Source organism: Haemaphysalis longicornis, unplaced genomic scaffold (genome assembly GCF_048455015.1).
Source record: "Haemaphysalis longicornis isolate Haplotype H1 unplaced genomic scaffold, Haemaphysalis longicornis Haplotype H1 scaffold_1, whole genome shotgun sequence".
Taxonomy (NCBI): domain Eukaryota; kingdom Metazoa; phylum Arthropoda; class Arachnida; order Ixodida; family Ixodidae; genus Haemaphysalis; species Haemaphysalis longicornis.
The window spans coordinates 72,590,314-72,655,199 of record NW_027526203.1 but is presented as its reverse complement, the minus strand read 5'-3'; the positions used below and the strand labels follow the sequence as shown (position 1 = coordinate 72,655,199).

Below are 64,886 nucleotides of genomic sequence, written 5' to 3'. Positions count from 1 at the left end.
AATCCCATCTTTTCTAGGATGCAATGGCTATTGGCTTCAAGTGCAGTGATGTTTTCTTGTGAATCGATCAGTCTAAAAACGTTTGTGGCTCTCTGCGTACCGTTTTGGCGCCTCCGAAAAGGCGTGGTCGGCCACCGAAAAATGCGCCTCAGGCTCAAGAAAGCGAGGGGAGGCGGGGTCGCCGGCTAACGAACATACCTGCATCATCGACAGGCAAGGGGAGGCCAGGCCGTCCACGGAAGGAGCGGGTCCTGGCCTGGATTGACCCCTGCACTCCCGAACAGGACCGTGCTGTAGTCCCCTGGAATCCGGCACTAGGAGGTGGCGGTATGTAGTTTGTGGTTGTCAAGACCACAGCAACCTTGTGGGGAAGCTACGATTGGCGTTTTTACTCAAAGAAAGGCAGATCATAAAGTAGGGCAAAACGTGGTTGACTCATGGAAATAGCACCGGTCTCTTTTATTCACCTCAACATTGACTTGAACTCTCGCGAATATGTTCTGTAATTGCAGTTCATTTGTTGTTACATACACGCGCTGAACTGGCTGAGGTGTGCTTCAATGGAGGTGGGTCTTGTAGGTAGTGGCATTTGTGCCTAGGTGTCTCGTAGCACTGTGTTCTTGGCAGCATCTCTTATTGCATCGCTCATTAAATTCTGGGTATCACATCTTTACCTTTGTTTTCGCCTCAAGTGTGTGTGCCAAGGGTAGCAACCAGGTTTCATTGAGTGGCCGCAGTTGCAAGCGCACACTGGTCACCTCTCTGTTCTTTGAGTAGTGCTGGCAAGTCTTGAATCGCTCTCAGCAGCACTTCTGTGTTTAATAAGAGCTGTTTCACCCCAATTCCTAAACTACCGTGTCCATTCAAACATTAGGCGTGCTCTTTTTGCCGAATTCTCAGCCGAATTCTCAGCCTCCAAGTCTTAGCTTGCCGTGTATTTGAAGGTTTAGTGTTTACTATTTAGTGTTGAGTGTTAATTGCATTTTAGTACAGCAGCACCATAGCAGCATCGATGCCATGAGAATATTTTGTTTTGTTTTTTTTAGTGTTGAGTGTTTAGTACGTTTTAGGACAGCAGCACCATAGCAGCATCGGTGCCATGAGCATATTTTTTTTTTTTTAAGTTGTGGCGTTTCGAAGGGGTGTTGGTGTTCATTGTGCGGGCTGGACCATCATTTGTTCACTCCCTCCCCACCTGGTCTCCATTTTTCCAATTGTGTGCCTCACTAATTTTAACACAACTTTTTACTGGCCTTTCACGTACTATCACTTAGTTTCATGACTGTCTGCTCCAACATAATGTGGTTACTCATTGTACAAGGAGGGTTGCAAAAGATTGCGACCCGTTTTTGGTGACTGCAAAGGCACACTTCTTTGAACCAAAAGGTTTATTTCATCGGGAGTTCTACCCTGTGTGAAACCTACTTAGAATTTCATACAAACAGCTTGAACTACATCTGGAGGTCTTCTGTGTGTGGGTCTATCTATGGTGGGCTGTTTTGCAGCCACCATTACAAGCTTTGAATCGGATTTCAATAACTATTACGCTGGCGAAGGTCTTGCAAGGTAGCAGCCATCTCGTAGCAAATGATGCAACCACGGCATGACCTTTCCAGAACTCTGATTGCAAATATGGGCTGCAAACACTGTGGTGTTTGTCTGTACAAGCATGCGAGAACCAAGTCAAGTGATTGCACGGAGAGTACTTCTGTATTGTAGAATTTCATTGGGACAGCTTTTAACTCTTTCGTTATGGCGGAAAAACGGCCGATTTTGAGTGTTTCTACAAAACGTTTTTTTTTTCTCTTGAGCTACTGGACACACTTAGCCTTGCTATGCACGAAATTGTAGCTCATAGATTGCTCTTCCAAACACAAAGCAGCAGTTTTGTTAAAGGTACAATTACCTACAGTTTATTCGTCAATTAATCAGAAAAAAGTCCCCAAGAAAAGTATACGAAAAACACAAATCGGCAATTTTACCGAAACCAAAAATTATTTCAGGTATTTTAGGATATACAAATTGTTCCTACGTTCCTTGGCTATGATTCAATATATAAATCAACAGTGTACACCAAGTTTTGGATTTTTGAGGGCTCGTCAACATAGCGGAACTGACGGTTCTGCCACGCCGCAAAGGCACTGAAGGGTGAGCGAGTCTCCGTAAAATGTGCATCCAAGCATCCTCTTTTGTGTTCTCGCATGAAATCCTTATCAGGGCTGTGGTAAAAAACAAGAAAAAAAATCCAGCGCATAAATACAGCGTGGAGTCACAACGAAATTACCTGCCAGTGCTTGTTGAAGTGCGAGGCACCCGAACCGGAGCTTCGTCGTCCAAACTGAAATCTGAAGATTCCACATTGTTCTTTGACCCCTCACTGCTGCTGAAATCAGAAAAATTGACAGAGTGCACTTCTAATTGCTATTTACAATAAAATACGGTGCCTTATGATGAGGAAGTTTGCAGACTGACAGAAAAATCACTGTGGATGCTGCAAATGGCATTTTCCAGAAAACGATTTGGTGATCGTTTTTTTCTCCCCCAAAAACAGGGTGTCTAGCGACCACGAAAACGGAAAAGTCAGGGAATTTTGAGCCAACGGGAAAAGTCAGGAAATTGTCAGGGAATTTTTCAATAACGTAGTACCAGTCAGGGAAAATTACTTCGGGGTCTGCCCACACAGTTTTAGAATAGGGGAAACCAGTGTTGGAAACCCCAAGAATTTACCGAACGCAACACGCTCGCGCGTGACGAAAGAGTGAACTGCATGAACCGTTTTCTGGTTTTTGTGCAAGCGAAAACGCGCCGCACGCCTGAGGCGCGCTGACACCGTCGCGGAAACCACCCGCAGGGTGCGTGCCGAGCGGAAGGCGCCGGCAACATTGCGAGCACCAGCCGCGGAGTAGTGCGGTAGCTCGAACGACCGCTTCTAACCGCTCTTTAAAATGCTATTCAAGGCACAAACGCACTTGCTTGTGCAAGAAAGGAGCCACCGCAGGCACGACATCGTCGACGCGGCCGTGAAAATACCGCGCACGAATCGCGTGCAGAAACTCGCCGTGCGGTTCACGCAGCTTGCCATAGAGTTAATACTACTGCAGCTCGCAGCTGGCTTAGGTTGCTGGGTGCACGTGCGCAGAGGGATGATGTAGGTGGTACCCAAATCGCACGCACAACGCGCTTTTTTTCCAGTGAATTTTAAAAGGCAGCACTTTTTAGCTATTCTTGAAACTTTTTTCTTATAACATCAGGAGCCAGAATTACATAATCAAAAAGGAACATATAGTTTAGTGTGAACCGCATGGGGCGTTTTCTGCTCGCGAAAACGCGCCGCGCATGACCCAGGCGCGCTATGGGTGCGCTGACGCTGCCGCGGAACCACCCGCACGCTGCGTGCGCGGGGCTGCCGGCAGCGGCTTGGACGGGGAAGTCGCAAAGTGTTGACGGGTGCTCGAGCGACCGCTTCTGAGCGCTATCTAAGATGCCGCAGAAGGCACGCACGAAGTTGCTTGTGAGGTAAAGGAGCTCATAATGTGGGCGAAAACGGTACGATAAAACATCATCCGCGCCGCTGCTGAAAGCGCCCATGCAGTACCTGCCGGGGTGGTAAGCCTAAACATCTCTGGCGGAGCCAGCCGGCTGTCTCGAGAGCTTCGAAACTGTCGCCATAAGGCTCGCGGCTTGGTGCAAGTCGTCTGGCTCCTCCCACTGCCGCGCGCGACGCGTCATTTTCTGAGCGAGGCAGAATCTGCCGCGCGTGCGAATCGTCGAAGCGGGTGTCAAAAAATCGCACCCGCAACGCCTACACGCCCGAATCGCGTAAAAAAACGCGCCATGCGGTTCACGTTGCATGTTGAGCCAGGACAATCAAGAAAAAAAGCAGAAGGTGCTCGCTGAAGCGCAACATCAAGCTTCTGTCCTGCAAGATGAAATAAACTCTGAAGCCGCAACTGAGGGCAAGCAAACATCAAACTGAAGTTAATTAAAATGCATTGTTGAGAATTAGTGCACTTGCAACAAATGTGTTTTTCCCTATGATACAATTTCTCTACGCTTCATGGACCATTTCCACAGAATGGCGCCTGTTGTATAGGTCAGGAAATTTCGTTTAAAATGGTCATGGAAGAAGTCAGGGAAATCGAATTAGGCAATTTGCTAGACACCCTGAAGAAACATCTTCTCCCTTAACTTGTAACAGTGCCCAATGTCTAGTGTAAAAACAGTGCCTTGGTGCTTCGGTCAAGGTTCGCACAGGTCTTGAAAACCTTAAAAACCTTGAAAACCCTTGAATTTAGAAGTGTAAATTTCAAGGCCTGGAAAGTCCGGGAATTTTTTAATGGTCCTTGATAACCCTTGATTTTTCTGGAGAGAACCAATGACCCTACCTTTTCACAAGAGTTTAAAGTGTTTGTCGTGACGTTTAGGTGTTAAAAATGTAAAGAAACATTGTAACAATCAAGTTTCAGTGTATTGCGTGAAATTACGAGTTGTGGGTTCTCATTATTACGAGGCAACATTGGGAGCAGCACTCCTCGATAGAATTCATGTCACGATGCAATCCCGTGAAAACCGGCTTGTGTTCTCTATCTTGCATGTTTTATCTAGTCTGTGGACGGCCTTTCATTGCATGTTTGCTGTGCTTCATACGCTCCATTTGTGTTTCCTTTTACGTGCAAATGGTGGACGAGTACATAGTTCATCCTTCCTTGCAGCAACACTTGCTAAGTTAATTTCAGCTGATACTCTTGCTGACAAAGCAGAAGATGCAGGCAACATTAACTAAGTTTTGAAATAAAACAGCCTCAGCAAAACACCAAGAAAAAAGAAAAACCTCCAAATGCAAACTACGAAATAAAAAAAAAATAAAGCCGGGGGAGCATTCAAGAACCCATAGCACCTATGTAAATGTGCATTAATGTTCTTAGGTATTAGGCAATATCAAAATTTTGCATTGTGTTGAAAAATAGTTAAATAATCATAGATAAAACATATGATGGGGACCTTGAAAATGTGTTTTCTGGTCCTTGAAAGTCCTTGAAAACCCTTGAATTTCGGCTTTTGAAGCCCGTACGAACCCTCTTCGGTGTACGAGCACCGGAATGGCAGTACACTATTTCTATTACTTCGGCTTTTGAAGCCCGTACGAACCCTCTTCGGTGTACGAGCACCGGAATGGCAGTACACTATTTCTATTACTCTGCAGGCATTCATGTGCACTTTCATCTTTGAAAAGGACATTAGTCAGTTTTAGTGTAACGTTTGCTGCATTTTGCGTGCGTGCAACGCCAAACCTGACAGACCCTACAAACTGTAAACCATACAAACTTGGGGACTGCAAGCCGGAGAGTTTAACCCAGTTCATTCCATTTCATCATCAGGTCAAGCTCCTCGCCGCACGAATAGGCAGCAATCGTGCCATCATGACTTCTTTCGGAGCTGATGTGCCGATTTATGCCCTGCTGTGCAGCTGCAGTAGTTGCGTGAAACATTGCATAGAATTTACAGTTGTGAAATGTGTTCATTTGTGTGTTCACAGGCACTGCCCCCCAACACCACACTGCTGCGGGAGAGCTGCAACAGAGCCACGTCATCGCAACGTTCTCTGCGAAGACGAACTCAAACCCCACGTGTCGTCCACTGCTTGGAAACGCATCTTATAAAGCCGAAGGAGCAGATCCGCGTGTCCTCAACTGCTCGGATATGCATCTTCGAAAGCTGAAGGAGCAGAAGGAGAAGACGAGGATGATGCCAGCTATAAAGGAGGAAGCGGTCTCAGGTAAGGCCTGCCTCGGGCGCAGTGCCTGTAATTGGCTTCAGTGCTTCACAGAGCTTGTAGTGTTTGTACAGTAATTGCTCGATAATTAAAACTGCAAGGGAAGCCATCTCAGTTCGAACTAATGAAAGTGAAGTTTAACAACACTGCACTGCGATTGGGAAGCAGCAGTGTTTGAAGAAGTTTGTGACCGCAGTCCACCTCTTGTCCTGAAAGGCAGCAGCCAGCACTCTTTGCTCCAACGAGGGAAAGCAGAGGACGGCCTCCTCTTTGCCTTCCTCAAAACGTGGGCCATGACTCGGGGGGCATGGCTGGTGTTTAGTCCGGCTTTGGCTTCCGAGCGGGCGGCCGAACTGTGGCTTCGTGCTCCTCCTCCTCCTCCTCCTCCTCCTCCTAACTGGCAGGGGTGGGTTTTGCGCTTGTCTCCTGAGAAATGATGTTCACGTCTGTCCGCGGACTGCACACCACTGCACTCGTGTCCTCATTGGCGTTATCCGCAAGCAGTACATTTACCAGAACATCCGTCCTGTGGGATTTAAATTGGTTTTAGTCTTGTGCCTTCTTCGTTCTGCGCACCTCATTGTGGGCTGCGGGTGCATTTCAGTGCGTGCATGCCAGGCACCAAGACCCCGCCATGGTGTTGCGTAGTTCGAATTTCCCGTGGCAGAACCTGCTCGGGTTAGGATTGAGGGGCTTCTTTATACATTGACTTGTGGGGAGTCTTGGCCAGCTCAAATAATTCCTGATTATTTGAGTTTGAATTAACGAGCTTTCACGACTGCATATCGTTCCTATACGTGGTGCTCTTTTGCGAAGCGTTTTCTGTATGATTGACTCAAGTTTTCTAATTCTTTTTGTTTGTGACAGTAACCTGGCAGGTCAAGCTTCTAGCCGCTCAGATAGGCAGCAGTTCATGCCATCATGTCTTCTTTCGGAGCTGATTCGTTGATTTATGCCCTGCAGTGTAGCTGAAGTTCTTTTGTGAAACATTACATGGAACTTACAGCAGTGAAATGGGTTCATTTGCATTCCTTGAATTCGTTTTCCTGTGTTCACAGGGACTGCCCTCCAACACCACACTGCTTCGGGAGAACTGCTGCAGAGCCACGTCATCGCAACGTTCTCTGCGAAGAGGAACTCGAACCCCACGTCTCATCCACTGCCTGGAAACGCATTTTTGCAAGCCAAAAGAGCCGATCTGCATGTCCTCAACTGCTCGTGAATGCATCTTCGAAAGCCGAAAGAGCAGATGGAGAAAACGATGACGACAAAGCTGCACCACTGTGCCAGGTAAAGAAGCTTAAGAGATCCTAGGTAACACCTTCCTCGTGCGAGGTACCTGGGATTGGTGTGAGCACTTCACACAGCTTGTAGTGTTTGTTTATACAGTAACGGCTCGTTACTTAAAACCGCAAGGGAAGCCATCTCAGTTCAAAGGAATGAAAAGTTTAACAACACTGCACTGGGATTGGGAAGCAGGAGTGCTTGAAAAGGTTTGTGATTGCAGTCCACCTTTTGTCCTGAAAGGGAGCAGCATTGCCCTAACGAGTGAAAGCAGAGGACGCCTCGTTATCGCCTTCCTCAAAACGTGGGCAATGACTCGAGGCCATGGCCGGCGTTCAATCCAGCTTCGGCTTCCGAGCGGGCGGGAGAACTGGTATTTCGTGCTTCTACCCCTCCTCCTAGTCACTGGCAGGGGCAGGTTTTGCGCATCTGACCTGAAAGATATGCCATCATCCGTCAGCAGACTACGTGGGAAGAAACTTTCGAAGTGGGCAGAAAAAAAAAAAACGGATATAAACTGTATCCTGAAAAGGGCACCGGCCTTCTGTTTCATAGACCGTGCCATTTAACCATTGCCTAGCGTCCACTCACAGGAGTAGACATACCAGTGAAAAATAAACAAGTTTCTTTGTGTTCTGCTGGATCGAAAGGATCTCACACATCAAACAAACTAAAATGAAGTGTATAATACACTGAACGATTGAAAGGTAATTTCCCACCACTCCTAGGCATTGGACAAAGCATGTCATGTGAGGCTTTTTAATAGTCTAGTAAGATCGTCTAGACTATAAGAGTGTGGTGTAGAAGTTGGCATTGACACCATCATTAAAAATGTTAGACCCAGAGCTACTCTTCAGGCTTCTTTTCCACTTGGGTCTGTTGCCTTCCAGACAAGCCCTGCACAAAGTTTGTACGTGGGGTGGGATATGGGGAGCCTAACACATTGGCGAACATGCACTGGTTTAATGTATGCTTTAAAAGTCACCTCTTTTCAAAAGCACCCGTGTTGTAATATTTGAAATGGCGTGCGTGTCTGCTAAAAACGTATTTTTAAACTGTCCATCAATTGCTAGGCCTTTCCCATTTCAAGTCGACGTGCAGGCTGAAGAATTCCGGATCTCATTCCAAGGAACCTATCAAACCAGTATTTGAAATGTTGTTGCCCCCGTGTTCTTGAAAGAGTTTAGCAAAAAAGAATGTGCCCACAGATATGATTTTACATTGTTTGTATTTGCGAGACAAGTACCGGTAAAATTGTTTTTACACAGATGCCTCAAAGTCTGCTTCCACTATTTCATGTGCAGCCCATGGCCGGAACTTGGACAGCACAAAAACAATGAACACAAACGCCAGTATTTTTTACAGTGGGAGCACATGAAATTTTACTCTCAGTAACTACATTATAAAAACCAAAGCACAACACTCAATTGTTTTTAGACTGAGTGTTTTAACAGCGTTAAGACAGGGAGAGCTAGTAGAAACATGGTTTTAATAATCTCATCAGATCGATAATGTTGGCCTTTTCTGAAAACCTCCAAATAACTTGATGGCTGCCTGGCCACAGTGGCATTCCGGGAAATGAAATCGCTGATGTGCTGGCGAGGCCGCACACCGCAGTGGCATAGTCTGATCACCGGTGCTGCACCAGGACATAAAGCCACTTCTGCAAAGAAAACTCTCGCAACAAGAATGGGATGAACTACTACTGAACAAGTTACATTTCATGAAACCACAGTAGGGTGAATATTCTGCAGAAAAAAAAAGGTACAGTAAAAGCTCGTTAATTCAGATCTCCCGGGAGCGGGAAAAATGTCCGAATTATCCGAATGCCGAATTAATGAATGAATAGGAAAAACAACATTAAAATCACGTTGGAGAAGCATACCTTTATTTGCTGAAGTATTTTGTAATAGTCGTCAGCTTTTTTGCGCAGATTCCGGCTGGCAGTGCAATTTTTCTTAACTCTTCCAAGTGGCCAACAGCACACAAACTGTCGGAACTGCTCTGGAAAACGTCCTCCAATATCAAAAGCGCCTTCGAGACTTCTCGTGAGGTGCGATGATGTCGTGTCTGCACCTCCTTGCATGACTCTTCGTCAGAATCGTGGTTGATGACGATGGCGATGCCTTTCAGGTTTCTGTTTCACTCCAGTGGTTCCAGTGCTGCTGATTTACCACACTTTTGTGCAGCGGCAGCCGTCAGCATTTGTCCGAATTAAGCGGTGCGGGGCCGAATTCTGTCGTAATAACGAAGGTTTGGTCCCTTAGACTAACATGCACTTTGGTCGGGACCAATAGAGCCGTCCGAATTATCCGAATTTCTGAATTAACGGGTGTCAAATTAACGAGCATTTACTGTACACTGAAATATCTATATGCATAGTGAGAATTTGCCACACATATGGTACATTATCTATTTAGCAGCGCACAATCACAAGTCTGCAACAGATGGGGAGGATGGCTCTCAGTTCTCCATATCCTAGTTGAGTGTAGAAAATTTGAGGACACTAGACGCCGGCACTTTCCTGAGATTTGTAGATATGCCATACCTCTACACCCATCGTTACTTTTAATGGATGAACATATGTATTCGCTGAACCACCTTTTAACTTACATTCGAGATATTTTAAACTCCGTACCTCCTGTGCGTAAGTCCAGAGTAGGATAAGTCGGGGCCTTCACATTTCTTGATAACGCGTGGGACATGTTTTATGCTCTGGGCACTGTTTACACACGGATGCTGTCATCATTTCATCATGACCATCTTCTCACACCCCCATGCCAAATATTTATTTTTAGGCCTCACATTCGTTCCAGTTGTATTTTACTGACTGAAAGACCAATCATCTTGATCTGGCGCACTTGGGCCTCGATGCCTTTGCGCCATAAAGACTTACATACTACTACTCCTCGCCGCACAAAGGCAGCAATCATGCTGTTATGATTTCTTTCAGAGCTCATTCGTTGATTTGTGCCCTCCAGTACAGCTGCAGTTGTGGGAAACATTGAATAGAATCTGCAGTAGTGAACTGTTTCCATTTGCAAACACAGGTCCCTTGATTGGGTTCTTTTTCTTGTATTTACAGGCACTGCCCCCCAACACCACACTTCTCTGGGAGAGGCCCAACAGAGCCACGTCATCACGTGGATCTTGGCGCAGACTCGAGGCCCACATCTTCCACGGCACGGAAATGCACCATCCAAAGCCGAAAGAGCAGAAACGCATCTTCAAAAGCCGCAAAAGCAAAAATGCATCTGCAAAAGCTGAAAAACAGAAGTGCATCTTCGAAAGCCGAAAACGCAGAAATGCATCTTTGAAAGCCGTAGGAGGTAATTTGCAAAGAATACGTTTTTCTGAGAAACTGCCATGGGGGATTTTAGATCAGTTTTACTCTATGTTGCTTTCTCTATTGTACGCAGCTTCATGTGTAGGCATCGGGTGCATTTCCCTGGCCACGGGCCAGGTGCTTAGGCACCGGCATGGTGGTGTGTATTTTAGTTCTCTGTGGCGGAACCTATTCTTGTTCGAATGAGTGGGCTTCTTCAAATATCGACCGCTATGGAGCTTGGCTAGACCAAATCATACAGTTCTAATTATCCATAAATTGGAAGTATTGAAGTTTGAAAAAATGAGCTTTAAGCGGAATGCCTTACTGGCAAAAGTAGTGCACCAATGTGGTGCACCTAGGTGCAAATAATTCTATTTCTTGCAGGATTATAGAACCCGAGGTTTGGTGGGCTTTATGTCCAGCTGGAATTTTGATACCTGGAGTAGTAGTTATTTTGTAGCTGAAAAAATCTGCAACTCAAGCTGGATTGCAGAAATTTCCAGCTGCATTTCTAGCTAGAAATTAGTTTTCTTTTGCAGGACAAGTACAATTACCGGGTGGAATAATTTATTTCATGGTAGGAAATTCCCATTTCGATCTTTATTCCCAGCTGGAAATTTTTTGATATACTCTGGCAGAAATTAAGAGCGGCAATAGCTCATGTGCGCTATCACTCCGCCTAAGCGAAGGACCCGGACCTCAATGGGAGCACGCGTTTTCAGGGTTCGCACAGACCCTTGAAATCCTTGAATATCCTTGAATTTGATAACATTCATTCAAGGGCCCTTGAAACTCCTTAAATATAAGTGAGCTCCTTGTAATCCTTGAAAATTTAGTGGACTTTGTTTTAATAAAGCAAATGAACGACGTATTTCCGTAAGTCCCACTGATTTCAAAAACGCGTTTACTGAGGAATGACCGCGAAAACAAGTAGCCTTGACAGAAGAGCAACAGCAAGTTTCGGTTCTGAAATCGGCAGCGCCTGCATCGTCTGGCAACAAATGGGAGCCAGAAATCCAATGCAATCCAACGCAAGTTATATCAACGGTCGGTCGGTACTCTGTCCATGCGTCGGCCTCGCGCGTCATTTCTCGGCGAACGTTTGCGTTTGTGCTGAGTGCAATGCCTGCAACTTTACTTTGACAGGATGCCAGGCGGAAGTGCAAGTTTCAGTCTGCGTGGCTGGAGCACAGCGAATATCGTCACTGGGTGAGGCCGGAGACAAGCGACCCTTATCGAGCTTCAGCATCAATAAGCAGGTTGCGGTCGAGAATTTGGCCGAGCTGTCGTATATTTCTCAACGAGTTATCTGCAAGGCTGTGAAAAACCATGGCGGCCTGCTGAACGTTCCAATTTCAAAAGAGTTGGAGGCGTCAGTGCACCAATCCCGGCATAGGTATGCTGCATACCTAGCCGAACAAAAGAAACAAGCACTGTCACGGCAGGCAACTTCAAAGAGAAAAGAGCTCGAGAAAGAGCTTGATAAGATGCAAGGGAGGAAGTCAAAGCTTCAAAAAGCTCTCAAGTGCCTTCTGGAATCCGCGGACTGTTTTTCGGAAGAAGCTGAAGTGAAAAACGACCTCACCTACTTAGTCAAGGCAAACAGCTTCCGTCGAACTGATAAATAAAAGGAGCTGGAGATAGCTTCTGTGGAAAAAAAAATCCATGCGAAAACTGCGCTGCTTTCATAAGTCTTGTAAGCATATAAAATTTTGTGACACTCCTTGAATTTTGCCCATTTTCATCCTTGAAATCCTTGAAAAGTCCTTGAATTTTGAGTCAAATATTCTGTACTAACCCTGTAGGCGGCCGTAGCGGGGAGGTCCACCACGCACCTCGCCGCCCCATCCCTTCTTTCCCCACCCCACTACTGCTGGACATGATAATAAATGTTCTATCTCTCTCTCTCTCTTGTCTGTAGTCCTGCTTTTCAACATTCTCTGTTACATTGAGAAACATGGCCATCTATGGAAAGTGTATGGTTACAGCCCCACTGTACCCTCCTAATAACAATCACTTCCTTTTCAGAATCTGGCCTGGGATTTTCTCCACCACGCGACGATTGGCATTGAAGAGGCTGGAGCCGCTGCCCAGGACTGCCTGCGGCTCCTGCCTGTGTTCCTCTGCAGAAGACGCCACGAGTGTTCTGGGGTAAGGTCGAGCATTTTATTTTCTTGTAAGCTTTTCTGCAATCTATTCCTACTAACAATAAAGTCTGCTCTATTGTTTATGCGGATAATATACGCTTAACCTCAGCAGCGCTGGAAATCCATGCCATTTTTCCACTTACAGAAATATTTGGATTTTGTCGAAAGGTGGAAACAGGTCTACTTTATGGAATAATGTGGCCAAGTGTGTGGTCCTCGTACTTCCCGTATTGATTCCTGTTACAGTCTGCCTTTCATACCGAGGGCAAATCATTCCGCAAGTGACATCTTTAAAATACTTGGGGAATATCTACGACAGTAAGCTTGATTGCCTGCCTCATGTAGACCACATTGCGACGAAAGGGGAACGGGCCCTTGGTATGTTCAACAGAATAAGCAACAAACAATCCCGCATACAGAAGAGACACGTTAATGTTCATTTACAGCGGGTAAGTGCGTCCAGTTGTGAGAGGGTGACTGGAGTAATCCGATGTCGCTAGAATCTCGCAGCCAGCCGTCGTCCTAGAGACGACTGCACTGTGCCTGCGATCAGCCCGCTCGGCCAGATCTTTCTCGACATCGACTTGGCTAACGCAGAGAATATCTGTACTGAATGCGCATTTCGCGAGTCCTGTAATTATGCGAATGGCTATTCCAGACAAGGCAGAATAATTTGCGAGAACAAGGTGTGAACAAACCTGACGCAGCCCCGCTTTCTGAATGCCCCAGACAAGGCGAATGAGATGGCCAAGGTGATGCCACACCTGACTGCTTCGTTTCGTTACTCCACCAACGCATTTGTAGTCTCCGCGTTTCCCACAATATACATTGCCAGAATACGTATTGAGCGTTTACCTCCTGTTCACTCGCCCCAAAACTGAGATGGGCTTCCGAACATAATCAGGAAGGCGTTTTGCGCTGTCAATGTACGAGTGCACTCGTCACGGTGCCGTGCCCCGCGCCGCCATTCCAGGAGACTAAAAGCCTGCTTACAGACGGACGTAAAGAGGCAGGCACAGGACACGGTGACCTCGCAATGCATGAGCGTGAGAGTGCTTGTTGGACCTGAGGCTGCACGAGTGTCTTGACGCCGACTGAGCGCAAATACGCAACTGACATCCCTGGACAGTACGGGGCTGTGCGAGCTGCGTGGAAACGGGCAAATCCGATTCCGAGATGAGCAGAGCCCCGCAGTTGCACGAAGCTAATGCCAGCGAAATGATGGAAGCTTAGAGAGTGATTGATGGCTGCAGCGTGGACCCGAGGAAAGGTGCAAGAAACGAGACAGCTTTTGGAGGTCTATGCGATGCAGGTCCCAAGGCAGCAACATTGGGAAGGTGGTCACTGCTGACCGAACTGCCAACGGGTGGTTGGCCCCAATAGCGTTGTCGAACCCCAACTCCACGCTGCAGTGGGCAAGACTGCCGAGAATGCGTGTGCTCCCGTTTGACGCGGAGACGTTAGTTTCAAAGGCTGTCTTCCACGACAATTTGCATGGGTGGCCTTTCCAGCGAACGGCGGAACTGTTAACAGGAATGCGGAGGCGGACGCTGCGGCACGCGCGCTTACCAGTCGCGCAGCCATACACGACCCCGCACGTTCCGTCCAACAGCTCCCCCCCAAACCCACGCCGCTCCTCACATACGGTGAGATTCTAGCCTGGTACCGCGACACCAGACGAAAGTACCCACCGCCGCACCCCGACCTCCCACGAGCGGAGTCGACGATACTCCGTCAACTCCAAACGAAAGCGATATGGACCCCCGTATTCGCCAAGCACATCTACCCCACGGTTTGCCCGACCGACCACTGTCAACACTGCTACGCGTACGCAGCCAGGGCTACAACACCACATCTTTTATGGGACTGCAGGCCCCCAGAAGACACCCAAGATCCAATGCCACCAAGCATGGCACTCGCCATAAGAAGCGACGACATCGGCCATCAACGCGGCACGGTCCGGCAGGTGATGGACATCCTCGCGCGGCAACGGCCGAAAACGCCGTCTCCACCGAGACGCGCAGTGAGTAGGCGGCCGTAGCGGGGAGGTCCACCACGCACCTCGCCGCCCCATCCCTTCTTTCCCCACCCCACTACTGCTGGACATGATAATAAATGTTCTATCTCTCTCTCTCTTGTCTGTAGTCCTGCTTTTCAACATTCTCTGTTGCATTGCGAAACATGGCCATCTACGGAAAGTGTATGGTTACAGCCCCACTGTACCCTCCTAATGACAACCACTTCCTTTTCAGGAGTCGTGTATACACTTCGCCACTCGCAGGATCTCTGTCCTTCCTGACATTGCATAATTTTTGAGCTCTTCAGCAGCCACCTGGGCCGCGCACCAGAGTCTGCGCCGTGGCTGGCGTAGGCTACCTGTAGTACGTCACCATTGATCCCCTAATACGTCAGTGCCACGCGAAGTTGGAAAGTTGTTCCACACTTCTGTTTTTCTCTTAGAAAACCTATTTTGCGGATAAAAGGGCGTGGAACGAGTTGCCAAGGGCTAGTCATGTCAGATGGAGCCAAGTTGTATTCTGTCTTCAAGGCTTTCTTAACCCATGCAGGTTCTATGATAACAAATGTTGCGCTTGCTTCAGGCTCCCCTGACCGCAGTGCCCCCAGCTGACACTGCACCGGCGGTCAAAGCACTTCCGGTCCCTCGTCCGTCTGCTCCTCCCCTGGCCGCTGCCCGCCCGTGTGTGGAACGTCGGGTTCAGATCCCTCCTGCTGTCCAGCCGGAAGACGACTATGTATTTGTAGAAATCATTCAACGCAAGAAAAATCAAGCCAGTCTATTTGTACTTAACATTTACAGCCCCCCAAACAAACCCCTTACCGGCATCGACAAACTCCTTAAAGGGACACTGAAGTGATATGTAAACATTGCGGGATTACTAGCGCAAATTGTAGTCCGGAGTCCCCAGGCCATGTTTCGACCACTCTAGGCGCGTTTACGCGATTTTATTTAGTAGAAAAACTAATTCGAAAACGCTGTCCTCCTCTCTTTACGCTCGCCCATTTTCTGTGGCGTTTTCGTGTGACGTCAGGAGGGGATGAGCTGGCAATTGGCTGCGCCACGGCTGCGCTACTGCACGGCTCCCCGGCCGACAGAGTCAGTCGGCCCAGCGTTTCGTCCGCCGGCCGCCGGCGGGTCGTCGCAATCAAGGAGGTTAAAAAAAAAATTGCTTGGTCGCAATTGGTTCGCTTAGTTGAAACGAAGCCAGGACACGTTTGTGAATGGAAGAATGTGCCTTTCTTTACTTGGTTTGTTTGTACACTGTATCTAGCTCCAAGTCAAGGTCGCTTCACACAAGCGCTGCACATGCGACGCTTCGCTGACTGGTACGCCAGTAGGAAAATATAAGGCCTCTTGAAGGCGGGAGAAGAGTCAGCGAAGTCAATATAGGTACTAAGCAAATAAAATCAACTGATATTTTTACCGTACAGCGTAAAACTAGGGCGCGGGAAGCACGTTTTTGCGCTGGGCGAACAAGCACAGCGGTCAGCAGCACGACTACGCATCTGCGAACGCTTTTCCGTCTACGAAATGCAATTGCTAGACGTGAGCTACTGCGGAAACTCGGGCGACGCTTACTGCACGATCGCAGTACAACAAATAGTCACCTAAGCGGCTTGAAATGCCAAAACTAAATAAAAGTGTAAACCGGTTGTACAATATATACCTTATATTAGCAAGACATTCGCGTCCCGCTCCATGGCCTAGCAGTCTGGGGCGCTAGGAATTGACCCCAAATGTTTTGCGAGTCACAAGTTCGAATCCCCGCGGGTACGTGCTTTTTTTTTGTGAGTTAACTTTTTTGTTTTCCGCCGATGTTTTCTATATTGAGTTCACCTTTTTTGGGGCCGCAACGTTCATGGCTACACGAACTAGTTCACAAAACGCGCGCAGGCTGGCACTGGCGCGCTAGCGAGTTCTCGTTGGCGTGCTGTTGCCATAAGCACCGACTGCTTGCAGGCAGTGGGCACAGGCCAGAATCAACAGACCCTTGGCCTGGTGCGAGCACGCTTTTTACGATACAGGCATGAGTGCGGCAAGCTCCAAATATGGGGGAAAAGCGCATGGCATTTGAGCGTCTGCGGGGACGCGGAGGGCGTTCATGCACTGCGTAGGCCTCGGGTAGTGAATGCTACGATTCCAAGCCGTCCTGGGAGGCTTATCTTACGCATTTTACAGCCGACAGCATGGCAGAAGCGCGGTACGATGATTACTGAGATATTGAGAATGCCCATCCAACAAAGCCATTGGTTATGTTTTACAGAACCGAAACCGAAACCGAAACTTGTGTGATTGCTAACCTTGGGCATCGTCCAATCACGGCGCCCCTCCTCTCAACGTCACAGCCTTAGTTGGTGCGGCCGCCGCAAACCGCGCATGGTAGTTTTTCTTCTTTCGCGCTTTGTAAAATAATTACCGATTTGTCAACCGGATAAACGATGAAAAGTGTGCTAATTTGAGCCAGTCTACGCAGTGCAAGCAAAAACGGGAGCTTGACAAATTCACTTCAGTGTCCCTTTAAAACCGTCCGGCAACTCACGCGCGGACAAAAATTAATCGTTCTTGGCGACTTCAATGCCCAACATACAGCATGGGGATACCTAAAGGCACCAAGAAAGGCAAAACACTATATGATGCAACACTTCAGAACCTTCTGCATTTGTGCAACATTTGCAAGAATTGGCCACAGCATCTCCCGAGACACCACCCCTGACCTCACCTTCACATATAATATCAAGAGTGCCACGTGGACGCGACTTGACGAGACACTCGGCAGCGATCAACATATTACACAACTGGAGATTGCGGACGCTAGACACGCTAATCAACGCATCGGCACCGCCAGACTCACTAACTGGAAAGACTTTCGAGACGACACCCCTGCGGACTCCATCACTAACCTAGATGACTGGGTCCATCGGTTACTTGACACGGCCAAGAAGCACACGAAAGAAATTGCCCTAACCCAAGAAACCCCGGCCACTGATGCACACCTGCTCCATCTTAGGGATGCCCGACAAGGCCTGCTTCGAAGGTGGAAAAGGAACCGAACAAATAAGAAACTTCGCATCCGCATCACTCACAGGGTTCGCACAGACCCTTGAAATCCTTGAATATCCTTGAATTTGATAACATTAATTCAAGGGCCCTTGAAACTCCTTAAATATAAATGAGCTCCTTGTAATCCTTGAAAATTTAGTGGACTTTGCTTCAATAAAGCAAATGAACGACGTATTTCCGTAAGTCGCACTGATTTCAAAAACGTGTTTACTGAGGAATGACCGCGAAAACAAGTAGCTTTGACAGAAGAGCAATAGCAGCAAGTTTCGGTTTCGAAACCGGCAGCGCCTGCGTCGTCTGGCAACAAATGCGAGCCAGAAATCCAATCCAATCCAACGCAAGTTATATCAATGGTCGGTCGGTACTCGGTGCGTGCGTCGGTCTCGCACGTCATTTCTCAGCGAAAGTTCGCGTTTGTGCTGTGTGCAATGCCTGCAACTTTACTTTGACAAGATGCCAGGTGGAAAGTGCTAGTTTCAGTCTGCGTGGCTGGAGCACAGCGAATATCATCACTGGGTGAGGCCGGAGACAAGCGACCCTTATCGAGTGAAGTACGCAGTATGTCAGAGGTCGGTCGACATTGCAACAATGGGGGAGTCGGCGTTGAAGAGCCATCAGAAAAGTGCCAAGCACCGATCCAAAGTTGCGGCAGGTGAGGGCTGCTCTTCCGTCACGAGTTTTTTGCAAGCGGCAAACGTCACAGAAACGACTTCTCAGCGGGAAAACACGGAAACATCCTCTCGAGCTGCGACCCTTGACGAAGACTGCAGAAGGCATGACTCCGTGATTGAAGCCGAAATTTTGTGGACGACGAAAGTTGTCTTCACACTACTCATACAGCTCCAGTGGATCAGTTTCCGAGCTTTTCCGAAAGATGTTTCCGGATAGCGATATCGTGAGAAGCTTCACTTGTTCGGAAAAAAAAATGCACGTATGTCGCGTGCCATGGTCTGCCCCCATTTTTCGCTTCTCAAGTCTTGAACATGATGGAGAAATCTGACCATTTTGTTTTGTTGTCCTTTTTGATGAAACGTTGAACGAATACCTGCAAAAGAAACAACTTGATGTTCACGTGAGACTGTGAAACAATGCTGAGGTGACAACAAGGTATACATCGGCATTCATGGGCCACAGCACAGCGGACGACCTCATGAAGAATTTGACGGAAGCGCTGGCGTCCTTTCCGATGAGCAAAATTTTTCAGCTTTCCATGGATGGACCCAATGTCAACTGGAGTCTTTTCCACAAGTTCCAGCAGCGCATGAAAAATGACTTTCAAGTTCAGTGTTTCAAGTTCAAGTGCCTGCTGGAATCCGCGGACCGTTTTTCGGAAGAAGCTGAGGCAAAAAACGACCTTACCTACTTAGTCAAGGCAAACAGCTTCCGTCGAACTGCTAAAGAAAAGGAGCTGGAGATAGCTTCTGTGGAAAATGAAATCCATGCGAAAACTGCGCTGCTTTCATAAGTCTTCTAAGCAAATAAAATTTTGCTAACACTCCTTGAATTTTGCCTATTTTCATCCTTGAAATCCTTGAAAAGTCCTTGAATTTTCTGTCAAATATTCTGTACGAACCCTGCACGGTTTTAAAAGGCGATGTCTACGAATGTGTGAAATCGTCTGGCTTTTCTAACATAGTTTGTCGTCGCTGCAGTAGTTTATAAGCATATTAAGTAAAAAAATCATGGAAACGGCTTGCGTCATGCTCAAAATATTCCCAGTAATGCGCTACTTGTGCCGCCCGGAGTAACATCCGGCTGTGGCGATGAGGCGTAGTGGCAACTTCCGTTGCTGTTCTTAAGTTGTACCCGGGCACAGCTAGAAGCACCACAATATTTAGCTGGAGTCCCATCTTTTCTAGGATGCAATGGCTATTGGCTTATCGCATCCATATGACCACATTACATTTGGTCAGCGAGTTTTCAAGGTGTCGTGGGCGCATTGTCATTTAAACACTGCAAAGGCGTGAATGGTCGTTCGGCTTGATTTAAGATTTCCAGCTTAACGGCGAAATTGAAATTCGGCCACTTCGCGCTAGCTAGAGCCACTACATAAACCTTTGGTTGGACACTGACAATAGCACTAGCCAGCACAGCTATACATCGGAAGAAAGCCCACAAAGCACGAACGATGAAAACACAGCCAAAGAAAAAGAAGTGTGGCAGGCGGGCCAGGATCGTATTTTTCATGGGAGGTGTCGATGGCTTGCTTTACACAACGCGGTAGTGCAGTCATGGTAGGGAGAGCGAGGGCAAGGAGGGGAAAGAGTTGCCCACTGCCCATGAGCGGGCGGGCTAACCGACTTTTAGGGGTGTGATGCAAATTTTTCCTCTGCCCCGAGGGAAAGCCAACTTAGATGGGCACCTCAGCGGCACTCGGCGTTCCACGTAGGGGAATCTGATAATACTACCGTATTTATTCGATAACAAGGTGGTCCTGATTATAAGGAGAGGGTGCAGTTTGGAGAGTCAAGAAAATTACTATATATATATATATATATATATTTAGCAGTCAAACCTCGTTATAAACAAGTAGTGTCAGGACAGCAAATTAGTTTGTTATATCCGATATTCGTTGTAACAGTACAAGTAAAAATCAGCTCTAACAAATTGAAAATCTGGCTTGTGCAGAAATACTTGGTATAAAAATTCTTTTTTTAGGCTTCGAATCGACTACAAACAAGGTGACCCTTACCTTTCTCCTTGTTGCATTTCAACTTCAATGAACCGGAACATGCGTACGGGAAATTACAATACAACAAAGTTCACTTGACAAAACAGGCCTGCGTCCTTGTTTATTTGAAGAGGGATGTGATCTTTGTCCGGTGGCTCCTCACAGAACGGAGCAGGATGAAGTTTTCCGCAGTGTCCACAAACAGGAGGGCCTTTATACTTGTGCAGTAGCTTCTTATCCTCCTAGTCAAATATTTCTTCGTTATATCCGATATCGGGTACGGCACTCACGGTTTCAGTTTCGTTATAAAGGAATGACTGTCATTGAAATAAAACGTGACGTACCAAAGTTTGTATTTTCTTTGCTATATCCGATAATTAGTACTGTACTGAGCTTCGAATATGAGGTAGGGTATGACTTTGAGACTACGTATTTTAGAAAAATACCTCGCCTTATACTGGAATAAATATGGTATTTTCAAGGGACTGCGCAAAAGTGTCTTATGACCGGTTTCTTTTATCGGGGTACGAGTAAATGCCGGTTTAGTTAGATGGTCTCACGGACCACGGTGGCTAAGCGTTTAAGCTACTATATTGAGCACGTTCTCGTGTAATTTGCGAACTCCTAACTCAAAGGTTTCTAAAAATAAAACGCCTATTTTGTGCCCCCTCCTCTCCATGCCATGCACCGTGCACTACACAATCCTTGTGCCAACCGGCCGTATATATGGCCTGCCAGCTCTTCGTCTCGCGTGCGTGAGATAAGGCAGACGTGGTCGAGGGAGTTGAGAGGGGAACAGGTGAGAGTGCGAAAGTACGTGGGGTGGGATATGGGGAGCCTAACACATTGGCGAACATGCACTGGTTTAATGTATGCTTTAAAAGTCACCTCTTTTCAAAAGCACCCGTGTTGTAATATTTGAAATGGCGTGCGTGTCTGCTAAAAACGTATTTTTAAACTGTCCATCAATTGCTAGGCCTTTCCCATTTCAAGTCGACGTGCAGGCTGAAGAATTTCGGATCTCATTCAAACCAGTATTTGAAATGTTGTTGCCCCCGTGTTCTTGAAAGAGTTTAGCAAAAAAGAATGTGCCCACAGATATGATTTTACATTGTTTGTATTTGCGAGACAAGTACCGGTAAAATTGTTTTTACACAGATGCCTCAAAGTCTGCTTCCACTATTTCATGTGCAGCCCATGGCCGGAACTTGGACAGCACAAAAACAATGAACACAAACGCCAGTATTTTTTACAGTGGGAGCACATGAAATTTTACTCTCAGTAACTACATTATAAAAACCAAAGCACAACACTCAATTGTTTTTAGACTGAGTGTTTTAACAGCGTTAAGACAGGGAGAGCTAGTAGAAACATGGTTTTAATAATCTCATCAGATCGATAATGTTGGCCTTTTCTGAAAACCTCCAAATAACTTGATGGCTGCCTGGCCACAGTGGCATTCCGGGAAATGAAATCGCTGATGTGCTGGCGAGGCCGCACACCGCAGTGGCATAGTCTGATCACCGGTGCTGCACCAGGACATAAAGCCACTTCTGCAAAGAAAACTCTCGCAACAAGAATGGGATGAACTACTACTGAACAAGTTACATTTCATGAAACCACAGTAGGGTGAATATTCTGCAGAAAAAAAAAGGTACAGTAAAAGCTCGTTAATTCAGATCTCCCGGGAGCGGGAAAAATGTCCGAATTATCCGAATGCCGAATTAATGAATGAATAGGAAAAACAACATTAAAATCACGTTGGAGAAGCATACCTTTATTTGCTGAAGTATTTTGTAATAGTCGTCAGCTTTTTTGCGCAGATTCCGGCTGGCAGTGCAATTTTTCTTAACTCTTCCAAGTGGCCAACAGCACACAAACTGTCGGAACTGCTCTGGAAAACGTCCTCCAATATCAAAAGCGCCTCCGAGACTTCTCGTGAGGTGCGATGATGTCGTGTCTGCACCTCCTTGCATGACTCTTCGTCAGAATCGTGGTTGATGACGATGGCGATGCCTTTCAGGTTTCTGTTTCACTCCAGTGGTTCCAGTGCTGCTGATTTACCACACTTTTGTGCAGCGGCAGCCGTCAGCATTTGTCCGAATTAAGCGGTGCGGGGCCGAATTCTGTCGTAATAACGAAGGTTTGGTCCCTTAGACTAACATGCACTTTGGTCGGGACCAATAGAGCCGTCCGAATTATCCGAATTTCTGAATTAACGGGTGTCAAATTAACGAGCATTTACTGTACACTGAAATATCTATATGCATAGTGAGAATTTGCCACACATATGGTACATTATCTATTTAGCAGCGCACAATCACAAGTCTGCAACAGATGGGGAGGATGGCTCTCAGTTCTCCATATCCTAATTGAGTGTAGAAAATTTGAGGACACTAGACGCCGGCACTTTCCTGAGATTTGTAGATATGCCATACCTCTACACCCATCGTTACTTTTAATGGATGAACATATGTATTCACTGAACCACCTTTTAACTTGCATTCGAGATATTTTAAACTCCGTACCTCCTGTGCGTAAGTCCAGAGTAGGATAAGTCGGGGCCTTCACATTTCTTGATAACGCGTGGGACATGTTTTATGCTCTGGGCACTGTTTACACACGGATGCTGTCATCATTTCATCATGACCATCTTCTCACACCCCCATGCCAAATATTTATTTTTAGGCCTCACATTCGTTCCAGTTGTATTTTACTGACTGAAAGACCAATCATCTTGATCTGGCGCACTTGGGCCTCGATGCCTTTGCGCCATAAAGACTTACATACTACTACTCCTCGCCGCACAAAGGCAGCAATCATGCTGTTATGATTTCTTTCAGAGCTCATTCGTTGATTTGTGCCCTCCAGTACAGCTGCAGTTGTGTGAAACGTTGAATAGAATCTGCAGTAGTGAACTGTTTCCATTTGCAAACACAGGTCCCTTGATTGGGTTCTTTTTCTTGTATTTACAGGCACTGCCCCCCAACACCACACTTCTCTGGGAGAGGCCCAACAGAGCCACGTCATCACGTGGATCTTGGCGCAGACTCGAGGCCCACATCTTCCACGGCACGGAAATGCACCATCCAAAGCCGAAAGAGCAGAAACGCATCTTCAAAAGCCGCAAAAGCAAAAATGCATCTGCAAAAGCCGAAAAACAGAAGTGCATCTTCGAAAGCCGAAAACGCAGAAATGCATCTTTGAAAGCCGTAGGAGGTAATCCGCAAAGAATACGTTTTTCTGAGAAACTGCCATGGGGGATTTTAGATCAGTTTTACTCTATGTTGCTTTCTCTATTGTACGCAGCTTCATGTGTAGGCATCGGGTGCATTTCCCTGGCCACGGGCCAGGTGCTTAGGCACCGGCATGGTGGTGTGTATTTTAGTTCTCTGTGGCGGAACCTATTCGTGTTCGAATGAGTGGGCTTCTTCAAATATCGACCGCTATGGAGCTTGGCTAGACCAAATCATACAGTTCTAATTATCCATAAATTGGAAGTATTGAAGTTTGAAAAAATGAGCTTTAAGCGGAATGCCTTACTGGCAAAAGTAGTGCACCAATGTGGTGCACCTAGGTGCAAATAATTCTATTTCTTGCAGGATTATAGAACCCGAGGTTTGGTGGGCTTTATGTCCAGCTGGAATTTTGATACCTGGAGTAGTAGTTATTTTGTAGCTGAAAAAATCTGCAACTCAAGCTGGATTGCAGAAATTTCCAGCTGCATTTCTAGCTAGAAATTAGTTTTCTTTTGCAGGACAAGTACAATTACCGGGTGGAATAATTTATTTCATGGTAGGAAATTCCCATTTCGATCTTTATTCCCAGCTGGAAATTTTTTGATATACTCTGGCAGAAATTAAGAGCGGCAATAGCTCATGTGCGCTATCACTCCGCCTAAGCGAAGGACCCGGACCTCAATGGGAGCACGCGTCTAAGGCGGCCGTAGCGGGGAGGTCCACCACGCACCTCGCCGCCCCATCCCTTCTTTCCCCACCCCACTACTGCTGGACATGATAATAAATGTTCTATCTCTCTCTCTCTTGTCTGTAGTCCTGCTTTTCAACATTCTCTGTTGCATTGAGAAACATGGCCATCTACGGAAAGTGTATGGTTACAGCCCCACTGTACCCTCCTAATAACAATCACTTCCTTTTCAGAAAGAGGCTGGAGCCGCTGCCCAGGACTGCCTGCGGCTCCTGCCTGTGTTCCTCTGCAGAAGACGCCACGAGTGTTCTGGGGAAAGGTCGAGCATTTTATTTTCTTGTAAGCTTTTCTGCAATCTATTCCTACTAACAATAAAGTCTGCTCTATTGTTTATGCGGATAATATACACTTAACCTCAGCAGCGCTGGAAATCCATGCCATTTTTCCACTTACAGAAATATTTGGATTTTGTCGAAAGGTGGAAACAGGTCTACTTTATGGAATAATGTGGCCAAGTGTGTGGTCCTCGTACTTCCCGTATTGATTCCTGTTACAGTCTGCCTTTCATACCGAGGGCAAATCATTCCGCAAGTGACATCTTTAAAATACTTGGGGAATATCTACGACAGTAAGCTTGATTGCCTGCCTCATGTAGACCACATTGCGACGAAAGGGGAACGGGCCCTTGGTATGTTCAACAGAATAAGCAACAAACAATCCCGCATACAGAAGAGACACGTTAATGTTCATTTACAGCGGGTAAGTGCGTCCAGTTGTGAGAGGGTGACTGGAGTAATCCGATGTCGCTAGAATCTCGCAGCCAGCCGTCGTCCTAGAGACGACTGCACTGTGCCTGCGATCAGCCCGCTCGGCCAGATCTTTCTCGACATCGACTTGGCTAACGCAGAGAATATCTGTACTGAATGCACATTTCGCGAGTCCTGTAATTATGCGAATGGCTATTCCAGACAAGGCAGAATAATTTGCGAGAACAAGGTGTGAACAAACCTGACGCAGCCCCGCTTTCTGAATGCCCCAGACAAGGCGAATGAGATGGCCAAGGTGATGCCACACCTGACTGCTTCGTTTCGTTACTCCACCAACGCATTTGTAGTCTCCGCGTTTCCCACAATATACATTGCCAGAATACGTATTGAGCGTTTACCTCCTGTTCACTCGCCCCAAAACTGAGATGGGCTTCCGAACATAATCAGGAAGGCGTTTTGCGCTGTCAATGTACGAGTGCACTCGTCACGGTGCCGTGCCCCGCGCCGCCATTCCAGGAGACTAAAAGCCTGCTTACAGACGGACGTAAAGAGACAGGCACAGGACACGGTGACCTCGCAATGCATGAGCGTGAGAGTGCTTGTTGGACCTGAGGCTGCACGAGTGTCTTGACGCCGACTGAGCGCAAATACGCAACTGACATCCCTGGACAGTACGGGGCTGTGCGAGCTGCGTGGAAACGGGCAAATCCGATTCCGAGATGAGCAGAGCCCCGCAGTTGCACGAAGCTAATGCCAGCGAAATGATGGAAGCTTAGAGAGTGATTGATGGCTGCAGCGTGGACCCGAGGAAAGGTGCAAGAAACGAGACAGCTTTTGGAGGTCTATGCGATGCAGGTCCCAAGGCAGCAACATTGGGAAGGTGGTCACTGCTGACCGAACTGCCAACGGGTGGTTGGCCCCAATAGCGTTGTCGAACCCCAACTCCACGCTGCAGTGGGCAAGACTGCCGAGAATGCGTGTGCTCCCGTTTGACGCGGAGACGTTAGTTTCAAAGGCTGTCTTCCACGACAATTTGCATGGGTGGCCTTTCCAGCGAACGGCGGAACTGTTAACAGGAATGCGGAGGCGGACGCTGCGGCACGCGCGCTTACCAGTCGCGCAGCCATACACGACCCCGCACGTTCCGTCCAACAGCTCCCCCCCAAACCCACGCCGCTCCTCACATACGGTGAGATTCTAGCCTGGTACCGCGACACCAGACGAAAGTACCCACCGCCGCACCCCGACCTCCCACGAGCGGAGTCGACGATACTCCGTCAACTCCAAACGAAAGCGATATGGACCCCCGTATTCGCCAAGCACATCTACCCCACGGTTTACCCGACCGACCACTGTCAACACTGCTACGCGTACGCAGCCAGGGCTACAACACCACATCTTTTATGGGACTGCAGGCCCCCAGAAGACACCCAAGACCCAATGCCACCAAGCATGGCACTCGCCATAAGAAGCGACGACATCGGCCATCAACGCGGCACGGTCCGGCAGGTGATGGACATCCTCGCGCGGCAACGGCCGAAAACGCCGTCTCCACCGAGACGCGCAGTGAGTAGGCGGCCGTAGCGGGGAGGTCCACCACGCACCTCGCCGCCCCATCCCTTCTTTCCCCACCCCACTACTGCTGGACATGATAATAAATGTTCTATCTCTCTCTCTCTTGTCTGTAGTCCTGCTTTTCAACATTCTCTGTTGCATTGCGAAACATGGCCATCTACGGAAAGTGTATGGTTACAGCCCCACTGTACCCTCCTAATGACAACCACTTCCTTTTCTAGAGTCGTGTATACACTTCGCCACTCGCAGGATCTCTGTCCTTCCTGACATTGCATAATTTTTGAGCTCTTCAGCAGCCACCTGGGCCGCGCACCAGAGTCTGCGCCGTGGCTGGCGTAGGCTACCTGTAGTACGTCACCATTGATCCCCTAATACGTCAGTGCCACGCGAAGTTGGAAAGTTGTTCCACACTTCTGTTTTTCTCTTAGAAAACCTATTTTGCTGATAAAAGGGCGTGGAACGAGTTGCCAAGGGCTAGTCATGTCAGATGGAGCAAAGTTGTATTCTGTCTTCAAGGCTTTCTTAACCCATGCAGGTTCTATGATAACAAATGTTGCGCTTGCTTCAGGCTCCCCTGACCGCAGTGCCCCCAGCTGACACTGCACCGGCGGTCAAAGCACTTCCGGTCCCTCGTCCGTCTGCTCCTCCCCTGGCCGCTGCCCGCCCGTGTGTGGAACGTCGGGTTCAGATCCCTCCTGCTGTCCAGCCGGAAGACGACTATGTATTTGTAGAAATCATTCAACGCAAGAAAAATCAAGCCAGTCTATTTGTACTTAACATATACAGCCCCCCAAACAAACCCCTTACCGGCATCGACAAACTCCTTAAAGGGACACTGAAGTGATATGTAAACATTGCGGGATTACTAGCGCAAATTGTAGTCCGGAGTCCCCAGGCCATGTTTCGACCACTCTAGGCGCGTTTACGCGATTTTATTTAGTAGAAAAACTAATTCGAAAACGCTGTCCTCCTCTCTTTACGCTCGCCCATTTTCTGTGGCGTTTTCGTGTGACGTCAGGAGGGGATGAGCTGGCAATTGGCTGCGCCACGGCTGCGCTACTGCACGGCTCCCCGGCCGACAGAGTCAGTCGGCCCAGCGTTTCGTCCGCCGGCCGCCGGCGGGTCGTCGCAATCAAGGAGGTTAAAAAAAAATTGCTTGGTCGCAATTCGTTCGCTTAGTTGAAACGAAGCCAGGACACGTTTGTGAATGGAAGAATGTGCCTTTCTTTACTTGGTTTGTTTGTACACTGTATCTAGGTCCAAGTCAAGGTCGCTTCACACAAGCGCTGCACATGCGACGCTTCGCTGACTGGTACGCCAGTAGGAAAATATAAGGCCTCTTGAAGGCGGGAGAAGAGTCAGTGAAGTCAATATAGGTACTAAGCAAATAAAATCAACTGATATTTTTACCGTACAGCGTAAAACTAGGGCGCGGGAAGCACGTTTTTGCGCTGGGCGAACAAGCACAGCGGTCAGCAGCACGACTACGCATCTGCGAACGCTTTTCCGTCTACGAAATGCAATTGCTAGACGTGAGCTACTGCGGAAACTCGGGCGACGCTTACTGCACGATCGCAGTACAACAAATAGTCACCTAAGCGGCTTGAAATGCCAAAACTAAATAAAAGTGTAAACCGGTTGTACAATATATACCTTATATTAGCAAGACATTCGCGTCCCGCTCCATGGCCTAGCAGTCTGGGGCGCTAGGAATTGACCCCAAATGTTTTGCGAGTCACAAGTTCGAATCCCCGCGGGTACGTGCTTTTTTTTTTGTGAGTTAACTTTTTTGTTTTCCGCCGATGTTTTCTATATTGAGTTCACCTTTTTTGGGGCCGCAACGTTCATGGCTACACGAACTAGTTCACAAAACGCGCGCAGGCTGGCACTGGCGCGCTAGCGAGTTCTCGTTGGCGTGCTGTTGCCATAAGCACCGACTGCTTGCAGGCAGTGGGCACAGGCCAGAATCAACAGACCCTTGGCCTGGTGCGAGCACGCTTTTTACGATACAGGCATGAGTGCGGCAAGCTCCAAATATGGGGGAAAAGCGCATGGCATTTGAGCGTCTGCGGGGACGCGGAGGGCGTTCATGCACTGCGTAGGCCTCGGGTAGTGAATGCTACGATTCCAAGCCGTCCTGGGAGGCTTATCTTACGCATTTTACAGCCGACAGCATGGCAGAAGCGCGGTACGATGATTACTGAGATATTGAGAATGCCCATCCAACAAAGCCATTGGTTATGTTTTACAGAACCGAAACCGAAACCGAAACTTGTGTGATTGCTAACCTTGGGCATCGTCCAATCACGGCGCCCCTCCTCTCAACGTCACAGCCTTAGTTGGTGCGGCCGCCGCAAACCGCGCATGGTAGTTTTTCTTCTTTCGCGCTTTGTAAAATAATTACCGATTTGTCAACCGGATAAACGATGAAAAGTGTGCTAATTTGAGCCAGTCTACGCAGTGCAAGCAAAAACGGGAGCTTGACAAATTCACTTCAGTGTCCCTTTAAAACCGTCCGGCAACTCACGCGCGGACAAAAATTAATCGTTCTTGGCGACTTCAATGCCCAACATACAGCATGGGGATACCTAAATGACACCAAGAAAGGCAAAACACTATATGATGCAACACTTCAGAACCTTCTGCATTTGTGCAACATTTGCAAGAATTGGCCACAGCATCTCCCGAGACACCACCCCTGACCTCACCTTCACATATAATATCAAGAGTGCCACGTGGACGCGACTTGACGAGACACTCGGCAGCGATCAACATATTACACAACTGGAGATTGCGGACGCTAGACACGCTAATCAACGCATCGGCACCGCCAGACTCACTAACTGGAAAGACTTTCGAGACGACACCCCTGCGGACTCCATCACTAACCTAGATGACTGGGTCCAACGGTTACTTGACACGGCCAAGAAGCACACGAAAGAAATTGCCCTAACCCAAGAAACCCCGGCCACTGATGCACACCTGCTCCATCTTAGGGATGCCCGAAAAGGCCTGCTTCGAAGGTGGAAAAGGAACCGAACAAATAAGAAACTTCGCATCCGCATCACTCACAGGGTTCGCACAGACCCTTGAAATCCTTGAATATCCTTGAATTTGATAACATTAATTCAAGGGCCCTTGAAACTCCTTAAATATAAATGAGCTCCTTGTAATCCTTGAAAATTTAGTGGACTTTGCTTCAATAAAGCAAATGAACGACGTATTTCCGTAAGTCGCACTGATTTCAAAAACGTATTTACTGAGGAATGACCGCGAAAACAAGTAGCTTTGACAGAAGAGCAATAGCAGCAAGTTTCGGTTTCGAAACCGGCAGCGCCTGCGTCGTCTGGCAACAAATGCGAGCCAGAAATCCAATCCAATCCAACGCAAGTTATATCAACGGTCGGTCGGTACTCGGTGCGTGCGTCGGTCTCGCACGTCATTTCTCAGCGAAAGTTCGCGTTTGTGCTGTGTGCAATGCCTGCAACTTTACTTTGACAAGATGCCAGGTGGAAAGTGCTAGTTTCAGTCTGCGTGGCTGGAGCACAGCGAATATCATCACTGGGTGAGGCCGGAGACAAGCGACCCTTATCGATCGAAGTACGCAGTATGTCAGAGGTCGGTCGACATTGCTACAATGGGGGAGTCGGCGTTGAAGAGCCATCAGAAAAGTGCCAAGCACCGATCCAAAGTTGCGGCAGGTGAGGGCTGCTCTTCCGTCACGAGTTTTTTGCAAACGGCAAACGTCACAGAAACGACTTCTCAGCGGGAAAACACGGAAACATCCTCTCGAGCTGCGACCCTTGACGAAGACTGCAGAAGGCATGACTCCGTGATTGAAGCCGAAATTTTGTGGACGACGAAAGTTGTCTTCACACTACTCATACAGCTCCAGTGGATCAGTTTCCGAGCTTTTCCGAAAGATGTTTCCGGATAGCGATATCGTGAGAAGCTTCACTTGTTCGGAAAAAAAAATGCGCGTATGTCGCGTGCCATGGTCTGCCCCCATTTTTCGCTTCTCAAGTCTTGAACATGATGGAGAAATCTGACCATTTTGTTTTGTTGTCATTTTTGATGAAACGTTGAACGAATACCTGCAAAAGAAACAACTTGATGTTCACGTGAGACTGTGAAACAATTCTGAGGTGACAACAAGGTATACATCGGCATTCATGGGCCACAGCACAGCGGACGACCTCATGAAGAATTTGACGGAAGCGCTGGCGTCCTTTCCGATGAGCAAAATTGTTCAGCTTTCCATGGATGGACCCAATGTCAACTGGAGTCTTTTCCACAAGTTCCAGCAGCGCATGAAAAATGACTTTCAAGTTCAGTGTTTCAAGTTCAAGTGCCTGCTGGAATCCGCGGACCGTTTTTTGGAAGAAGCTGAAGCAAAAAACGACCTTACCTACTTAGTCAAGGCAAACAGCTTCCGTCGAACTGCTAAAGAAAAGGAGCTGGAGATAGCTTCTGTGGAAAATGAAATCCATGCGAAAACTGCGCTGCTTTCATAAGTCTTCTAAGCAAATAAAATTTTGCTAACACTCCTTGAATTTTGCCTATTTTCATCCTTGAAATCCTTGAAAAGTCCTTGAATTTTCTGTCAAATATTCTGTACGAACCCTGCGTTTTAAAAGGCGATGTCTACGAATGTGTGAAATCGTCTGGCTTTTCTAACATAGTTTGTCGTCGCTGCAGTAGTTTATAAGCATATTAAGTAAAAAAATCATGGAAACGGCTTGCGTCATGCTCAAAATATTCCCAGTAATGCGCTACTTGTGCCGCCCGGAGTAACATCCGGCTGTGGTGATGAGGCGTAGTGGCAACTTCCGTTGCTGTTCTTAAGTTGTACCCGGGCACAGCTAGAAGCACCACAATATTTAGCTGGAGTCCCATCTTTTCTAGGATGCAATGGCTATTGGCTTATCGCATCCATATGACCACATTACATTTGGTCAGCGAGTTTTCAAGGTGTCGTGGGCGCATTGTCATTTAAACACTGCAAAGGCGTGAATGGTCGTTCGGCTTGATTTAAGATTTCCAGCTTAACGGCGAAATTGAAATTCGGCCACTTCGCGCTAGCTAGAGCCACTACATAAACCTTTGGTTGGACACTGACGATAGCACTAGCCAGCACAGCTATACATCGGAAGAAAGCCCACAAAGCACGAACGATGAAAACACAGCCAAAGAAAAAGAAGTGTGGCAGGCGGGCCAGGATCGTATTTTTCATGGGAGGTGTCGATGGCTTGCTTTACACAGCGCGGTAGTGCAGTCATAGTAGGGAGAGCGAGGGCAAGGAGGGGAAAGAGTTGCCCACTGCCCATGAGCGGGCGGGCTAACCGACTTTTAGGGGCGTGATGCAAATTTTTCCTCTGCCCCGAGGGAAAGCCAACTTAGATGGGCACCTCAGCGGCACTCGGCGTTCCACGTAGGGGAATCTGATAATACTACCGTATTTATTCGATTACAAGGTGGTCCTGATTATAAGGAGAGGGTGCAGTTTGGAGAGTCAAGAAAATTACTATATATATATATATATATATATATATATATATATATATATATATATATATATATATATATATATATATATATATATATATATATATTTAGCAGTCAAACCTCGTTATAAACAAGTAGTGTCAGGACAGCAAATTAGTTTGTTATATCCGATATTCGTTGTAACAGTACAAGTAAAAATCAGCTCTAACAAATTGAAAATCTGTCTTGTGCAGAAATACTTGGTATAAAAATTCTTTTTTTAGGCTTCGAATCGACTACAAACAAGGTGACCCTTACCTTTCTCCTTGTTGCATTTCAACTTCAATGAACCGGAACATGCGTACGGGAAATTACAATACAACAAAGTTCACTTGACAAAACAGGCCTGCGTCCTTGTTTATTTGAAGAGGGATGTGATCTTTGTCCGGTGGCTCCTCACAGAACGGAGCAGGATGAAGTTTTCCGCAGTGTCCACAAACAGGAGGGCCTTTATACTTGTGCAGTAGCTTCTTATCCTCCTAGTCAAATATTTCTTCGTTATATCCGATATCGGGTACGGCACTCACGGTTTCAGTTTCGTTATAAAGGAATGACTGTCATTGAAATAAAACGTGACGTACCAAAGTTTGTATTTTCTTTGCTATATCCGATAATTAGTACTGTACTGAGCTTCGAATATGAGGTAGGGTATGACTTTGAGACTACGTATTTTAGAAAAATACCTCGCCTTATACTGGAATAAATATGGTATTTTCAAGGGACTGCGCAAAAGTGTCTTATGACCGGTTTTTTTTATCGGGGTACGAGTAAATGCCGGTTTAGTTAGATGGTCTCACGGACCACGGTGGCTAAGAGTTTAAGTAAGCTACTATATTGAGCACGTTCTCGTGTAATTTGCGAACTCCTAACTCAAAGGTTTCTAAAAATAAAACGCCTATTTTGTGCCCCCTCCTCTCCATGCCATGCACCGTGCACTACACAATCCTTGTGCCAACCGGCCGTATATATGGCCTGCCAGCTCTTCGTCTCGCGTGCGTGAGATAAGGCAGACGTGGTCGAGGGAGTTGAGAGGGGAACAGGTGAGAGTGCGAAACTGCCAAGGCAAAGCGAAATGAAGGATAGTACAAGGCGGCGATAGAAAAAAAGGCGGCAGAGAAGGGAGCGGAGTGACAGCGCAGCTTTGAAAAACACTGATAAGCAGAGAGCAGAGAGAGGGGGAGAGAGAGCTACGTGTAAGGGAGAAACTTGAATTGAGCGGTCGAAAAAAGCGGATCTTGGGTTACATCGTATGTGCTTTCACGTTAGTCGACTCGATGGCATTTCTGGCTGCTCCAGACCTGCTCCAAAAATGCCTTTCTGGCTTTTCCAAGACTGCTACAAAAGGCACTTTTGCCTGCTCCCAGGACTGCTCCCAAACCCATGGACCCTGTTCCACCCCTGTATATATTCTCATTGTAAATGCAGGGGTGAGACAGCTGCGCATATTGCGCAGTTTTGATACAAATTTGTTTTCCTGTGCCAGGCTGCTCCAAAAGCTTGAAAATTGCAAAAATTGCGCCAAACTGCTCCAAAACAGTCTGAGAGTCGAGGATTTTTGGCTCCTGTGGCCGTATTCAGTGGGAAAAAAGGCTTACTGACGGCATCATTTTCCTGCACCCTCAAAGGGATGCTGTTTGTAAAGGTTTAACTGATTGATCATTCAATACAAAGCCCGCATAAAATTGTCCCCAAAACAGCTTTTCCGAAAGTCACAATGTCGGGTTTCACGTGTTATATTCTGTGCGTTTTTAAAGTTTTACCATCGAAAATCAATGCAAAGTCCCGTAGAAAAAATACTAATGTTTACTGAGACGAAAGGACTTGTTCAAGGTGATGAAAAACGGCAATTTTCGGAGCGCTGTATCTCCGGAACGAAATTACTGGGCGCCGCCATCTTGGTGTGGTGAAGATTGGAAAACATGGCCGCCGAGCGAAGCACTTGCTTGTGGTTCAGGCTAGTTCACTCTAGTTCAGGGAGAGCGCTCTTCGCAGATTTAGCGTGCTTTTTCGTTATGGGGGAGGCTAGGTTTGCATTTTTTCGTATGATCTGTTGGGGGAAGTTGTGCGACTCGAAAGACTGTGTTCGTCAAAAACAACGTGATGCCTGCGAATTTGCCGTTTTACGGCATTGAGTGTGAGGTGCGGTGCGTGCTTGAAGTGAAATTTAGGACTGATTGTGATGTTATAAAGCGCTGAGTTATTGCTTTCTTTAAAAGCGACCTTGCGAGCGGCGGGAATGGGACAGTCGACACTGTAGAAGGGGCGGCGCAGGCTACATTGCAGCAAAATGTTAAAGCAGTGTACGATAGCGCGACGGGCTATTACGATAGCGCGACGGGCTATCGGGAGCGCGGCGCGAACCCGACACCATTTTCCTCCTAATCCCTTCTACCTTCTGTTCAAATTTCTCTTGCTACACCGCTACCACACGAGACACATAAACAAACGAAACCGAAATTGAAAGAGAAGTTGCCAATGAACTCACCAGATGGCGATAGTTGTCTGTAGAGCGCGGGTTTTAGATTTTGCGGGAGATTTGAAATCATCGGAAGGCGGCTTCCGATTGCCTATGGCGCCGGAGTGAAAGAGTTGAGCGGACGCCAACTGTTTAGTTGAGTGTGTGACTCATGCTTAGGGGGGTATCGCTGAAGCGGTGGTGACGGCATTATTCAAGAAAGGCAGTACAGCCTACGCCAGTTACAACGGACCCTGAGAATCCGGAAAAAAACGTCCGCTGTAGCCGAAGTATGCAGTATCCGACGGGGGGGGGGGGGGGGGGGGGGTGAGCCCTAAAGTGGGTACTTCGACCGATATTGCATATGCATAGTACATACACTTTGTTCTTTCTACACGTGTGCAGCACCTCTGCACAGTGTTTGCACGAGGGCAAAGAATCGCGTAAATACTGTTTCGAAAGCTTAGCACAGCGGCACTTGGAAAAGGCCTAGCGGATGCGGTCAAGCGTATAAAGACGCACGATAAGCTGAGCAAATAAAGCAAGAATATAACTAGGTGCAGTTACTAACCAACCATAAAACATCAGTCATGGTCATCAGAATTAGCTAGGCTCTTTTAAATCCCTTCACGACGAGGCAGGTTTTCCCGAAACCGTTCGTCGAACACATTGGATCGCTGCCTGACGTTCCCCCAAGGCAGCTTCCACATTTTTAACGATTTTAGTCTGGTCATTGAAACAGCTGTAATGAAATAATCTGATGACGGACAGCTGTGAAATCGAAAGTTAGACCAGGGGCGGTATTCTGGTAACTGTCCCTTTTGAAAACGTCCCTTTTGCGTCCCTTTCATCGTGACGTACTTCCGGTTAAGAAGTGGACGTTGGCAACCTGACGTTCAGGAACGGTGGACGAGCACTACTGCGCATGCGCCAACTAGACATCAAAAAACAAACAAAGAGACTTTTTTTTTTGCCGGATGTGACGTCATGGTTAAAAAAAATGGCAGCTGTTGCGCGGTTATCTGGCTGCGCTCTTCTCGTCGTGATTTTGCCTGCCGTTGCAGCAGTTCATAGGTGTTTGGCTTACGATTGTGATGAAGGCGCTCTCGAAGAACTTCTGGAGAGCACTTACGGTGGTGTGCAGCGTGTGATCGGGACGCTGAGTGTGTGCGACTGCCTAATTTTCGCGTAGTACGTTGCGACGGTGACCACGGGCGCTCTGCATCAGTTCTGCCGCCTCGATTTACGACAGTGATGAGTGCGTTCCCGTCGAACTTCTGCACCACGTTTTATTAGAGCGCCGTGTTGAGGCCGCTGGGCGCTTCGCCGCCTACGTGCCGTGGCGAGAGGCAGCAACGCCGGTCAGACGAGGGCACTGGGATGGCGCATGACCACTCCCATCGTAACCAAGCTAGCCACTGCAAACGTAGACCACTTCTACGTAGACCACAGGGCTGTGTTTTTTTCCAGTACAACGGAGTTGACCTGTGCGAAGGTATAATTGTGTGTTCGGAGTCGTGAGGCAGGCATGTAATGTTCGCCTTTGCGAAGGTGTAGTAACTACCATAATCTGTCTGCTAATCATTTTATTGGTCTGAAACCTTAAGCCAGCTGATAATAGGACATGCAGCCCGGTGGGAGGTAGGGCTGCGCACAGGACAAAGGTTTTTTTTTTGTTGTTGTTGTTACCAGCTGTAGGAACCAAGCCTTAATAATACAGATCCAGGCTTCAAGTAGTGAATGAGAAAATATTAACTAGTTGCACTTAGCCCTGGTGCCAAGCATTTTTTTTTCGTGGGCCCTCTCAAGTTACCGTTTTTAAAATTATCCCTTCTAAGGCACGTTCAAGCTGGTATAATGCCATGCATTCACCAGATGCTGGACAGTTCACTCAATATGTCCTTGATGTGTGCTGTCACATGCCGAAGAACAATATTGTACTTCAGTTGGTACTTTTAGGAACAGATCTTATGATGTGCAATGCTTTCAAGTTCATTTCTTCTGTGTTTAGCGTGACTGAGGACTTGTCTGCAGCAATCTTACCGCAAATAAGTTATTGCTTGTCGAACAGCACAAAAGTACCACTACAACGTAAAACTGAAATTAGTCAGGGATGAGGTTTTGCTTGTCAGTTTTCTCTCTCCAGAAGTGTGGCAATGGCAGCTGAGCAGTGCCGTTGCTCGGTAAACTTGCACCCGGGGCCCAGAAAATTTGTCTCCCCCTCACATATACAAAACAATTATTAATAATAAAACTAGTGTTATTGTTGTTATTGATAATATTAATGTCTTCTATTGTTAGCGTATAAAGGCTGGTTCACACTTGGGACTGGAGTTACCAAAAGCGATTTCTGTCACTCTTGTCACTTGGCATTGCCCTCATCGCGCGACAAGAGCGATGGGTCTCGACAAATTTTGTGTCTTTCATTTAAATACCAATGTAAACAAAACTTTTTACAGCTACTGAATGCATGGGCTTCGAAACGTCAATGCAAGCATGCATAATATGCGACATGCGATGCGAAATGAAGCCACAGGATACTTGATCTGTAGTTATTTATAATGAACTGGCAATATATTAGAAAAGTAAGCAGCAAGATAAGAAGCCGTGTGTTATTTAGGCAATAATAGCTACACGAGCTTGGTTTATAGATCCCCAGACGACGACTCTGGTGCAGATCTTGATACACAACACCGACCTTTTCAGTGAATTAGGCATCGATAAAAATCCTAACAGTAAGGAGCATCATGGTGTGTCACTCGTGAGCATGAAAACACCATTAGCAGCCGAGAAAGGAGTGGCCAAAAGCTACTTGCGGCAGCACAGGGTGTAATGCGCCAAACCAAAGTAGGGTAGGAAAAGTGAAGGCTGATATGCGGCAGTGTGAGAGTACCACATCTACAGTCGATACCAAACGAATGGATGCCTGCAAGAGCAGTGGAGGTGTGAGAGAGTCTCTAGCCTTGTCAGAAAATGACACTATAAGGTGGTCGCCACAGGTGTTCGGAAAGCTTTGCAGCCCGCTGTGCCGACTAAATCATGCAGACGTCCCACGGGCCTGGAGGAGGGTGGCCAGCAATGATAGGGCTGTTTAAAGGCAACACATGCAAGGCAAATAGTCGCTTCATTCGCATCAATTTTCCTGTGTCTAGGAACACACCTTGAACAAATTATGCTTGAAGGACCACAGGCGGAGCCTGGTGAAAGAAGGCTGGGGGAGAAATAGAAGTTGTCCCAGCAAATAAACAACAGCTGGACTTAAAAAAAAGCTATTTTCAAGTATTGTGCAGGAAAAGTGGTATAAAATGTGAAAGAAACGGCCGCCCCATAAATTCGGGAAAACCGCCTGCGCCTGCCCGTTTGTCACTAAAGGCAGCCTCTGTGGCAGCATGCAACTGCTGGAAATTTCTCTAAGTGAGAATTTCAGTACGTTTGAAATAGATACATTGTCGGGTCTCTTTATTTCTATGGTTATGTGATTACTGAGAATGGAAGCAGATAGAAAGGGAACATTTAGCGTTGAAAGAGACGACTGGCCGTACACGAGTCGTCTAAGCGGCCAGTGCACGGCTATACTGGCTATAAAAAGTCGTGTGGATGTTTGTCTGCGACAATGTTGTCGTTTCCTTTCGTACGTTGTAAAAAGATTCCACCACACATTTGCAAATAAGTTAATTGACATTGGCGTCTTGGGAAAACGAACACAGTATAAAGTATAAAATGTGAGGTTCGGGCTTACCAGTGAAGCAGCCACCAGCCAATGGAGGAAATCTGAATCGAAGGAGGTTACAAAGCGATAAAGAAAGAACTCTTGAGTAAAATATCAGATTCGTACGGGCCCGAGTGTATCAGCGCCACACGCTGGCTCACAACCGTTCGGTCGCGCCTATCCCGATGTGTTGGTGACGACGATTTCATTGACGTCGTCGTACAGTCAACTAGTCCAAGACAGATCCTAGATGAAACAACCTTTTCCCAGTAGCTGAGGAAATATCGCCCTCTCCAACCAAAAGTAATAACCAAGAACAAGACGTTTGGGACCCATCTCGATTCCCTCTTCCTTCAGGGGTGACTGGGGTCGTGTTGTAGCGCCGGTCACTCACAAAGCTCCTCGCTGTGGAGCGCGGTGCCCGCATGTACACAAGTAAGAGGGTTCGGAGGGAAGGATTTATGTTCTTTGCATCTTTTCCTCCAGTTGGTCACGCTTCTGGAGCGTTTCACCGAAGTCTCTTTTGTGGTCTGATGTTTTGCAGCGGACGTCGTCGTTGTGCTGCCTGAGTCGTTCCAGTAGATTTTTCCTCCCCAATGCATGGGGAGGGGCACTCAGCTCAAAAATCTTGCATACGACACCGGGCGTCCTGTCCTTTGCCGCACAGTCTTCAACATTTTTTTTCTAGTAATGTACACAAAGCACTCGGCAGAATGCTTTCACTAACACAGAAACTGCCCCTCACTCCCACCTCAATTATCGTGGGGTCTCCCGACCATATTCCGGGATGGGAGCACTCAGCGGATCGAGTGCCTAATGATAGAAAGTGGGTGACGTAGCTGGTGTTTATCTTTTTGTTATGCACTTAATTTCGTTGTCCTGTCCTTTTTTTTCTCACCCTCCACCTTGAAAGATGAACCTACCAGAGCAAAATATTTAGGTCATCCGCTTAAAATATTTCTTCACTTAAAACTCCTTGGGACGGCCACACGAAAGCCATGATAGAAGATGAACACGAAAGAAGATGAACACACGGCTATCCGCTTTATTTATGTTCGCAACGCAGATACTCATTTATATTGCTCTTAACTTACAGGGGAATGAAATAAAAAAACGTAGATTGACCTGATTAAAAGTTAGGTAAATAAAATAAATGCCTACATAACTGTTCTATTTCTTGCATAATTTGTTCGACAAGCTACTCGTCCGTTGTTCTATTAGTTTAATTACACGGGGCCGCATGGGATACGCCCCTTCCATATAATGCCATCTTCGTACAATTGCCATGTGCTGGCTGTGTCGCTTGGCACGATGAAGGAAAGTCAACGACATAAAAAATATGAGCTATCAACACCCGATATCAGATCCTTCGCAATTGCTTAAATCGCGAATTGGTTGGTTAGTGCAAGCACTGAAGGAATCGGGTGCAACCAAGGGGAAATCGCGACAACCCATTTGTCTCACCTAATGTTGGACACCTGAGCTCCCACCTCCTCTTGAAAGCCCCCACCCCTTGAGCCCCCACCTCCTGACCTCCTCTTCCACTTGCGCCCCTCCTCCCAACACAGGCTTAATTTGTACAGTTAGCTCCCCCCATTGCATGTTTCACACTTACTTTCATTTCGTTTTAATTATCAGTCCCCGCTTCCTCAAGATTCAGTCTTCCCCATATTTATTTTTTCAGGTCATTTTCACCTTGGTTTCATTCTGAAAATATGACAACCGGACCAGGGTACACGGTCTCCCACGCGTCACTGCGAAGACTACAGAAAATGCTAAACATTCACCATGACCCGTACACAACATCTCATGTGCGTAAAAAAAGCCACATAAATAACCGCCGAGGACACATGACCAAAGTCTCGTAGGCTTGGATGCCTCCCCCTTCACTCCTCCCCCCTACTGATCTCGTCTGCCGCCCCAACAGTGGTCCTGGACGTAATGAAGGGGCTTTGTTAGGCCCCTGTCGTCCCATTGAAAAACAAGCTCGCTCGCTACACCCCTCCGAGCGTCACAGTCGTATACCGACGCACCCCCTTTCCAGGAATCGTTCCTTGTTCGCCTCCGCTCACCCTGCAGCCAATTAACTCCTCAAGCCGCACCCATCCTCGACTACCGCGACATTCCTGGATGTCAAAATTCTCCTCGCTTTCTTCCATTGTACCAGGAAACAAATTTGAATAGACTGGTGGGGACGTAAATTGAACAGGCCAAAGCTGTGGTCTCGTTACAGTTGTCTTCCAGTTTTCGACGTCAGCATTACACATTGTAGGGGCCCAAGTGGCACCCCCCCCCCTTTATCGAGGGGCTGGTACCCGGGGCCCAGGGACCCCCGGCCCCCCCTTAGCGACGCCACTGCAGCTGAGTGTTTTTTGTCACTACAAATGACAACTTACCTTTTGTATATATATATTTAAAGGTGTGATTACTAACTTGGCATCTGTGAATTGAATACAAGTTAAACTTAGCTGTGAATTCAATAAAATATTTTTGAATAGGAATAGTAACAGCTGGCTGCGAATTGAATATTTTCAAACCACACTATCTTTGTTTTGGTGTTTCTAGAGTGTATAAAACATAACTACACCAAAAAAGACAGCTTAGGCAGTCAGAACTAGACACATCTCTGTTCAGGCACTTGCGCTTGACATACAAAAAATTTAATGTAGCAGAGAAAATAAAACATAGACATGCAAACCGGTGCAACAAGAATTCTGCATACATTGCCATAAAGAAATATGGGTTCCTCAAAATACTGTGAACACAGTAAGCATATTAGGTATATTTAATATGATAGGCAGCAGTCCCCCCACTCTCCTCAATGATTGAAAGGAGGCTGGGCATGCTAGTTGCCGGTGGGACCTCACCAACAAACCAGCAATAACGTTTTATTTCTCACTTCTGCTATTATATTTATAGGAAACCTATTTAGATGATAAATTTTGCTTTCGTAGTGTTGCATTTAACCTAACATACACCACAGTTAGCGAACACTAGCTTGGTGCAAGGTTTCTGCATCAGGCTTTTGGCACGGCTTCGGTGTCATGCAGAAAAACCAACCCGCAAGGTCTTGCCATGTAGTGAAGCTTGAAAGTTTGCACGTCTTCAGATAGAGCAAACATTCGTTCCTCTACTATTTGTAAATTTCAAATATTTGAAACAGAGCTGCAAATCGAATATCAAAAAGTACTCGCACAGTATTCTAAGTTGCGAATGTTCACACACCTTCAAATATACTGCCTGGTCACTTCAGTGTAAGTGTACAGTAAGTTTATACAAATAATTTCATGAACGATAGTTAAAAATGCAGTAAGGTGTTTCATGCAAGTTTGACACATTTATTTGAAATCACTGATAAGCATTGGGTGCAGTTGATTGGATGCTTAACCGCTCTGTCTTCCCTTTACTATCTCCTACATACCCTCAAACTCAATGGGCATGGCTTCATTTCTCCTACTCCCTTCTTTAAACACTGCTATGCTTTCCTTTCTTCCTCCACCGGATTCGACCTCCCTCGAAGAATACGCCATTGCCCTTGCAATAGAGCATGGTACTCTTAATGTTCCTACCACCACGCCAGTATATATCTTCTCCGACTGTCAGTCAGCCCTTCGTAATTTCGCTAACCATGAGACCCACCCACACACCACTGATTTCGTCACTTCGATACTTGCATCGAATCCGTGGCCACGCTTCACACTGGTTTGGGTTCCTGGCCACGCTGGCATGTGCGGAAACGCCTTAGCAGACGCGCTCACTCGAGTACCTTTCCCGGGTCCGCCCATGTCCTGGCCAACCTTGTACCACCCGCCGACGGTTCGTACTCAACACCGCGCTTCCCGCCATTACCAATTACACGCCCAACGCCTATCACGCACCCTGTACCCACCCCCCAGTTCCCGTCTAACTTGTGAGGCTGCGTGCCTCATTCGACAGGCTCAAACCTCTTCACTCCCCTCCCATCACATTCTTCACCGCATCTATCGGTGCCCTGGCCATCCTTCCTGCCCCAGGTGTTCTTCCTACCCATCCATCCCTCATTCTAATCGGGACTTCACCCCACCATCTCTTACCCAATCCCTCACTTTCATCACTTCTTGGGAGCTCTGGCTGTCTTCCCCGCCGACAGTGAACATCCAGGCTGCCCAGGAAGCTCTCTACAAACACGTGCACCGGATCCGCACAGGCATTTAGGAGTACTGTGTGGATCCGGTGAATTTAACTTTCAAATTAGGACCAGGCATTCAGGAGTACTACGTGGATCCGGTAAATTGAACTTTCAAATTAGGACCTGGACTTAGAAATAAGTGTTTGTTCTCTCTCCCTCTCTCTCCTTCCTTCCTTTACAGGGTGGGCATTCATAGGGGCCTGTGTTGGGTAATATGTTGTGTTGTAGTATGTGTGGGTTTGTAGACATCTGTACAACGGCTTTGGACTTGGAGGTTGGTGAGGGAATCTGGCAGGTCTTTTCTGCTTTTCTACGAATCCGTGGCTAGTAAATTTGAGGGCAGCAGTGCGTGCCGCCTCATTCCCTTGTAGAAAGGCGTGATGTCCAGATGAGGTAGATGATCACTAGCTTTTGTATCCGTGGTAGTGTATTTGAGGTGTGATGCATCCTTCTTGATAAAGGGACATGCTTACTGGGAGTCACGGTGGAATCTGTCATGGCTGTGCTTGCATCTGTTTTTTGCAAAGTTGTGGAAGTGGTAGTGGTGAGTGTGGCGGGCATCAAGGGTTTCGTATGAGTGATTAACGGCAGACGTCCCAGGGTTTTGTGCTTAAATATGCATCAAAACAGTGAACTGAATAAAGGTGGCTACGCAAGCTAGTTGAGACTTCATCGTGGAAATTTTGGTCAAATGTCAGGCATGATTCAAGGAAAGGATAGAGACAGGAATGAGCTTCATCAACGAAGCTTCATTTCCCTCTGAGAGTGATTACAAAGTAAACAAAACCCTCATATGACACTGGTTTAACACCACATGTAAAAAGCAATCACAGCTGCTGCACACTTCACAGTAATTATTCAGTATTCTATAGTGCATCTGTCTCCCACATTTATCACATAGGCCTCAAAGATTTCTCGTTCCTGTTTTGTGCCATACAACTTCAGCACTCTCGTCGTATCAAATTCTGGCATGCAGCCACCTGGCGTGCATTGAGTCTTGGAGTGGAGCACCAAATTGGTTTCTGTTCCAGTCGTCAGCAATGCGGCATGCTCCCACCACCGCCTGTTGAGGCCTTGTCTGCCCTATCTACCATTAAGATACATTGAAATAGGAACAACAAAGCACGTGACTTTTAGTACATGCTGTGCATCATGGTGACGGGCTGTGTCGCCACAGGAGGAACAAAGTTACAAGAATTCGTGTCCAACAGTGTTATGGAAATTGCATTTGAGAATGTTAATTTGGCCCACTGCCGCATGTCGTGCGGGGTCCTGCTACGGTTATCAAACTTTGTCACTGTGTAGGATCAAGCAGAACACGACGAAGGCTGATAGCAGAAGCACAAACGGGCGCCAAATATGGTGGTGGGCGAAATAAATATTTTCACAGACCGAACAGTGCCCTCTCGACACCCACATGCAAGTTGGTCGAACTGGAAGTACATAATACCTTAGATAAACTGCACGAAGCTTACCATCACTCCCAAACCTCCCGCCTCAACCACCTACCAGACGAGACACCCTTGAACTCCTCGTATATCCAGCTCCCCAAGAACAGCTACAAAGTGTGCCCCTCCACATCCGTCAACACATTTGTACAGCTCCCATACCGCGATATACGCATCAATACGCTCGTCAGGAAAGCAACCCTCTGGAGATCAACGAAGCTAACGTGGATAATTACAAACTTTTCATTTCTGCGCGCCAAGAGTCCTTTGCAATGATTTAACAAGAATATTCAGCAGGACCATGACCTCCTGAATATAATGTCCCGGAGAGATTACAAGACACGGGATTCGACGAACCAAAGCGACGCGTAGGAATCACCTTTGTAGGTCGCAATAGTTTTGTCTTGTTATTTCTTAGTCAACGACCGTGTGGTGAGCGACAAGAGTTTCGTGCGAACGATCGTTCGTGGCTGGCCGGTCGCAATAGTCTTGTCTTGATATTCTTAGTCAATGACCGTGTGGTGAGCGACAAGAGTTTCGTGCGAACGATCGTTCGCGGCTGGCCATGATAGCACCGCCGTTTGAAGTTCAAGGCATACGCGCACTCGCACGTCGGAGACGAAACGCCCAGTGGCCTCAACACGGTGCTGTAATGAAATGCAGCGCAGAAGCTTGTCGCGAGCGCACTCATCACTCTCGCAAATCGAGGCGGCACAACTGATGCAGAACGCCTGTGTTCACCGTCGTAACGCACTACGCGCAAATAAGGCGGCCGCACACACTCAGTGTCTCAATCACACGCTGCACGCCACCGTGAGTGCTCTCCAGAAGTTCTTCGAGAGCGCCCTTATCACAATCGCAAGCCGAACACCTCTGCACCGCAGCAACAGCAGACAAAAATTACGGCGAGAAGATCGCAGCGAAGTAACCGTACAACAGCCGCCATTTTTTTAAAACCATGACGTCACGTCCGGCAAAAAAAAAAGTCGCTTTTGTTGTTTTTTGATGTCTAGTTGGCGCATGCGCAGTAGGGCTCGTCCACCGTTCCTGAACGTCAGGTACGTTGGCAGCATAAAGCAAAGTTAGCAGTAGGTTTGCCACGCTTGCGTTACGTCACTTCCGGTTGTTGGCTTTTAGCCAATTAGAGCTCGCCAAAAGGGACACTTTTGAAAGGGACGCAAAAGGGACAAAACTCGAGAATACCGCCCCAGTTGGACTGCGCACGGTTACCGGCAGATTGCACACAGCGGATGGGAATGGATGAGAACTTGAGGCATTTCTTACCTTTTTCACCGAACGAAAGGGAACGATGCATTCGTGGGAGTAATAAAGACTGAACTTCACTGAACTTCACTGAAAAACTGACGAGGGCAGACTCGCCTCCGGGTGCACGACTTTAGAGATAGCCCTGTTTTTAATCTCACTGAAGTCGCGTTTATCAACAGCGGCTTTGTTTGTGACGGTAGAGCGGACCGTTTGCTTAGACAGGCCTGTACTTATGGCGATGTCGGCCTGTTTTTCCCTATGTTTGACAGCGTTAATTACGCGTAATTTATCCTACAGTGAAATCGTTACCCTGCCGCTCATGCCGCTGGTCGCACAAAAAAAAAGCCACTGGCACTGGCTTGGCTTGGCTTGGCTTGGTTGTGCCAGCGACTCGGCTGCCAGCAATATTGCCAGACATAACAGTTTTCTTGCCAAAGTAAACAAAGAAAAAGATATCGGGTGCCGGCCCTGCGGAAGTCCGCTATAAACATTCAGTCGAAACAATTTTCGCCTAAAATTTAGTCTGTTGTAGCCGATAGTCTGCTCTAGCCGGGTCAGAGCAGAGTGAACTCCATTTAAAATGCATGGAGACCAGACAAACCAACAGAAATGGTCTGCTGTAACCGAAAGTTCGTTGTTGCCAGATCCACTGTAACGAGCGTAGACTGTATTCAATCTCTGAATGATTCAGCGAACTATAAAATAAAATTCTCGAGTAATATATATCTACCCTTTTCTGTTAGAATGCTTAGTTTTCCTTTTTTTTCTGTTCATTGGGTCCACCAACTCCGCCCATGGCTTATAATCATGACTGCGTTATAATTGAATATGGCAATTTCATTGTTGTACATGTGTTCTTGTCCCGAGCTGGTTTCATTTGTTAAAACCGAAATCCTGTTCTTTTGACTTCCACTATTGAAAATGCAGCAAGACTGAGAAATTTGTGCACTGAAACCAGCGTTCTTTTTACCCATTCCTAAAAAGTGCTTATCCATTGGGAGCCAATTATTTACAGTAAGAGGTGACTTATTACGAAAAGGGTTGGTAAGGTTCCAGTAATTCTAAGTTGCAGCCATTTAGGGAATCGGGGTAAAAAACTGTGGTTGATTCCTCTGTCATAGGAATCAGTAAAACACGAAAGTGAAATGTGCAGCAAAATCTGCAGCTTAACGTGATATTCGGGTCGGCGGCTGTCTCGTGGGTGTGCTTGGCGAGCGATGTCCTGCTGGCCGGTCGCTGCCGCAAAGGTGTACTGGTGACATTTCCATCAGGGATATTACATCAGTGAAATCTTGGTGTATCTCGGCATAAACTCTCGTGTTAAAATATACAACCCGAAAACGAACAACCCCAAGTACAGTTAAACCTCGATATAACGAAGTCGTAAAAATCGGCACTATTCTTCGTTATAATGAAATTTCGTCGCATCGAAATTCGGTACCTACCAAAGCAATCACTCATTTATTTCGTCTGGAAGTAGTCCATGACCTTCTTTCACCCGCACCCGCTTGTCGCTGGCATCCATGTTGACGCACAGAAGAGCCGTGATACGCAGCTAACTCTGCTTACCGCCGTGGCACCGATCCCCTTTCAGTGCTAGCGTCCTATTTGGCAGCATCTGGTAAAAAAATCCTGTTTCGTCCGCATTGTAGACTTCCGATGGCTGGTATCGCGTCAATATTTTCGGCATTTCCTTCTCCAGCCAAGTAGCGGCTTCAGGTGCGCCGGCTGATGTTGACTGGCCACATTTCGCAGAGCTGAGAATCACGTCCTTAGCTTTTAAAATTGTTGACAGTGTACTTTGTGATATCGTGAATCGAGCTGCAACGTCTCTCTTCTTTTCCTCTTTCGAAACAGCCTCCAGGATCACCACTTTTTGCTCAAGCGAAATAGCTTTGCACTTACAGCCCCTCATGGCGGCGTCGCACGCGGGAAACAAAAGCGGCGAGCAGTATTGCCATCTTTTTTTGAAGCGTGCTGCTAAGTTAAGGCAAAGAAGTCGCTAAATAGTCGCTAAATTTTACAGAAAAGTCACTGAAATAATCGCTAAATTTCGAAACCATAACAAACCCATTTAAAGTAGGTTTTTTCCAGTTAAACTTAGCTGAAATTGTTCAAGAAGTTGAATGTACAGTGAAAGCAAATTTATTTGCTTCTTTGAGCTGCAAAGGTAAGAACAAAAAAAAAAACGGGTGCCTCTCGTACACTTTTACAATAAAAATAAATGACTGATTTGCCTGTAAGATTGAATCAGTGCACCAGAACACGCACACACACGCTGCACATGGATGTAGAGTCGAGTAGAAAAGATCTTCCTCGATGGTGGTAATGGCGGTCGAGTCCCAATCTGCTAACGTTGTCGGTTCGTTGGCAGCTCTGTAGGCATCGGCGGTGCCAATCAGACGCTACATGCTTCTCTGCTGAGGTATGGGGATGGGGGAAGAAAAGGCCCAAAAAAGATCTGGGCAGGAAAGTAGTAGTAGTATAAACGTTTATTTGCCATAAATGGTAAAGGAGCGGAGGATGATCTCCTGCGTTGGTCTTGAGGTGATCGCCCCCTTTGGTTGGCGTCCCTAGTCCGGGATGCCATGGCCTGCCGCAGCACGAAGAGCCCGGTTCACCAGACCACGCTGGTTCTCCAGGACCGCGCTGGTCAGCACGGCCTCCCACTGCTCCGGTGATGGCGCCAGGACCTCCGGTAGTTCCTTGACGCCCTTACACTCCCACACCATGTGGTATAGGGTGTTGGGCGTTCCGCTGCAGAACTGGCATTCGAAGCTGTATAATGTGGGGTACATCATATGCAATTGTGTGGCATGTGGGAAGGAATTTGTCTGGAGTCTTCGTAGTTGTGTTGATTCTTCTCTGGTGAGCTTTGGATGTGGAGGTGGGTATTTCCTTCTTGTAAGTCTGAGGTGTTCCAAGATGTCTTTGCTTCGTTTGGCAATGGGAACGCTCTGTGACATCCCGGGGAAGACGTATGTTCCCGACAAGGCAACTGCTCGGAGTGAGAGGTTTCGGGCTACGGCGTCAGCCCGAAGAAAAAAAAAAAGAAACTGTCGTGGACTTGGCGTGATAACGGACTTTCACAAATTTTATTTTTGGTCTGAGCTTGGGCCACGTAATTTACAATTTTGAAATAAGGCCAATGTCATCCAAATAAGAGAACAGCCTCGTTAGAGCTCAACGCTGCTTCGAGGATTTGGCATCGCTCCAAGGCGAAATGGGTAACTATTTGTGTATGCACAGCTCAGCCGTAAACGATGATACAACGATTGGGAAGCAGCAGTGTTTGAAGAAGTTTGTGACCGCAGTCCACCTTGTTATGTCGGCCGGACGGTTCGGCCGAACGGATGCACCACACCACACATCGTAGCCCAGACGAACGGAAGTCTTTATTGAAGGATGTCTGTCCTATATGTATACATACTATAACGAGTGTGGCGCCACATCTTGGCGTCTACAGATAATCGCAGATGAGTGGCGGCAGCTGGTGCTATTGCACGACACTACATCTTTCCCTCCCTGGGAAGAAACGTATGAATCATTAGAAAGTCCAGTCCGCACAAAGCAATCACAATTGCAGTCACTGTCTGTACACAGAAATCACAAAACAGTCACTATCTGTACACAGAAATCACAAAACAGTCACTATCTGTACACAGAAATCACAAAACAGTCACTATCTGTGTGAACACTCACTGCTGTCAAATCACTGCACGTAATCTTGGAAGCGCACTGGAGGTCTGCGATTTCTCCTTGGCCGGTCAGGCGGTGGCTCGGCATCGAGTCCATTGCCCTCTACCGGTACACTGCACTCCTCCGTGCGAGAGCCTGAAGCCAGGCTATGCGGTTGCGAACCTTGCGGCTGTGGTGGGCTCGGCGGCACGGGTAGTGGTGGCACGGGTAGTGGTACAGGGCGTGAAGGAGACGCAAGTTGATCAGCGGAACTCGCTTCCTGCGTTTGATGCGGACCAGCAGGCGTAGTGATCCAAGTCTTCGATGGTACATCTCTCCTGTGACAGTCTGTCAACGGGGGCATGTCGTGCGCGCCAGAGATGTCTATGTTAGTTTCTTGCTCTGGCGATGCCTCTTTTGGTACCGCTGACAGCTGCGAAGCGTTCCAGGTTCGACCGTCTTCCAGATAGAAAGACCAGCGGCCGATTCTTTTGAGGATTTTCAATGGTGGTCCATAACTTGGAGTGCCCTTTGGTCCGGGAATTGGTTTTTTCACTCGTACGTAGGTGCCCACTTGGAACTTGGGGACCCTAGCAGCTCGCCGTTGATCAGCGTAGGCCTTGCTCTTCCGTTGATGCTCTGCGACTCTTTTCCTGAGCACGCTCATCTCCCGCGATGGATTTGTGCTGAAGTCGGCCGTAGGCTGACCAATTACATCCAGCGATGTTCTCATGTGTCGGCCATGTAGAAGAACGGCCGGTGAGAGACCGGTGGTGCTGTGAGGGGTGGCTCTGTATACTCCTAAGTATTCAGTCACAGTTGCCTTCACTGGACGCTGCTCCAGCAGGGCCAGTTGAATGTACGACTTCAGTACACGATTAAATCTTTCCACTAGACCATTTGCCTGTGGGTGGTATACGGCAGAAAAGATGTGCCTGATTCCACGGTCTTCAAGGAAGGATTCAAATTCCCTCGATGTGAACTGTCTGCCGTGATCAGACACTATCTCTGTCGGGTAACCCTCACGTGCGAAGAGTGAGAGTAGAAACTTCGTCACCGTGTGGGAGGTAACATCAGCGCAAAAAGCCACTTCTGGCCATTTCGAAAAATAGTCAACTACTGAAATGGCGAACCTGCAGTCTGTAGGTGCACGCTCGAAAGGACCAACAATGTCAATAGCTATCTTGTCCCAAGGTTTGTCAGGAAGAGGGATTGGCTGCAGTGGTGTGGGCGAGTTCCTGGCACTTTTGTCCGCGCTCTGACAAATGGCACAACTGCGGATAGTTGTTTCAACGTGTTTGTCTAACCCTGGCCACCAATACTTCTCTCGTAGGCGTTGTTTGGTTTTCACGATACCAGGGTGTGATTCGTGAGCCAGCTGGACAAAAGTGGCTGTGAGCTTGGCGGGGACTACGATGCGCTCAGTACGCAAGAGTATGCCGTCAACCACTGTCAACTCCTTTCGGACTTCATAGTAGGGAGTCAGGTTAAGTGCCAGGTTTTTGCGTGGCGGCCACGATGTCTGTACGTAACGGGCAACGTCTTGGAGAGTGCTATCCTCCGCGGTTGCATGCTTCAGTTCATCGTGATGTACACACATTACGAGAGACACTATTTCTTCTTCTGACTCGGGGCCACCTTCAGTGTCTGGAAGAGGTAGCCGGGACAAGGCATCAGCTACCTTGTTGTGCTCACCACGCCTGTACTGCACCGTGAAGTTGTACCGCAGTAACCGTGCAGTCCATCTTGCTATGCGGAGTGGTCGCTGTCCTGTGCCTTGAGCAGAAAGCAGGGCTACTAGAGCTTGGTGATCCGTTTGCAGAGTAACTGGACGACCCCATAGGTACACATGCCATTTCTCTAGAGCCCACAAGCAAGCTAGAGCCTCACGTTCACCAGTCGAGTACTTCCGTTCTGCTTCCGTCAATGTTCGTGACGCGAATGCCACAGTTCGAATGTGCCGACCATCAACTTGTTGCAGTACCGCACCTAAACCATATGCGGATGCATCGGTGGCAACAATGACGGGAAGTGCTGGATCGAACATTTGTAGTACCCTGTGGGAGGCTAGGAGGCTCTTTACTCTTGTAAGACTGTTCTCAGCAGCAGTGTCCCAGATAAAAGGAGTGTCCTTACGAAGAAGTCTGCGCATGGGCTCCACTTCCTCTGCTAGGCGTGGAACAAATCTAGCATAGTATTCTACTAGTCCCAGGAACGACCGGAGCTTGCCAGCATCTGTAGGGGTGGCAGCGTGAACAATGGCGTCAACTTTGGTCTGAAGGGGTGCTACTCCTTCGGCGCTGACGCGGTGACCAAGAAACGAGAGTTCGGATGTGTTGAAAACACACTTGTCATTTAGCTTGAGCCCAGCGTGTGAAATTCGTTGCAGGACTTCCTCTAAGTTCCGCATGTGCTCCTTCTCCGACTTGCCGAAGATGATGACGTCGTCCAGGTAGCAGAGAACGCCTTTGCATCCCTGTAGAATTGACGTCATGAGTTGCTGGAATGCTGCTGGTGCTGAGGCTAGGCCGAAACATACTCTCTTAAATCGGAAAAGGCCATCGTGCGTTATGAACGCTGTAATATCTCTACTGTCTGGATGAAGCAGAACCTGGTAGTATGCGGAGGCCAAATCCAACTTAGAAAAATAACGGGCACCGTTCAGGGCATGCAGCAACTCTTCTGTGTGTGGCAGGGGAAAGCTGTCGACCACCACAGCTTTGTTAGCTTCACGGAGGTCCACGCAGATGCGAATGCTGCCATCTTTCTTGCGAGCTGCAACAATAGGGGAAACCCACTCTGACGCATTTACGCATTCAATGACATCAGCAGAAAGTAGGTTCCTCAGTTCGTCGCTGACTGCTTCTCGCACTGAAAGTGGTAGGCGTCTGAGCTTCTGCGTGACAGGAGCTACCGACTGTTTGAGCTTGACCCGATGCTGGACACCTTTGGCAAGTCCTAGCTCCGGTGAAAACAAGTGTCTGAACTTGGCCCATAATGAAGTAGGCATACCAAACTTGGGTGGACCCAGTGGTGGCTTCGTGGTGGGCGGAGACAACTTGTTTGTGTTCTGCGAATGCATTTCGGGGCGTAGCATTTTGGGGCCTTTTGTGTCGACGTTCGGTTCAGCGGCCATATTAAGGCAGCGCAATTCTGTGCCTACAATCTGGAGACCAAGAGCTTTTACAGCATCAATACCCAGGAGTGATGTTCCACCTGGTGTAACGTGAAACGTTACCACAGCCGTTTCTGATTTGTACGTTACGAGGGCGGTGAACTGGCCATGCACAGGAATCTTCCGACGTGAAAAATCCAGCAACGTTATTTGCGACTTTTTCAGCTCAACTTGGTCTCTGAACCGGCTCCTAAAGTTATGTTCTCCCATTATCGACACAGCTGAGCCAGTGTCCACTAAGAATGTTATGATGCACGGGCGTGATGCCAGAGCAACAGGTTGAACCCCGACATCAACGTAGACGCCCATACGCTTCTCAGCGTGAACAGTAAGAATGTTCACAACACTCTCAGCGTCTTCCTCTGAAACGATTTCGGCAACTCGAGCCGGGCGTCGTCCACGTCCGCGACGCGAATTTCGGCAGTACTGTTGAAAGTGGCCTCGGCGGCCGCACGCGAAGCAGGCTCGACCGCGGGCTGCACAGGCTGACGGCTGGCAGTTTTGTGCGCCGCAGTTGCCGCACACGTTTGTGTTTACGGAGTACGGGACGACGGCGCTAGCAATCTTGGGTGCAGGCGGACGAACGAAGCCGGAGCGCGAAGAGCTAGGCGTACTACGTCGGTCGGTACTGCTGGACTGGCGTACATGTCTGCGACGGCCTGCCAGGTTGCGTCCGCGGTTATGTTGCGGTACTACTCGATCCACAGGAACTGTTCCGAGAGCTTCGGATTCGCGCTGCACTTGCTCGCGAAGAAGCGCCATCTCCACGGCGCGGTCAAACGTGAGCGCGTCACCCTCGAGCAATAGCCGCTCCCGTAGGCGCGGGCATGTGACCCCGGCGACGAACTGGTCGCACAGATTTGTATCCGCTTGCGCGGCAAAGTTGCATGACGAAGCCAGTTCGCGAAGCGCAAGAGCAAACTCCGATATCGGCTCACCGTGCAGTTGACGACGGTCACGGAAGCGATGTCGCTCGACGCGTACGTTGCAAGTAGCGGAAAAGTGTCGAGCCAGGGCTTGAACAGCTGCGTCGTACTCGTCCGGTGGCTGTGCGAGCTCGGCATCGGCTTGTTTGATCTCTGTCGTTCCAACTGCAGCGGTGGTTGCAGAAGGCGTAACCGTCTGAAGGGGGGCGGTTCCCGCACTCGGATGCGCGGGCGGGTGGTCTGGGGCGTTCGGTGGTGGTGGCGGTGGCAGGGCGTCGAAAATTCGTTGTCCTTCAGGTCCGAGGCAGTGCAGAAGGAGGGCTCGGCGGCGGGCCGCCGATAGCTCAGACGCTCCAGAGGCGAGCGTGAAGTTTTCGAACAGGCGCAGCCATCGCGGCCAGGGGATGGCGGGCGTGCCTGGTGAAACGAGGAACGGCGGCGGCGGCGAAATTCCGGGTAGCATCCTCGTCGCCAGTTTGTTATGTCGGCCAGACGGTTCGGCCGAACGGATGCACCACACCACACATCGTAGCCCAGACGAACGGAAGTCTTTATTGAAGGATGTCTGTCCTATATGTATACATACTATAACGAGTGTGGCGCCACATCTTGGCGTCTACAGATAATCGCAGATGAGTGGCGGCAGCTGGTGCTATTGCACGACACTACACACCTCTTGTCCTGAAAGGCAGCAGCCAGCACTCTTTGCTCCAACGAGGGAAAGCAGAGGACGGCCTCCTCTTTGCCTTCCTCAAAACGTGGGCCATGACTCGGGGGCATGACCGGTGTTTAGTCCGGCTTTGGCTTCCGATCGGGCGGCCGAACTATGGCTTCGTGCTCCTCCTCCTCCTCCTCCTCCTCCTCCTAACTGGCAGGGGTGGGTTTTGCGCTTGTCTCCTGAGAAATGATGTTCACATCTGTCCGCGGACTGCACACCACTGCACTCGTGTCCTCATTGGCGTTATCCGCAAGCAGTACATTTACCAGAACATCCGTCCTGTGGGATTTAAATTGGTTTTAGTCTATTGTGCCTTCTTCGTTCTGCGCACCTCATTGTGGGCTACGGGTGCATTTCAGTGCGTGCATGCCAGGCACCAAGACGCCGCCATGGTGTTGCGTAGTTCGAATTTCCCGTGGCAGAACCTGCTCGGGTTAGGATTGAGGGGCTTCTTTATACATTGACTTGTGTGGAGTCTTGGCCAGCTCAAATAATTCCTGATTATTTGAGTTTGAATTAACGAGCTTTCACGACTGCATATCGTTCCTATACGTGGTGCTATTTTGCGAAGCGTTTTCTTTATGATTGACTCAAGTTTTCTAATTCTTTTTGTTTGTGACTGGAACCCGGCAGGTCAAGCTTCTAGCGCTCAGATAGGCAGCAGTTCATGCCATCATGACTTCTTTCGGAGCTGATTCGTTGATATATGCCCTGCAGTGTAGCTGAAGTTCTTTTGTGAAACATTACATGGAATTTACAGCAGTGAAATGGGTTCATTTGCATTCCTTGAATTCGTTTTCCTGTGTTTACAGGGACTGCCCTCCAACACCACACTGCTTCGGGAGAGCTTCTGCAGAGCCACGTCATCGCAACGTTCTCTGCGAAGAGGAACTCGAACCCCACGTCTCATCCACTGCCTGGAAACGCATTTTTGCAAGCCAAAAGAGCCGATCTGCATGTCCTCAACTGCTTGTGAATGCATCTTCGAAAGCCGAAAGAGCAGATGGAGAAAACGATGACGACAAAGCTGCACCACTGTGCCAGGTAAAGAAGCTTAAGAGATCTCAGGTAACACCTTCCTCGTGCGAGGTACCTGGGATTGGTGTGAGCACTTCACACAGCTTGTAGTGTTTGTTTATACAGTAACGGCTCGTTACTTAAAACCGCAAGGGAAGCCATCTCAGTTCAAAGGAATGAAAAGTTTAACAACACTGCACTGGGATTGGGAAGCAGGAATGCTTGGAAAGGTTTGTGATTGCAGCCCACCTTTTGTCCTGAAAGGGAGCAGCATCGCCCTAACGAGTGAAAGCAGAGGACGCCTCGTTATCGCCTTCCTCAAAACGTGGGCCATGACTCGAGGCCATGGCCGGCGTTCAATCCAGCTTTGGCTTCCGAGCGGGCGGGAGAACTGGTATTTCGTGCTTCTACCCCTCATCCTAGTCACTGGCAGGGGCAGGTTTTGCGCATCTGACCTGAAAGATATGCCATCATCCGTCAGCAGACTAGGTGGGAAGAAACTTTCGAAGTGGGCAGAAAAAAAAAAAAAAAAAAAAACGGATATAAACTGTATCCTGAAAAGAGCACCTGCCTTCTGTTTCATAGACCGTGCCATTTAACCATTGCCTAGCGTCCACTCACAGGAGTAGACATACCAGTGAAAAATGAAGACAAGTTTCTTTGTGTTCTGCTGGATCGAAAGTATCTCACACATCAAACAAACTAAAATGAAGTGTATAATACACTGAACATTTGAGAGGTAATTTCCCACCACTCCTAGGCATTGGACAAAGCATGTCTTGTGAGGCTTTTTAATAGTCTAGTAAGATCGTCTAGACTATAAGAGTGTGGTGTAGAAGTTGGCAATGACACCATCATTAAAAATGTTAGACCCAGAGCTACTCTTAAGGCTTCTTTTCCACTTGGGTCTGTTGCCTTCCAGACAAGCCCTGCACAAAGTTTGTACGTGGGGTGGGATAAGGGGAGCCTAACACATTGGCGAACATGCACTGGTTTAATGTATGCTTTAAAAGTCACCTCTTTTCAAAAGCATCCGCGTTGTAATATTTGAAATGGCGTGCGTGTCTGCTAAAAACATGTTTTTAAACTGTCCATCAATTGCTAGGCCTTTCCCATTTCAAGTCGACGTGCAGGCTGAAGAATTCCGGATCTCATTCCAAGGAACCTATCAAACCAGTATTTGAGATGTTGTTGCCCCCGTGTTCTTTAAAGAGTTTAGCAAAAAAGAATGTGCCCACAGATATGATTTTACATTGTTTGTATTTGCGAGACAAGTACCGGTAAAATTGTTTTTACACAGATGCCTCAAAGTCTGCTTCCACTGTTTCATGTGCAGCCCATGGGCGGAACTTGGACAGCACAAAAACAATGAACACAAACGCCAGTATTTTTTACAGTGGGAGCACATGAAATTTTACTCTCAGTAACTACATTATAAAAACCAAAGCACAACACTCAATTGTTTTTAGACTGAGTGTTTTAACAGCGTTAAGACAGGGAGAGCTAGTAGAAACATGGTTTTAATAATCTCATCAGATCGATAATGTTGGCCTTTTTTGAAAACCTCCAAATAGCTTGATGGCTGCCTGGGCACAGTGGCATTCCGGTAAATGAAATCGCTGATGTGCTGGCGAGGCCGCACACCGCAGTGGCATAGACTTATCACCGGTGCTGCACCAGGACATAAAGCCACTTCTACAAAGAAAACTCTGGCAACAAGAATGGGATGAACTACTACAGAACAAGTTACATTTCATGAAACCACAGTGGGGTGAATATCCTGCAGAAAAAAAAAGATACAGTAAAAGCTCGTTAATTCAGATCTCACGGGACCGGGAAAAATGTCCGAATTATCCGAATGCCGAATTAATGAATGAATAGGAAAAACAACATTAAAATCACGTTGGAGAAGCATACCTTTATTTGCTGAAGTATTTTGTAATAGTCGTCTGCTTTTTCGCGCAGATTCCGGCTGGCAGTGCAATTTTTTTTAACTCTTCCAAGTGGCCAACAGCACACAAACTGTCGGAACTGCTCAGGAAAACGTCCTCCAATATCAAAAGCGCCTCCGAGACTTCTCGTGAGGTGCGATGATGTCGTGTCTGCACCTCCTCGCATGACTCTTCGTCAGAATCGTGGTTGATGACGATGGCGATGCCTTTCAGGTTTCTGTTTCACTCGAGTGCTTCCAGTGCTGCTGATTTACCACACATTTGTGCAGTGGCAGCCGTCAGCATTTGTCCGAATTAAGCGGTGCGGGGCCGAATTCTGTCGAAATAACGAAGGTTTAATCCCTTAGACTAACATGCGCTTTGGCCGGGACCAATAGATCCGTCCGTATTATCCGAATTTCTGAATTAACGGGTGTCAAATTAACGACCTTTTACTGTACACTGAAATATCTATATGCAGAGTGAGAATTGGCCACACATATGGTACATTATCTATTTAGCAGTGCACAATCACCAGTCTGCAACAGATGTGGAGGATGGCTCTCAGTTCTCCATATTCTAATTGAGTGTAGAAAATTTGAGGACACTAGACGCCGGCACTTTCCTGAGATTTGTAGATACGCCGTACCTCTACACCCATCGTTACTTTTAATGGATGAACATATGTTTTCACTGAACCACCTTTTAACTTACATTCGAGATATTTTAAACTCCGTACCTCCTGTGCGTAAGTCCACAGTAGGATAAGTTGGGGCCTTCACATTTCTTGATAACGCGTCGGACATGTTTTATGCTCTGGGCACTGTTTACACATTGATGCTGTCATCATTTCATCATGACCATCTTCTCACACCCCCATGCCAAATATTTATTTTTAGGCCTCACATTCGTTCCAGTTGTATTTTACTGACTGAAAGATCAATCATCTTGATCTGGCGCACTTGGGCCTCGATGCCTTTGCGCCATAAAGACTTACATACTACTACTCCTCGCCGCACAAAGGCAGCAATCATGCTGTTATGATTTCTTTCAGAGCTCATTCGTTGATTTGTGCCCTCCAGTACAGCTGCAGTTGTGTGAAACATTGAATAGAATCTGCAGTAGTGAACTGTTTCCCTTTGCAAACACACGTCCCTTGATTGGGTTCTTTTTCTTGTATTTACAGGCACCGCCCCCCAACACCACACTTCTCTGGGAGAGGCCCAACAGAGCCACGTCATCACGTGGATCTTGGCGCAGACTCGAGGCCCACATCTTCCACGGCACGGAAATGCACCATCCAAAGCCGAAAGAGCAGAAACGCATCTTCAAAAGCCGCAAAAGCAAAAATGCATCTGCAAAAGCCGAAAAACAGAAGTGCATCTTCGAAAGCCGAAAAAGCAGAAATGCATTTTCGAAAGCCGAAGGAGGTAATCCGCAAAGAATACGTTTTGCTGAGAAACTGCCATGGGGGATTTTAGATCAGTTTTACTCTATGTTGCTTTCTCTATTGTACGCAGCTTCATGTGTAGGCATCGGGTGCATTTCCTTGGCCACGTGCCAGGTGCTAAGGCACCGGCATTGTGGTGTGTATTTTAGTTCTCTGTGGCGGAACCTACTCGGGTTCGAATGCGTGGGCTTCTTCATATATCGACCCCTATGGAGCTTGGCCAGACCAAATCGTACAGTTCTAATTATCCATAAATTCGAAGTATTGAAGTTTGAAAAAAATGAGCTTTAAAGGAGAGTTTGGTTCATTCAAAAGATTGTCTCGTTAGAATCATACTGACACCACTTTTAACGTACACTTCGCTCAAATAAGCTACATAATTAGGAAAAACGGGAATGGTCATGCGACCCACCAGCTCATTTCCCGCAACAGAACCTGTGATGTCACATGGGCTAAGCTCTGCGATTGGCGGAGGCTGGCAGAAGCAGACGCAAATTAGGTAGAGCTTACAAACTAGACGAACGAGCGATTTGCGCTTAAATTTAGGGCACATTCTTTACAAAGCAATAAGAATGATGGGACAAACAGTGGAAGTTGCGAAAGCACATGTAAACATAGAAGTACTGATACGTTCTGCTGTTCGTACTGCGCACAGCATGCTTTGGTTTAGCTGCACAGCACTACGGGGCTTGGGGTTGTCTCAGACGACACTGGCCGATTGACGCAAGCAACGGTGTCTTACGTGACCCCATTTGTCGAGCGAGCAGTGTTTCAGGGAACGAATATTTTCTCCCAGAACAAAAACAAGCCAGGTTTAAATGCGCGGGCAAAAACAAACCAAACGCTTGCCACGGTATGGTGGCGCCATCTAGGTTACGGAACGTAAAGAAACGCGGGAACAAACCTACACCGCTGTACAGGGTGGAGACAACCTTTGAACGGTCCCGTGCCACCGCAATTGGGCCAACGGGCTCAACGCGTTATTCTTTTCGTTTCCCACGAGACCTAGCAATGCGAAACCGACAATATGATTCAAACTTCTTCAGTAAACCGCGTTGCGGCGATAATTTTAGCGCGGTTTTGACACAATGACTTGCTTCGGCGGCGAGCGAGCAACCGAACATGGCGGCGCCAGCGTTACGTGTCTCTACCCTGTACGGCGGATGCGTGAATGAAGGTACTCTAGGCTGCAGAGCGGTCGGTTCCCGTGATGTCACTTGGGGCCACGAAAACGCACGATTGAGCGGGAAAATCAAAATTTTAACCTAAATTGTTTAATTTCTCAGTGAATAAAGCACCGTTTGTATCCGGACAAGCGCTGGGGGCACTATAAAACTCGAAATCTTTCGAATAAAACCAACTTGCATTTTCTCTTCATGGCTCCTTTAAGTGTAATGCCTTACTGGCAAAAGTAGTGCACCAATGTGGTGCACCTAGGTGCAAATAATTCTATTTCTTGCTGGATTATAGACCCAGAAGTTTTGTTGGGCTTTATGTCCAGCTGGAATTTTGATACCTGGAGTAGTAGTTATTTTGTAGCTGAAAAAATCTGCAACTCAAGCTGGATTGCAGAAATTTCCAGCTGCATTTCTAGCTAGAAATTAGTTTTCTTTTGCAGGACAAGTACAATTAGCGGGTGGAATAATTTATTTCATGGTAGGAAATTCCCATTTCGATCTTTATTCCCAGCTGGAAATTTTTTGATATACTCTGGCAGAAATTAAGAGCGGCAATAGCTCATGTGCGCTATCTCTCCGCCTAAGCGAAGGACCCGGACCTCAATGGGAGCACGCGTTTTAAAAGGCGATGTCTACGAATGTGTGAAATCGTCTGGCTTTTCTAACATAGTTTGTCGTCGCTGCAGTAGTTTATAAGCATATTAAGTAAAAAATTCATGGAAACGGCTTGCGTCATGCTCAAAATATTCCCAGTAACGCGCTACTTGTGCCGCCCGGAGTAACATCCGGCTGTGGTGATGAGGCGTAGTGGCAACTTCCGTTGCTGTTCTTAAGGTGTACCCGGGCACAATTAGAAGCACCACAATATTTAGCTGGAATCCCATCTTTTCTAGGATGCAATGGCTATTGGCTTCAAGTGCAGTGATGTTTTCTTGTGAATCGATCAGTCTAAAAACGTTTGTGGCTCTCTGCGTACCGTTTTGGCGCCTCCGAAAAGGCGTGGTCGGCCACCGAAAAATGCGCCTCAGGCTCAAGAAAGCGAGGGGAGGCGGGGTCGCCGGCCAACGAACATACCTGCATCATCGACAGGCGAGGGGAGGCCAGGCCGTCCACGGAAGGAGCGGGTCCTGGCCTGGATTGACCCCTGCACTCCCGAACAGGACCGTGCTGTAGTCCCCTGGAATCCGGCACTAGGAGGTGGCGGTATGTAGTTTGTGGTTGTCAAGACCACAGCAACCTTGTGGGGAAGCTACGATTGGCGTTTTTACTCAAAGAAAGGCAGATCATAAAGTAGGGCAAAACGTGGTTGACTCATGGAAATAGCACCGGTCTCTTTTATTCACCTCAACATTGACTTGAACTCTCGCGAATATGTTCTGTAATTGCAGTTCATTTGTTGTTACATACACGCGCTGAACTGGCTGAGGTGTGCTTCAATGGAGGTGGGTCTTGTAGGTAGTGGCATTTGTGCCTAGGTGTCTCGTAGCACTGTGTTCTTGGCAGCATCTCTTATTGCATCGCTCATTAAATTCTGGGTATCACATCTTTACCTTTGTTTTCGCCTCAAGTGTGTGTGCCAAGGGTAGCAACCAGGTTTCATTGAGTGGCCGCAGTTGCAAGCGCACACTGGTCACCTCTCTGTTCTTTGAGTAGTGCTGGCAAGTCTTGAATCGCTCTCAGCAGCACTTCTGTGTTTAATAAGAGCTGTTTCACCCCAATTCCTAAACTACCGTGTCCATTCAAACATTAGGCGTGCTCTTTTTGCCGAATTCTCAGCCGAATTCTCAGCCTCCAAGTCTTAGCTTGCCGTGTATTTGAAGGTTTAGTGTTTAGTATTTAGTGTTGAGTGTTAATTGCATTTTAGTACAGCAGCACCATAGCAGCATCGATGCCATGAGAATATTTTGTTTTGTTTTTTTTAGTGTTGAGTGTTTAGTACGTTTTAGGACAGCAGCACCATACCAGCATCGGTGCCATGAGCATATTTTTTTTTTTAAGTTGTGGCGTTTCGAAGGGGTGTTGGTGTTCATTGTGCGGGCTGGACCATCATTTGTTCACTCCCTCCCCACCTGGTCTCCATTTTTCCAATTGTGTGCCTCACTAATTTTAACACAACTTTTTACTGGCCTTTCACCTACTATCACTTAGTTTCATGACTGTCTTCTCCAACATAATGTGGTTACTCATTGTACAAGGAGGGTTGCAAAAGATTGCGACCCGTTTTTGGTGACTGCAAAGGCACACTTCTTTGAACCAAAAGGTTTATTTCATCGGGAGTTCTACCCTGTGTGAAACCTACTTAGAATTTCATACAAACAGCTTGAACTACATCTGGAGGTCTTCTGTGTGTGGGTCTATCTATGGTGGGCTGTTTTGCAGCCACCATTACAAGCTTTGAATCGGATTTCAATAACTATTACGCTGGCGAAGGTCTTGCAAGGTAGCAGCCATCTCGTAGCAAATGATGCAACCACGGCATGACCTTTCCAGAACTCTGATTGCAAATATGGGCTGTAAACAGTGTGGTGTTTGTCTGTACAAGCATGCGAGAACCAAGTCAAGTGATTGCACGGAGAGTACTTCTGTATTGTAGAATTTCATTGGGACAGCTTTTAACTCTTTCGTTATGGCGGAAAAACGGCCGATTTTGAGTGTTTCTACAAAACGTTTTTTTTTCTCTTGAGCTACTGGACACACTTAGCCTTGCTATGCACGAAATTGTAGCTCATAGATTGCTCTTCCAAACACAAAGCAGCAGTTTTGTTAAAGGTACAATTACCTACAGTTTATTCGTCAATTAATCAGAAAAAAGCCCCCAAGAAAAGGATACGAAAAACACAAATCGGCAATTTTACCGAAACCAAAAATTATTTCAGGTATTTTAGGATATACAAATTGTTCCTACGTTCCTTGGCTATGATTCAATATATAAATCAACAGTGTACACCAAGTTTTCGATTTTTGAGGGCTCGTCAACATAGCGGAACTGGCGGTTCTGCCACGCCACAAAGGCACTGAAGGGTGAGCGAGTCTCCGTAAAATGTGCATCCAAGCATCCTCTTTTGTGTTCTCGCATGAAATCCTTATCAGGGGGTTGGTAAAAAACAAGAAAAAAAAATCCAGCGCATAAATACAGCGTGGAGTCACAACGAAATTACCTGCCAGCGATTGTTGAAGTGCGAGGCACCCGAACCGGAGCTTCGTCGTCCAAACTGAAATCTGAAGATTCCACATTGTTCTTTGACCCCTCACTGCTGCTGAAATCAGAAAAATCGACAGAGTGCACTTCTAATTGCTATTTACAATAAAATACGGTGCCTTATGATGAGGAAGTTTGCAGACTGACAGAAAAATTACTGTGGTTGCTGCAAATGGCATTTTCCAGAAAACGATTTGGTGATCGTTTTTTTCTCCCCAAAGAACAGGGTGTCTAGCGACCACGAAAACGGAAAAGTCAGGGAATTTTGAGCCAACGGGAAAAGTCAGGAAATTGTCAGGGAATTTTTCAATAACGTAGTAACAGTCAGGGAAAATTACTTCGGGGTCTGCCCACACAGTTTTAGAATAGGGGAAACGAGTGTTGGAAACCCCAAGAATTTACCGAACGCAACACGCTCGCGCGTGACGAAAGCGTGAACTGCATGAACCGTTTTCTGGTTTTTGTGCAAGCGAAAACGCGCCGCACGCCTGAGGCGCGCTGACACCGTCGCGGAAACCACCCGCAGGGTGCGTGCCGAGCGGAAGGCGCCGGCAACATTGCGAGCACCGGCCGCGGAGTAGTGCGGTAGCTCCAACGACCGCTTCTAACCGCTCTTTAAAATGCTATTCAAGGCACAAACGCACTTGCTTGTGCAAGAAAGGAGCCACCGCAGGCACGACATCGTCGACGCGGCCGTGAAAATACCGTGCACGAATCGCGTGCAGAAACTCGCCGTGCGGTTCACGCAGCTTGCCATAGAGTTAATACTACTGCAGCTCGCAGCTGGCTTAGGTTGCTGGGTGCACGTGCGCAGAGGGATGATGTAGGTGGTACCCAAATCGCACGCACAACGCGCTTTTTTTTCCAGTGAATTTTAAAAGGCAGCACTTTTTAGGAGCGATTCTTGAAGGAAGTTTTTTCTTATAACATCAGGAGCCAGAATTACATAATCAAAAAGGAACATATGGTTTAGTGTGAACCGCATGGGGCGTTTTCTGCTCGCAAAAACGCGCCGCGCATGACCCAGGTGCGCTATAGGTGCGCTGACGTTGCCGCGGAACCACCCGCACGCTGCGTGCGCGGGGCTGCCGGCAGCGGCTTGGACGGCGAAGTCGCAAAGTGTTGACGGGAGCTCGAGCGACCGCTTCTGAGCGCTATCTAAGATGCCGCAGAAGGCACGCACGAAGTTGCTTGTGAGGTAAAGGAGCTTATAATGTGGGCGAAAACGGTACGATAAACATCATCCGCGCCGCTGCTGAAAGCGCCCATGCAGTACCTGCCGGGGTGGTAAGCCTAAACATCTCTGGCGGAGCCAGCCGGCTGTCTCGAGAGCTTCGAAACTGTCGCCATGAGGCTCGCGGCTCCCCATTGGTGCAAGTCGTCTGGCTCCTCCCACTGCCGCGCGCGGCGCGCGTCATTTTCTGAGCGAGGCAGAATCTGCCGCGCGTGTGAATCGTCGAAGCGGGTGTCAAAAAATCGCACCCGCAACGCCTACACGCCCGAATCGTGTAAAAAAACGCGCCATGCGGTTCACGTTGAATGTTGAGGCAGGACAATCAAGAAAAAAAAGCAGAAGGTGCTCGCTGAAGCGCAACATGAAGCTTCTGTCCCGCAAGATGAAATAAACTCTGAAGCTGCAACTGAGGGCAAGCAAACATCAAACTGAAGTTAATTAAAATGCATTGTTGAGAATTAGTGCACTTGCAACAAATGTGTTTTTCCCTAGGATAGAATGTGTTTTCTCTACGCTTCAGGGACCATTTCCACAGAATGGCGCCTGTTGTATAGGTCAGGAAATTTTGTTTAAAATGGTCATGGAAAAAATCAGGGAAATCGAATTAGGCAGTTTGCTAGACACCCTGAAGAAACATCTTCTCCCTTAACTTGTAACAGTGCCCGATGTTTAGTGGGAAAACAGTGCCTAGGTGATTTGGTCAAGGTTCGCACAGGTCATTGAAAACCTTAAAAACCTTGAAAACCCTTGAATTTAGAAGTGTAAATTTCAAGTCCTGGAACTTTTATGGTCCTTGGTAACCCTTGATTTTTCTGGAGATAACCAATGACCCTGCCTTTTCAAAAGAGTTTAAAGTGTTTGTCGTGACGTTTAGGTGTTAAAAATGTAAAGAAACATTGTAACAATCAAGTTTCAGTGTATTGCGTGAAATTACGAGTTGTGGGTTCTCATTATTACGAGGCAACATTGGGAGCAGCACTCCTCAATAGAATTCATGTCACGATGCAATCCCGTGAAAGCCGGCTTCTGTTCTCTATCTTGCATGTTTTATCTAGTCAGTGGACGGCCTTTCATTGCATGTTTGCTGTGCCTCATATGCTCCATTTGTGTTTCCTTTTATGTGCAAATGGTGGACGTGTACATAGTTCATCCTTCCTTGCAGCAACACTTGCTAAGTTAATTTCAGCTGATACTCTTGCTGACAAAGCAGAAGATGCAGGCAACATTAACTAAGTTTT

At 47.5% G+C, this 64,886-nt stretch overlaps 1 protein-coding gene, 1 long non-coding RNA gene and 1 pseudogene across 2 annotated transcripts; 2 read left to right on the top strand and 1 right to left on the bottom strand.

Annotated features, from left to right (window-relative positions):
* The first annotated feature begins 5,579 nt into the window (after positions 1-5,579).
* LOC144164552 (uncharacterized) lies at positions 5,580-23,496 on the top strand. The gene is made up of 5 exons (XR_013321211.1): positions 5,580-5,776; positions 6,832-7,063; positions 10,143-10,386; positions 12,414-12,561; positions 23,259-23,496. It is a non-coding gene; the product is annotated as an uncharacterized LOC144164552 (long non-coding RNA).
* A 6,130-nt stretch (positions 23,497-29,626) lies between these two features.
* On the top strand, positions 29,627-31,532 carry LOC144177472 (uncharacterized; annotated as a pseudogene).
* Positions 31,533-48,943: 17,411 nt separating this feature from the next.
* LOC144178283 (uncharacterized) lies at positions 48,944-53,458 on the bottom strand. Its single transcript, XM_077706059.1, has 3 exons — positions 52,692-53,458; positions 51,169-51,296; positions 48,944-49,100 (listed from the first exon to the last, which is right to left on the bottom strand). Exons 1-3 carry the CDS (start codon positions 53,382-53,384, stop codon positions 48,944-48,946), a joined length of 978 nt encoding a protein of 325 aa, XP_077562185.1. The 5' UTR covers positions 53,385-53,458.
* Positions 53,459-64,886: the final 11,428 nt, after the last annotated feature.

Bases quoted from the DNA above. Each gene is read 5' to 3' on its own strand.
- LOC144178283 (XM_077706059.1), bottom strand. From the start codon at position 53,384: ATGCTACCCGGAATTTCGCCGCCGCCGCCGTTCCTCGTTTCACCAGGC. The intron at 51,297-52,691 runs GTAGTACCGCAA...TCAATTCTACAG, and splicing joins GAACAGTTCCTGTGGATCGA to GGATGCAAAGGCGTTCTCTG. The intron at 49,101-51,168 runs GTGTGTTTTCAA...CATCAAACGCAG, and splicing joins GGGCTCAAGCTAAATGACAA to GAAGCGAGTTCCGCTGATCA.